This window comes from Saccostrea cucullata, unplaced genomic scaffold (assembly GCF_032062105.1).
Source record: "Saccostrea cucullata isolate Sc308-1 unplaced genomic scaffold, CSIRO_AGI_Scuc_v1 ctg1673, whole genome shotgun sequence".
NCBI lineage: Eukaryota > Metazoa > Mollusca > Bivalvia > Ostreida > Ostreidae > Saccostrea > Saccostrea cuccullata.
This window is the reverse complement of record NW_026940263.1, coordinates 57,546-122,431: the sequence shown is the minus strand read 5'-3', so window position 1 is coordinate 122,431 and position 64,886 is coordinate 57,546. Positions and strand designations below refer to the sequence as shown.

Below are 64,886 nucleotides of genomic sequence, written 5' to 3'. Positions count from 1 at the left end.
AATACCGCATATAGTTCTTTGGCAAAAAGCATCTTTGGGTGAAGGCGAACAAAAATTTCATGATCCCTACCCCCCTTGGGGTGGGGGGCAATACCACTAAAATTAATGCAACTTTTAAAAATCTTCTTTACTCCTGGACATCAAGCAGTCAAACTGTTTGCATGGTTGTAATGAGCATTCAGTCCTTTACCAAAATTGTGAAATTAATGGCCCTGGGGTCAGAGGTACTTGTGCTAGAGTGGGGTTAAATAACTAAATAAGTATATAGTGAAAATGCTTATTTTTTTCTTCTCTGGTCCTGGGTATTAAATAAATTAATTAAGTACATAGTTATAATGAAAAAGAGTGCCTCTACCAAAATTGTGAATTTTATGACCCCAGGGTCAGGGAATCTTGTGTTAGGGTGGGCCTCTATTGATTATATTGAGAAAATACATGAATTCTTTGAAAATCTTCTTTGCTCCTAGGTTTTAAATAAACTAACTAAGTACATAGTTATGATGAGAAAGAGTGCCTCTACCAAAATTGTGAATTTTATGGCCCCAGGGTCAGAGGTTCTGGTGTTAGGGTGGGGCTTATTGATTATATGGAGAAAATACAAGAATTCTTTGAAATCTTCTTCTCTGCTCCTATATTTTATATAAACTAACTAAGTACATAGATATGATGAGCAAGAGTGCCTCTACAAAAATTGTGAATAATATGGCACCAGGGTCAGGGGTTCTGGTGTTTGGGGGGGGGGTATATTGATTATACCAGAGACATATAAAACCATTTTATATGTCTCTGATTATACATGTATAGTGAAAAAAAAACATTAAATCTTTGAATATTTTCTTCTTTGCATCTAGGTTTTAAGCAGATGAACTACCTATATAGTATGAGCAAGGGCCCTAATCTTCAAGAATTGTAAATTTCAAGGCCCCACGGTCAGTTGTACCATAGAGAGGGGGGGGGACTGTACATGTTAACTCTCCCGATTTTAGGCGGGAGTCTACAGCTTTTTCACTCCATCTCCCGCCTACTGTACCAATTTAATATCAGAAATCTACCGCTTTTCTACAAAAGCTGTGTCTAAAGTATTTTTGGTTCGCTTGGGTATCCATTTTTGAAGCCACTCTCATAAAATCTTGCTAGATATCGCGTGATTTGACTTCGAATCATACAAACGCTTTTTTTGTACATAGATTTCAAGCACGGATTTGACAACGACAACAACACAAAACTACCTGTGATTACATTGGTTACGATAAAGTAATCAACATCCCTGCCATGAAAAAAGGAGATACAGCTTTTAAGAATTAGATGAAAACATCTGACATCGTCTTTAAAAGCACAGAAGCTCACAACTTTATCAATAAAGTCAATATAAATCACTCGATTGACCAAGCTAGCCATGTGGCACATCTCTACTTTCGTTTTTGATAATCGCGGGAAATCTGTTTTATATAATGAAAGATATGAACTTGTTTTAGATATAAATTAAACCATGCCATCATTTGTTTTGTTTAAAGAATTGAATGAACATTCAGAATTGTTGCTTCTAGGTTATTTCAGCAAAGATCACTCTTCAAAAGGCTAAGTTAAGCAGCCAATCCAAGCAAAATGATGAGCATGAAAAATATTTGAATTTGCACAATTTATGTCAAACTTATGGTGTTTCTGTCTTCTTCTTTGCTGTTGATATTTAAGATTAATTAGTGTAGGTACCTGATTTCATTTAAGGCTTTTAATATACATGTATAGTACATGAAAGATAAAGATTAAATCCAAGTGTTAAACAACGCGCGTGCAATACAACCGCTTTTGAGGTCTGAATCTCCCTCTTTTTCATCACAAGAACTTAATCAGTGGAGTATGCATACAAAATATGAAGTCCCTATCTCATATGGTTCAAAAGTTATGGCAAAAAGTGTAAAGAGCTATTTTTAGCATATAGGTCACAGTCAAGGTCACAACATCGGTAAACTTGCCGATTTGGAAGGACTTTATCGGTGGCATATGCATACCAAATATAAAGACCTAATCTTCTATGGTTCAAAAGTTAAGACAAAAAGATGAAAAAGCTATTTTTAGCATATAGGTCAAGGTCACAAGGTCATTGACCATGGTGTCATTTGAAAGAACTTAATTGGTGGCGTATGCATACCAAATATTAAGTCCCTATATCCTATGGTTCAAAAGTTATGGCAAAAAGCAGAAAAAGCTATTTTTAGCATATAGGTCACAGTCAAGGTCACAAGATTATTGACCTTGATGTCATTTGAAAGGACTTTATTAGTGGAGTATGCATACCAGTTATGAAGTCCCTATCTCCTATGGTTAAATGTTATGACAAACAGTGGAAAAAGCTATTGACCTTGATGTCATTTGAAAGGAATTTATTATTGAAGTATGTATACCAAATATGAAGTCTTTATCTTTTATTGTTCAATAGTTATGGCCAAGGTTAAAGTTGAAAACAGACAAACAGATAAACAGACAAACAGACAGGACAAAAACAATATACGCCCGGGATCTATCAATCCAGGCGCATAAAAATTATGTTGTCCAGATCATAATTTAGCTTCATTCAACTTCTATGTTGCCTATTATCACTCTTCATTCATAAAGGATACAGGCAAAGTACTGCAGTTGTTCCTCTTTGTAGTGTATGATTTTGGTGAGGCGAGTTTTAGCTTCAAGGTTCTTTGAACGTAGTCAGAAAGGTCTAATTAAAAGTAGAATTTTTTTTCCAGAAAAAGCATTTTTAGATACCAATGTTTATTATCATGATATGAAATTAGAAGTTATTTATGGAGTTGTGCAAAGAACCTTGAAGCACATTGAAAGGCATAAAATGAAAATTGTTGCATGAAAAGATTTAATTTTCAAGCTTAATTTAAAGACTTTTTGAATTAAGTTATAAATTAAAGAGTTGTCCTAACTAGCTGAAGGTCGGAGTCCCTTAACTAAACTTTAGAAAAACAATACTATCATAACAAGAGGCACATGGGCCGCATCGCTCACCTGAGCACTAAGGGTAGGAAAAAGTAGAAAATGGCTTTTTATTGTAAAGTTTAAATCCAAAAGTAGTCCCATGACCAATCATGGATTTGCTATTTTTTAGAAAATGATTTTTAAAGAATTTTCCTATTTATATCTTTAAAAATCTTTGGTCGGCGATTTTGGCCCCGCCCTACCCCAGGGGGTCATGATTTGAACAAACTTGAATCTACACTACCTGAGCATCCTTCATATAAATATGATGAATTATTGATTTGTCATTCTTGAGAAGATTTTTAAAGAATTTTCCTACTTAAAAGTTTGGTCGGCTGTTTGGGCCCCGCCCTACCCCGTGGGGTCATGATTTGAACAAACTTAAATCTACACAATCTGTGCATACTTCCATATAAATATGATGAATTATGACTTTGTCATTCTTGAGAATAAGATTTTTAAATAATTTTTACTATATATTTCTATGTAAAAGTTTGGTCAGCCATTTTGGCCCCGTCCTACCCCTGGGGGTCATGATTTGAACAAACTTGAAACTTCTTTATGTTAGGATGTTTCCCCATAAGTTTAATCTTTCCTGGCACAGTGGTTTTTGAGAAGAAGATTTTTAAAACATAACACTAAATTTTCATCAATTCCCAATCATCTCCCCTTGAATGAGGGCGTGGCCCTTCATTTGAACATTTTGAATCCCTTTCATCCAAGGATACTTTGTGCCAAGTTTGGTTGAAATTGGCCCAGCAGTTTTTGAGAAGAAGTTGAAAATGTGAAAAGTTTACAGACAGACAGAAGGACAGACATCTAGACGGACACTGACGCAAAACAAAATGTGATCAGAAAAGCTCACTTGAGCCTCCGGCTCAGGTGAGCTAAAAATGACATAATGAACATAATCTGCTTCCACAAATGCATAGTCATAACAGATTTTACCTCTTGAGTTAGAGCGAGTCAGTTAATCGCTGAAGTTAGAGCTAGTTCACGTAGAGCACATGTCAATCTAATTAAAATTAGATGTTGGATCCGCTCGCATACTAGCTACATGTTCAACAATATCTAACAACATCCCATAGAGGGTCATGTCAGAGGTCAAATCTATCAACCAATTAAATTGGATTAAATTAACAATTAAATGAACTTTTTTAAAGTGCTTGATTAAAATGCATGTTTGCGGGGAAATTTATGGTATATGCGTGATTTTGTGTTAGAAATAGGAAATGGTATATATATATACATTAAAATGCGTGACTGTGGGGAAAGAGGGAAAACAAATTTAGCTGTCGTAGATATTCACCTGATTGCTACAGTCCTGGTTTTCTACGCCCAGTAAGGTCAGCATGGCCAGACAGAATTTGAGGGCGGCAAAGAGAAGCTGACGATAGCGGCCGGCCCAGGCCATTGGGCTGGGCATTAAGTCCTCCTCTGTATCTACACATCTCTGTAAAGCCTACAATACGGTCAATAATCAACATGTACTATGATGTTTGATCGGGCAAAACTCACAATCCTCATTCAGTCATATTATATACAAACTTCCAAACTGTAAATCCTATAAACTGCTATTAATAATTTTGCCATTTTCATACGTACTTTAATATTGACATGTTTGATTTCTATAGACATAATCACAAGACCCTAACAGCTGATACACCCACCTGTCAAAGTCAGGTCGAAGGTCAAAGATTAGACACATCCAGCCAGTCTCTGCACGACTTCACACAGTAACAAGGTGTGGGCCCCCGTGGCTGACTCTGTCTGTAATACCGAGTCAACAAACTCTAAATGTCACAGTCATTGTATTATCTATTTACTTGTAAACTCTGTGACACACAGTGACTTTTATTATATGTCAAAGCCTTTAAATTTAATATCAACATGATCAATATTGAAAATCAGTGGACTATATATATACTGCTAAATCAATTTTTGAATGAGTTACAGATTTAAATGTTTGGTTAGATTCATGATGACAAATGTGGTGGTAGAATAAGGCAGTAATGGAAGACTTACATTAGTTTAGACAGGTAGATGTACAGCACTCTGAGTACTGATAGAGCCAGGTGGGGGACACAACAGTCTGTAGATACTGCCAGCATCTCAACAGAAGGCTGTCCACCAGGTGTTGTAGGTATCTACCTTTAGAGGACAGAAAGGTCATCCACAGCTGGAACTTGTCCATAGACAGAATGGTGGCTTACTGATAGAGCCAGCATCTACAACAGACAATAATTAATATAGGTCTTGCACTGCTGGAACCTGTTCAAAATGAAATCAGTGGAAATAAATTAACATACACAAGGATATCAAGTTTCCTTCTTTACCCTTCCTATGTATCATGTCCATCACATCACAACACACCATGTCCATAAAGTTGTCACCGTACGACACAATGGTGGCTACGTACATTTTCCCATCTCAGCTGCTTCATACTCAGAGTGGGCGTCGGCCAAAATCCTCTTCCCAACCCCATCACCTCCTGCCTCTGTCAGAAAAGGAAGCATTAAATTGTTACAAACCTTTGTCAAGCTAATTTAAGTTTGTATTTCATAAAACACTTGAAGATAATTACATACAATTTAATGTTGATCCATGCATGCAAAAATGTAAAGAGCAAAATCCATGGAGTTAAGTTGACATTCAGGCTTTGACATCTTACTTTCAACTGGTTAACAAGACACATGTTTACCCCTATTTCTATTGACCACTCAACTTAGTTCCAGTTTAAAAATAAAGGTTTTTTTGGCTTAATAAATTTTTTAGGTGTTTATTGAGTGAAATTATTATTTTTGAACATAAATGGAAAAATTTCTTTTCAGAAAAAATTATAAAATATGATAACAATGGGATATTTTGATAATTTTAGTTGCGTATATATATATATATATATATATAGTAGGAAGGGTGTAGATCTATATTTACTCTTTCCTCACCAGTTGAAGAGAAAGTGAAACAAATTGAGGCCAAGGGGCCACATCGCTCACCTGAGCAATTAACTAGTTTGAAACACATATCAGATCAGGACTGAAAGCAAACTGAGGGTGGGAGGGGGGGGGGCTTGAATTTTGACCCCCACTGGGTATGATTTGTCATCAAACTAGGAATCTACAGCCTGAGGGGCAGTTAACCCTATAAATATCACTAAGCTCTCAAGTAATAATTGAAAGAAAATATTAAAAGGTTTCAGATATCCTATTTAAAACTTTTATCTCTGTCATTTGGCCATTTCCCTTTCCCCAAAATGAAAGCAATTGAACATGAATATTAGGATGTGAGCAGAAGAAAAATGTAATGGTTATTTTTCAATAAATCTTTTTGCAAGATTTACATTTTCCTTAAGTATTCAGATGAAATTTGGCCAAATACCTGGCATTAGCCAATGCTCATGTTGAACTTGTACAATTTTACCAGAAATATTTTTTATGTTATAAAGGAATGTAAAGACACACAATATAGTTTTACCTTTCTCTGTATTCCTTACATCTACTTAGACATATACTGTATCTATGTGAGTCAGTTACTTGGGTTTCTGAACGATTTTTAGATAATTAACAGCAGGGCCCCATATAGATTGGCTCTTTCTCTCTACCTGAAGCCACCACCTTAACAGAACCTAGATATTGATTAAAATTTCTTATTTTTGTACAAGTTGTTTAATTTATAGTTTTATGAACACCACACCTCCAGAGCCTGTTGTTTAATTTCTGTCAGATTCAGATATTTCGATATATTCTTACTTGAGAGCAGAATGTGATCTATCACTCCTCTAAGCACCTGTTGTTTGGTGGACAGCCTGGTGGGTTCTGACCCTGACGCCCCATGACCCTGTTTGACCTTGACCTGCTGTGGAGCCTCCAGCATGGTGAGGAAGTTGAGGTTTTCGTCGTCGGTGTCAGAATTCTGACAGAAACACCAGATTTGTCATCAGAGTAAAATTTGGTCTCAGACACTGGTCAGGGGCAGTTAACTCTGTCTGACATCAACCTGAGCACTGTCTAAAGTTATGAATAGCTCTTGTAATTATCAGATACTGAATGCAGTATCTTGGATTCTGAAATACTCCAGAGCTTTTTTCTTTGGTAAAATCAAACATATTTGCTCCCCCCTTTTTTGGACATATCCCCCTGAATATGGATTCTGAACAAATCCAGAGCCTATGTTAAAGGAAAATGTTACTTTTCTTCAATATCCAAGCCTGCTGTATAATGGAATTTTAGCTAGATTCACTGACCCAAGTATACAGAGCCTGATGTTTATTGGACCTTTCTCTGTAGTTCCTGTAGCAGCTCCAGAGCCTGCTGTTTGGTGGTCAGTTCCTCAGGTCACGCTGACAGTAGGTCCTCCAGACCTGCTGTTTGGTCAGTAGAACCTGGTCATTCTGACACCACGCCTCCAGAGCCTGCTGTTTGGTGGACAGTTCCTGGTGGATTCTGACAAACACGCCTCCAGAGCCTGTTGTTTGGTGGACAGTTCCTGGTGGATTCTGACACCACGCCTCCAGAGCCTGCTGTTTGGTGGACAGTTCCTGGTGGATTCTGACACCACGCCTCCAGAGCCTGCTGTTTGGTGGACAGTTCCTGGTGGATTCTGACACCACGCCTCCAGAGCCTGCTGTTTGGTGGACAGTTCCTGGTGGATTCTGACACCACGCCTCCAGAGCCTGTTGTTTGGTGGACAGTTCCTGGTGGATTCTGACACCACGCCTCCAGAGCCTGCTGTTTGGTGGACAGTTCCTGGTGGATTCTGACACCACGCCTCCAGAGCCTGCTGTTTGGTGGACAGTTCCTGGTGGATTCTGACACCACGCCTCCAGAGCCTGCTGTTTGGTGGACAGTTCCTGATGGATTCTGAAACCACGCCTCCAGAGCCTGCTGTTTGGTGGACAGTTCCTGGTGGATTCTGACACCACACCTCCAGAGCCTGCTGTTTGGTGGACAGTTCCTGGTGGATTGTGACACCACGCCTCCAGAGCCTGCTGTTTGGTGGACAGTTCCTGGTGGATTCTGACACCACGCCTCCAGAGCCTGCTGTTTGGTGGACAGTTCCTGGTGGATTCTGACACCACGCCTCCAGAGCCTGCTGTTTGGTGGACAGTTCCTGGTGGATCCTGACACCACGCCACCAGAGCCTGCTGTTTGGTGGACAGTTCCTGGTGGATTCTGACACCACACCTCCAGAGCCTGCTGTTTGGTGGACAGTTCCTGGTGGATTCTGACATCACGCCTCCAGAGCCTGTTGTTTGGTGGACAGTTCCTGGTGGATTCTGACACCACGCCTCCAGAGCCTGCTGTTTGGTGGACAGTTCCTGGTGGATTCTGACACCACGCCTCCAGAGCCTGCTGTTTGGTGGACAGTTCCTGTAGGATTCTGACACCACGCCTCCAGAGCCTGCTGTTTGGTGGACAGTTCCTGGTGGATTCTGACATCACGCCTCCAGAGCCTGCTGTTTGGTGGACAGTTCCTGGTGGATTCTGACACCACGCCTCCAGAGCCTGCTGTTTGGTAGACAGTTCCTGGTGGATTCTGACACCACGCCTCCAGAGCCTGTTGTTTGGTGGACAGTTCCTGGTGGATTCTGACACCACGCCTCCAGAGCCTGCTGTTTGGTGGACAGTTCCTGGTGGATTCTGACACCACGCCTCCAGAGCCTGCTGTTTGGTGGACAGTTCCTGGTAGATTCTGACACCACGCCTCCAGAGCCTGTTGTTTGGTGGACAGTTCCTGGTGGATTCTGACACCACGCCTCCAGAGCCTGCTGTTTGGTGGACAGTTCCTGGTGGATTCTGACACCACGCCTCCAGAGCCTGCTGTTTGGTGGACAGTTCCTGTTGGATTCTGACACCACGCCTCCAGAGCCTGCTGTTTGGTGGACAGTTCCTGGTGGATTCTGACACCACGCCTCCAGAGCCTGCTGTTTGGTGGACAGTTCCTGGTGGATTCTGACACCACGCCTCCAGAGCCTGCTGTTTGGTGGACAGTTCCTGGTGGATTCTGACACCACGCCTCCAGAGCCTGCTGTTTGGTGGACAGTTCCTGGTGGATTCTGACACCACGCCTCCAGAGCCTGCTGTTTGGTGGACAGTTCCTGGTGGATTCTGACACCACGCCTCCAGAGCCTGCTGTTTGGTGGACAGTTCCTGGTGGATTCTGACACCACGCCTCCAGAGCCTGCTGTTTGGTGGACAGTTCCTGGTGGATTCTGACACCACGCCTCCAGAGCCTGCTGTTTGGTGGACAGTTCCTGGTGGATTCTGACACCACGCCTCCAGAGCCTGCTGTTTGGTGGACAGTTCCTGGTGGATTCTGACACCACGCCTCCAGAGCCTGCTGTTTGGTGGACAGTTCCTGGTGGATTCTGACACCACGCCTCCAGAGCCTGCTGTTTGGTGGACAGTTCCTGGTGGATTCTGACATCACGCCTCCAGAGCCTGTTGTTCGGTGGACAGTTCCTGGTGGATTCTGACATCACGCCTCCAGAGCCTGCTGTTTGGTGGACAGTTCCTGGTGGATTCTGACACCACGCCTCCAGAGCCTGCTGTTTGGTGGACAGTTCCTGGTGGATTCTGACACCACGCCTCCAGAGCCTGCTGTTTGGTGGACAGTTCCTGGTGGATTCTGACACCACGCCTCCAGAGCCTGCTGTTTGGTGGACAGTTCCTGGTGGATTCTGACACCACGCCTCCAGAGCCTGCTGTTTGGTGGATAGTTCCTGACGGATTCTGACACCACACCTCCAGAGCCTGCTGTTTGGTGGACAGTTCCTGGTGGATTCTGACACCACGCCTCCAGAGCCTGCTGTTTGGTAGACAGTTCCTGATGGACTCTGACACCACGCCTCCAGAGCCTGTTGTTCAGTGGACAGTTCCTGGTGGATTCTGACACCACGCCTCCAGAGCCTGCTGTTTGGTGGACAGTTCCTGGTGGAAAGACACCAGCCTCATGAGCCTGAAGTTCAGTGAAATTCCAGAGCCTGCTGTTTGGTGGACAGTTCCTGATGGATTCTGACACAACGCCTCCAGAGCCTGCTGTTTGGTGGAAAGTGCCTCCAGAGCCTCCTGGTGGATTCTGACATCCACGCCTCCAGAGCCTGCTGTTTGGTGGATTCTGGATTTAAAGCCTGCCTGTTTTGGTGGACAGTTCCTGATGGATTCTGAAACCACACCTCCAAAGCCTGCTGTTTGGTGGAGTCACCTGGTGGATTCTGAAACCACGCCTCCAGAGCCTGCTGTTTGGTGGACAGTTCCTGGTGGATTCTGACACCACGCCTCTGAGCCTGTTGTTTGGTGGACAGTTCCTGGTGGATTCTGACACCACGCCTCCAGAGCCTGCTGTTTGGTGGACAGTTCCTGGTGGATTCTGACACCACCCTCCAGAACCTGCTGTTTGGTGGACAGTTCCTGATGGATTCTGATACCACGCCTCCAGAACTTGCTGTTTGGTGGACAGTTCCTGGTGATTCACCCACGCAGAGCCTGTTGTTTGGTGGACAGTTCCTGGTGATTCTGATCACCCTCTAGAGCCTGCTGTTTGGTGGACAGTCAATGGATATTGATCCACCCTCCAGAACCTGCTGTTTGGTGGACACCTGTGATATTGACAACTCTCTCTCTCTCTGCTGTTTCTGGACAGTTCCATGGATTTTGATCTCACCTCCAGAGCCTGCTGTTTGAGTGGACACCTGGCGGATTCTGATCTCACCTCCAAAGCCTGCTGTTTGGTGGACAGTTATGGCAGATCTCATGTCTAAAACTCTGCACCACATGAGTCAGAATATTTGATCTCATTTCCTGAAAAGTTTGAAAAATCAATAATTTTACCTAGATATTTAACATCCCTTTTCTACTCACAAAGGAAAAAGGGGCAGGTCACCATAAAGATATTGATCTCCGCTGAGAGTTTTACCTCTTAGTCACTATGATATCGATCTCACCTCTAATACTCGCGGCCTCTGAGTCACCATGATATTGCCCTGGTAGTTGTTCAGTTTGTTCATCAGTAGGCAGTGAAGTCGTTTGACGTCACAATACAAAATGTCCTGTTCGGTCCGAGTCTCTACACTTTTGATGGCTTGTTCAATCATCGACAATTCAAAAAAAAATCCAACTTCATTGTAGGAGGGTAACGCTGTGAAAAGTTAACTTCGTCCAGAAGTCCTAGCAACTTCCTGCGCACTTGGCGGCCTGAAAAAGGAAAATAAAATATGACAAAGTTTACATGAGCAAAATAAGAGCAGTTGGATTAATTTTCACTTTTTTCTTTGCTTACCTCTGAACGGCCTGGCTGTCTGAGACAGATAAGATGTCTGTAGACTCTGCTCTGTAAATCTGTCATACGTCAGGTCAGCTTCGTCTCCTAATGCTGGCTGTAACACTGTGAGAATCACATTTATTACTTAAAATTTCTTTAGTAAACAGACCATTTTGATTTTTTGTAAGACTGTTATTAAACTTGACTTTGCCATTTTAACCCCTGAATACACATGGATCAAGACATTCATTTACCTCAGCTTGTGTGACCTTTGAACTTGACCTTACCTGTTTGACCTTCTGACCCATCATCCAGCAGGGCTTTCATTAATCTAAGCCTGTGTGACCTTTGACGGTTCAGTGCAGTCAGTCGCAGTTCAGTGGCAATCAGCTTCAGAAACCATGACTGAGAAATTATTACAGGGCGTTCTAAATTATTACAGGGCGTTCTAAAAAGACAATCACATATTAAATAATTAACAGATTTTGACTAGTTTCTCTATCAAAAACATTTTCTTCACAAAATATGAAAATTCTTGATTAAATCTTAACTTGCTATAAAACTGCTGAGTGAAAGGTAGATGCTGGAGCTGCCTGTACAGGAAGTCCCTGGTTGTACGTAAATATCGTAAAGTGGGCGTCGACGTCTCCTTGTTGGCAGCCAGGAGGTAGATGAGTTTGTAGGCCAGCTCAGACAGTCGTGGAGTGTCCCTCAGGCAGGTGGGGCCGGAGTGTGTCCCCACCCCCCTCTCTAACAGGGACAGGACCGCATGTAGACAGGTCTTAGGGGACCCAAGGATACCTGGTTTTAGAAATATTAAAATATAATTTCTGAATATGCAGAATTTTACCTTCAGTTGGTAGATCTTAGAATCTTTTGCATCTTGAACTAAAAGTTAGACAAAACTTCTTATTTTTTTAGCTCACCTTGGTCCTGAATATGCAGAATTTTACCTTTGGATCTTTTGCAATAAGACTAAAAAATATATAAAGCCTATTCAAAACAAAGCTTATCAGAAATCAGGATTATAAAACCCCTTATGGCAATTAAATTAACTTTTTTCAGGAATAACTTATTGTGCACTGAACACAAAAAATATTTGAAGATCATTAAATAATTCCATCAAATTTTATCAAATGAAGTGTAACTGTTTTCAGAGAGTAAACTTACTTATTCCTCCAAATCATAAAAATAAGTGTACAAGTGCAATGTTTCTAGACAAATCCCTCTAATAATATAGCTCACCTGGATCCTGTAGCAGAGTTCTGCTTACAGACTTCCTAATGTCAAAGGCCAGCAGCAGGTGTGCCAAGTTTGGTGAAGGTTGGTCTAGAGATCTCAGTAGGATCTGAAGTAGGTACTGTCTGGTGGAGTTACGGACGTGGCCAATCTCACGGGAATCATCTGTAACAATAAAGCTAATCAGTGTAAAAGTGACATTATAATGGAATTATCTGCATAAAAGAGAAAGAAAAGACTGTAAAAACAGTAGAAAATGCATTTTTGCATTAACTAAGATTTACAGTAATGAAGAGTAATCTGTCAACATCCTCAATATATATACAGGGTTATATTTTAACCAACTCATTTTGACAAAAACAATTTTTTTCTGTATTGATTTTTTGCTCATATACAGTTCAATTTTAGAGAAAATGGTAGTTTTCTTTAATTTGTTCCCATTTCAAATTTGCCTTCTAGCAAAAAAATGGGGGAGCAAAAAATTCCCCATGTAGAAATTAGAAAATAATAAAATAATGGATACAAGATCAATCCCCCTCCCCTTCTCTCTACTTCACTGTTGAGCCTTAGTTAATGAACCTATTTCCTCTGGTAAATTTTTACCATATGTTTAGAAATTAGAAAATCCAATAAAATCCAACATTCCAAAATTAAATCCCACTCCCCTTTCTCTTATACTTCATTGTTGATAAGTTAATGTACCCTCTTCAAATGTAAGTGAAATCACATGGCATATGATTTTCCCTTTCAACAATTTGTTCTGAACCTGATTCTTCCAGACTCTCCATTTGCAAATCTTTTTAAGTATGAACAAGAACGAATATAAAATAACCTCTGCTAAAGGAGAATTTATGATTTTAAAAAATGTTCATCTTGTTTGAAATCAATGGCATATGATTTATTTACCCCTTTGATGTGAACAGATTGACAATTAGACTTGAACAGGATTCTGAGTGATCACTCAATCTTTTTCTCTGACTGGGCATGCTCTAATAGGAATACTGAACCTCTGGTAAACTACAAGGATTATCTCTCTCTCTTTATTTTAAATCTTCCAACTGACCATGAGTAAAAATACTCTCACAATATAGGGATTCTCTCTCTCTCTCTCTCTCTCTCTCTCTCTCTCTCTCCACAATTTTAACATAAGACTTGGTAATGGACTCTCTCTCTCTCTCTCTCTCTCTCTTCAACATTTTAAATAAATGTTTCAGGTTGGATTCTCTCTCTCTCTCTGACCTACAAGATTAACATTTATTTTAGGTAATCTTTCTCTCTCTCTCTCTCCACACAATCCATGGAACCATGATAAGAATTCTCTCTCTCTCTCTCTCTCTCTCTCTCCTCTTCTCCAGACTCTCTCTACACAATGTAAACATATTATTCAGGTAAGTGGATTCTCTCTCTCTCCCTCTCAACAATTTTAACATTCTCTCTTAGTGATCTCTCTCTCTCTCCAATCAATTTAACTACCTTTAATTAACTACTCAGGTAAATTTTTATTCGGATTTTCTCTCTCTCCCTCTTCACACTAGATACTGAATAAGTACCTACCCTCTTCGCTCAGGTAAGCGGATTGTCTTCTCCACTATTTGTTCTGTAATCCATTCAGACTTTACAAATCCGTGGAGCAGCTCCAGATGAGAGGACTGGAAAAATGAATTTTATGTGATAGAATAATGTAAACCAAGAATTACATGGCATAATCCATGTCAACTAATCAAATTAACTCTCCTAGCATCAGCCAGTACAATCAATCAATCAAATTAACTCTCTTTACATTAACTAGTTCAAGGAGAATTCAAATTAACTTCCTAATGTTCATCTTGGTGTCTTAATCAAATTATACTGTTACCTGATTTGATGTGAATCAGATTAACGAGGGCCACTTGGACATCAGCCAGTGACACACTGGATACAGGATCTTCACTCTGACTACATGTTCAAAGACAATGCTGAACTGTATAAACCTACAAGATTGTAAACTCTCCAATTGTGACCATGATCACACAATATATATGATGATAAAGTTAATGTTTCTTACAACTTTCCATTTTTTATAAACTTGAATGACTAAAAGCAATACAATAAAGTAATAAAACTTTCATATTATTCAAATAAAATAAATGTTTTGTTTGTTATTTTTGTTACTTTTATTGACCTACTTTGTGACATTAACAAGGTGGTTAACTTTCTTTACTGCGTGGATTAATCACTGTCAAGAAGACATCCATGGCACACCATGGCAGGCTCCTCAACACGCATCCAGGAACGTCTCTTTCTCCAGACTGGTCTCTATCAGCTGTAAACACAGCAAACTGGCAGACTCCAAGACATGGCCTGTACAGATCAACCAATCAAATTAACTCTCTTAGCATTGTCAATCAATCAACCAATCAAATTAACTCTCCTACTATAGCATTGGCCAGTAATATCAACCAATCAAATTAACTCACTTTACATTAACTAATCTATTCAACCAATCAAATTAACTTATTGAACATTAGCCAGTTTAATCAACTAAACAAATTTAAGCACTTTACAACACAAATAAAAAACTCAATTTCTTAACTTATCACTATTTACCAATGGCCTTGTGTGTTCAAAAAAATTGTTTCAGTATCTTCAACACCTTAAATAATTACCGTATGTGAATTGAACACAAATTTCCACTGTAATTTATTTTATAAGCTTACCTCAGGTACTGCCTAGCTGTATGTTTCAAGTTTAATAGTTGTACACAGTGTCATCAAAAAATTTTCAACACCTGAAATATAACTCCCCAAAAACCGACTTATAGGCCCGTGATATACGGTAAATTCAATTCTTAACAAAACAAAGCACAATGTCTCTACCTCCTAACCCAGTTAAAAAAAAAATTCTCAATAAAGATATCCATTTATGCAGGAAAATATATGAATCTCACCTTGGGTAGGAAGTGCCCGGAGTCCTTCAGTAGGTGTAGCATCAGGATGTACCCCGGGGACTTGTTAGCGGGCACCATGCCCCCCATCTGTACCTCAACCATCTCCTCCCCAAAATCACCCTTACCACCTCATACTCCGGCAGGAGCTTACATCGGATCCTCAGACAGTCACTGGCCACCTCCCACTGTAAACAAAGCTTTACATTTACTTGAAAGAAATCAATCCTGTAGTTGCATACAAAGGATTCTTAAACATCACTTGTAACTTAATTACCTTTGGCAATAAATCACACACAATAACCACATTTTCAATTAATATCAATGCAAATGACAGATACAATTTTAAAAAAATTTCATGTTTTTGGTTTGTATTTTGACTGACAAAAGACATTTCTATTTTTAGAATTCAATGGCAACACTGTTCATGACATGATAAAACACCGATGCTCTATTTTATGTATCTTAGTGTAGTCTATTGTGTGCCAAGTTATATTAAAATCAGACAAAACTGTAGGAGGAGTAGAATTTTGGATCAGAAATGAAAAATTGTTTACAGACAGACAGACATCTAGACAAAAGATGGACGGCGGACACCATACTGGGGCCCTAAGCTGTTCTGGTCTGTGACCAGTAGAGCTAATAAAAAATTCATTGTTTCAATCTCCTTGTGTCTGTGTATTGTTCATTTCCAGCTGTAAATTTTTTTTTTACTTGATGGTAGTACAGTGTATGTATTTATCAACAAGATTGAAAAAACATAAAAAATCTTATATCCAACCTTTTCTTATGGATTCTTGTAACTTCTGGCATAAAACTTCTCAAACATTCTTGACAAACTCTAGGTAGGGTTGAAATCCTGGGGCCCTGAGAGCGGTCCCTAGGCAGGTATGTCAGTGAGGGAGTAAGTTGGACAGGAAAGCTCGCGTCATGGGTAATTCCTCCGCTTGGGTCTCTACCTCCTCCAGCTCCACCTACAGGGTAAAACAGACATCAAAGGTACATAACTCTTACAAGCTTCAGAGACACAATATGTAATTACTAGTGTATTGGTCTCTAGATAAATTTCTATGTGTACAGCAAGATTTAGTTCTGTTCTTTTTAGAACAGAGATTATTCAACCTGAGAAAACAAATTAACATTTACCTGGATTCCACTTTGAGAGGAACTGCTGCTTTGAACTGTGGTCAGATTCTGTAAAACAAATTATGAAACAAATTAATCTAGTAAACCCACATACATGTACATACAGTACAATATAGGGAAAACAAGAGGAGAAGTGCATGTCAATGCAATAACACAATGAATTTCAATTAAGATATAGTAAAGAGCAGTGTTTTGATGATTACTTGTGAGGCTTCCAGTGTATGCCACAGGCTGTCTGCAACATCTGGTGTATTAGAAAATGCTGCCAGCACCCTGAAGATCTCGGCTTTAAGGTTGAGGGGGATACTACAGGTCACCAGGCCAAATAACACCACCGCTACCTGCCACTGCTGGTTCTCACAGAACGCCACGCGGCAGTTCTCATTCTGTAAAATAAGATGCCAATTTTTCTGGTGTTATATAGTAATCTGCCATTTATGCAGATTTCGAAATTAGATTCCCCTTTTAAAAGTCTTCATTACTTCCTATGCTTTGATTCAGGAATATTAAAATTGATATAAACTCATTATTCAATACAACTTAAAAATAATACAGACCCTTTATTTTCATGCCTTAATAACAAACTACAATGAATTATGGGTTGATCAAATCAAAACCCTTGACTATTATACAGTGAAACCTGTTAATCCGATCAAAATTTTGTGGGGCATAGATTTGCTTTGAAGACCCTTGATGTATAAAACATAGCAAAATGGGATTAGAAATTTCAAGTCGATGATGTGTCAGATTATTCAGGTGTCATAAACAGTTTTCGCTGTATACAATTATTTTCTTTACTGATTTGACAAATGTACTCACAATAATTCAGACAAAACACGACACAGTTTCAGGACAATGACTTAAGCCCCTCTAGTTCCTGTGGGGTGATTCCCTGGGGGTGGGGACCACGGAGTCCGATGTGAGACATGTCAGCACCGCTAGGAACCTCCCGACGTAAACTGGCGTAGTACTGATTCAGCGACAGGAAAATGTGCTGCCACGAAACGGCACTGGCTGGGCCTCCTAGTGTAAAAAATACTCATATAAGACAAATACAGACAAACCATGTTAATTTTTCAAAGCAAGAAAATTTTTTGAGATATCAATTAATGTTAAAATACTTAAAAAAAAAGGAAATGGGACTTTTAATTACTTTGACATGTCCAGGTTATTCAATTAAGATACAAAACTTCTGTTGTATAAGGAACAGATTCATATGGTAAATTAAGAAAGCTTAGACAGTGCTTGCTGGAATCAATCACGCTCTAAAACTTTTAAATTGTCTTTTTACATCTGTGACTGCAGGTTAGACCGTTTGACAGCACACAAAAACATCATCTGTCTTTAGAACAATTTTAGATACACAATTCCACTGAAGCTATCCAAGCTCCCTACCTGTTGTCTTTTCCAATTAAAGCACTTTAGTAACAGTACATAAAGACATCTGCCATTAGAACTTCTTTAGATACACAATTCCACTGAAGCTATTAGAAATTTTAACCTGACCCCATTCCATTGACCTTAAGAAGGTCGAAGCAAATTAGTAGGCAGACTGTGGGTTACTGCTCAGACCGATCAACATCTGGATGTAGTGTACATAGAGGGAGGGGGGCAGGAGGTCCCCGGCCAGACGGACAAACTTATACAGCGACACCTGTAATATAAAAAAGACCAATCAACATCTGGATGTAGGGTACGTAGAGAGAGGGGGCAGGAGGTCCCCCGCCAGACGGACAAACTTATACAGCAACACATCACAAGTAAAACCTACCAAACAACATCTGGATCTAGGATGCGTAGAGGGAGGGGGGCAGGAGGTCCCCGCCAGATGGACAAACTTATACAGCGACACCTAATAATATAACAGACCAATCAAGATCTGGATGTAGCTAGGGTACGTAGAGGGAGGGGGGAAGGAGGTCCCCCAGACAGACAAACTTATACAGCGACACCTGTAATATAAAACAGATCAATCAATATCTGGATGTACATGTAGGGTACGTAGAGGGCGGGGGCAGGAATCCACCAGACTGACAAACTTATACAGCGACATCTGTAATATAAAACATACAGTCTATGTACATTCCCTACGTATGTCAGCCCAAAATCCTTCTCTTTACTAAAACTTAATAGAAGATTATTTTTGCTTTGGAGATTTTAATTTTTATCTACCTGTCTTTGTGGAGGTCTAACATTGTACATTGTTTTGTGAGGTCCTTAATTATCTTGGGGACACCAGTACTCTACAGACAGTCTCAGTCCCAGGGGGTCACTTCTGTATAAATCTCCTATCTAAAATACATGGTAGGATTTTATGTTGCATCATACCACAGATTATCAATATTGATAATGGCTTTCATGGTGATTTCTTAACAAGAAAGATAAGATAAAATTGATATGTTAATTATTTAATCAATTTTGAATTTAAATTTCATCCAGCCAGAGTTATCTCTCTTGTCAAACGGTCAGTAAACCTTATAATTATGTTAATACAAGCAGTTAACCCTAGCAACTGTTCTGTACCAGTTTCAGTAAGTACTGGAAGCCATGACTGGGTGACTTGGGAGGTTATAGGGAACTCTGGGACGCCGCGATTCTCGCCACTTCATTTCTTGTGCGCAGCTCTTTCACCTGTCAATCATACAGAATAAAGTTCTTTGTACAGACTATTAAAATTTGTATAATATATAGATCTTACCACTTCATAAAAGGTTCTGACTTAAATTTTCCTTTCTCTTTTTCACATGAGGAATATTTTTCAGATATATTTTACTTTAATCAATTTTAATCAATATTTATTTCAAAATTTATACAACCATTGAAAAGAACTATCTTTCTACTGATCATCAGTTCATAATTTATAAAAATGTACCGTGGGTACAAAAGTTGTTTTTTTTGTTTTTTTTTTTTTGCTTTATATCTGAAATGTTGATTGGAATATTCTTTTCATTTCAGACAAAGTTAGCCATGAAAAATTTGCACTGATTTGTGATCAAATACATTAACAATTTGTTTAGGTGCCACTTATATACCGTATATACTCGCCTATAAGTCGGTCCGCCTATAAGTCGGTTGTACTTTTTGAGTTTATTTTGGAGGGATTTGCAATTGACCCGCCTATAAGTCGGTACAACTTTTTGACAGAATCATTTGACATTTTATATCAATGCACTGATGTTTTTAGCTGTTTTAATTAATATTTTTCAAAATAACGCCAATATTTAGTTTTTAATGATTAAACAAATATTTAATGCACAAAATAAAACTATTATAATAAGTGAATACTTGTACTGTTTGTATAATCTTTGAATGCATAAACTATTCTACATAAATAGGCTTTGTTCTTCAGCAATTGTCTGAAATATATATGGAATGCTACATTTCACTTTACAGAAAAATACCACTATCTTTATGACTCGCCTATAAGTCGGACATAGAGTTTTGGACTAAAATTTAACTCCCAAAATACCGACTTATAGGCGAGTATATACGGTACATAACCTTCAGTGGCATGTGAAAAATAAAGTCTGTTAAACCAGCCAGCTGCAGGAAGTGGAACACGTCACCTCCAGGGCTACATTAATAACCACCTCATCCTCTTCACAAATCCCATTCACCCCTACAAATCAAGTTCATGTAAATCAAGAGCGAGTCATCCTTAGATATCAATAAAGCCCAAAATGAGTTTACTGTTATTTTCAACATATCTTAAAGCACTTATGACTATCTTGCCATATCAAAGTCATTCACAATGTACATGTAATAGGACATATAACATGTACCAAGGTAGATAATCAACTCTAAGGCAGGTACCATAAAGGATATGTGACAGGAAAGGAGAAAATGCATGGCAGCGGACCAGGAATGAACCCGGAACCCCTGTATCTCTAGTCAGGTGCTCTACCAACTGAGCTATCCAGGCCGATATCCACGGCCCAAACCATTACAGATGTATTAATCTTCTGATTGACGTGTTTTTAACCATGTGTAATAAACCCTTAGTAGGTTACCAAATCAAATCCTGTCAGTGTTCTAATAATTCTTAGTGCTGCTCTTTGTCTCATTTTCAAACTTTTTGAACTTAGACCTGAGTCGCTTGACCAGATAAAAGGTCCAGGTCAAGCTTTTTAATAAAATTAAATATTTTACTGATCCAAGGGAGTGGGTCATCTTTTAATAGATTTGATATTTTACATGTGTGGGTTTTTGTGTGACTTTCATTAGATTTGGTATTTTACCTGTGGGGTGGGGTGGGTCAAGGGGTCCACCTTAAGAGATAAGATTAGATCTTATACCTATGGGGTTTTGATGTGACCTTTGATCAGATTAGATCTTTTACCTATGGAGTTTTGGTGTGACCTTTGATCAGATTAGATCTTTTACCTATGGGGTTTTGGTGTGACCTTTGATCAGATTAGATCTTTTACCTATGGAGTTTTGGTGTGACCTTTGATCAGATTTGATATTTTACCTGTGGGACTTTGGTGTGACCTTTGATCAGATTTGACATTTTACCTGTGGGACTTTGGTGTGACCTTTGATCAGATTTGACATTTTACCTGTGGGACTTTGGTGTGACCTTTGATCAGATTTGATATTTTACCTTTGGGACTTTGGTGTGACCTTTGATCAGATTTGACATTTTACCTTTGGGACTTTGGTGTGACCTTTGATCAGATTTGACATTTTACCTGTGGGGGTCTGGTACTGATTGAGTTGTCTGAGGGTCACCCCCCAGGCCAGTAGCACCACGCTCTTCAGTCCAGGGTTGGTCCAGACTCGCGTAGACATGAGATCCTGGTGTATGTAGGTTGAGTCCGTCATCATTGGTAAACGCTGCAGGGCCTTGATCTGTAAATGTCAAAAGTCATCAACTTTAACCTTTTCAGTTCATTCTTAAATTGATAATTCTTATTATTTCAAAGTAATTGCTTGAGAAAGATTGATATGCATATTGCCAAAAAAAGTTAAAACAGAATTTTTTTTCAACAAGATTCTTCAAATCAATGAATTACAAAGCATCCTTTATGAATTATAAAATTATGGTTTGTGAATTAGATGATAAATAAATTATCAGGGATCGACTAACCTCTTCCATCTTCAGGTTGCAACAGACTGACATCAAAACAGTACAGGAGGGCCATTAACAGACACAGACTCACTGGGTACAGAGTGCCATCAGCACCTAGAGAGTTGTCTGCCCTTAGGTGCTGGATCAACCTCAAGGTGTCAGCTTTCTCCAGGGGCTGCTGTGTGGCCAGACAGAAGAGGCAGTCTGCTAGAATGATCTGAATCTCTCTATCTGTACAAGTCAGACACCTGGAAAGCATGGAAACGACAAATACAGATTGTCAGTAGCATTAATGAATGACAATGACTTATTATAACACGTACTGTGATCTCCCATTATCACAAATGCTAACAGCATTACATTTCAAAGTGTATATGTCTTCAAGTTATTTCTGTTCCAGGAGCTGGGTATACAGAGATAAACACAAAGTGACAAACCTGCTTCTTGTGTTGTGGTGGACCAATAGCCCAGTATCTCTTTGTAGTCTGTCCATTTCCTTTGTTAGGTCCATATTGTTTAATTGATCTGCAAAAAAGAAAAAATTAACAAGAGGCCCAAGGGCCTTGAATCGCTCTTCTGATAAATTGCACAACCTATCACTTGTATTTGAAGCCTCTAACCCTAAGTATCCTATTAAAGACCCAAGTTGCACCACCTGACAAAGTTTTATGATTCTTAACCAATTAGAACTCCTTTTTGGTCTACATTCTTGGAAATCACAAAATGCATCAAGTGACAAAGTTTGATAATTCTAAGCCAATAAATACCTGAGATATTCAAAAGTAGGTCACTGTGACTTACTCTTTGGTGAGCATCTCAGAAAACCCAAGATGCATCAACTGACAAAGTTTGATGAATGATTCTTAACTAATAAGTACCAGAGATACTTAAATATAGCCATAAAATGTCGAAAGAAAGTCATTGTGACCTACATTTTGGTTGACATTTTTAAGAGTCCCAAGATGCATCTGCTGACCAAGTTTGATAATTCTAAGCCAATAAATACCTGAGATATTCAAAAGAAGGTCACCATGACCTACTTTTAGGTCGACATTCTCCAAAAATCCAAGATGCATCAACTGACAAAGTATGATGATTCTAAGCCAATAAGTACTGGAGAATACTTAAATATAGCCATAAAATGTTGAAAGTAGGTCATTGTGACCTACATTTTTGTTGACTTTTTTAGAGTCCAAAGATGCATCTGCTGACCAAGTTTGATAATTCTAAGCCAATAAATACCTGAGATATTCAAAAGTAGGTCACCATGACCTACTTTTTGGTCGAAAATTCTCCCAAAACCCAAGATGCATCAACTGACAAAGTATGATGATTCTAAACCAATAAGTACAAGAGATACATAAATCTAGCCATAAAATGTCAAAAAGTAGGTCACTCTGACCTACTTTTTGGTCAACATTCTCTGAAAACCCAAGATGCATCAACTGACAAAGTTTGTTGATTCTAAGCCAATAAGTGCCGGAGATATTTAAATATAGCCATAAAATGTGGAAAGTAGGTCACTGTGACCTAATTTTTGGTCGTCACTATCCGAAAACCGATGATGCATCATCTCACCAAGTTTGATAATTCTAAGCCAATAAATACCTAAGATACTTAAATATAGCCATAAAATGTCGAAAGTAGTTCACCGTGACCTACATTTTGGTCAACATTTTTCAAATTCCCAAGATGCATCTCCTGAACAAGTTTGATGATCATAGGTTTAAAGGTAATCAAAATATGCCTTTTAAACAATTTGAAAACAAATGCCTGCAAAATTCTAAAAGTAGGTCACAGTGACCTACTTTTTCTTAAATATGTTTTAAGGTCCCATGATGCAGCAACTTACAAGATTTGATGATTCTAACCCTTTCAGTGCCTGAAAAAATGGGATTAAATGTTTTGAAAAGGATAAGTCATAAAGTTCAAAAAGTAGGTCATGGTGACCTACTTTTAAGTTGATGTTGTTCAAGGACCCAAGATGCATCAACTGACTAAGTTTGATGATCATAGGCATTAAAGTATCCAAGATATGCCTTTAAATCAATTTGAAAACAAATGCCCGCAAAATTTAAAAAGTAGGTCACCGTGACCTACTTTTGAGTTAACATGATGTGAAGTCCTAAGATGCATCAACTTACAAGATTTGATGATCCTAGTCCTTATAGTAAGCAAAATATGAACATTTTTATTAATTATAAATTTAGGTCAACTTTAAAGTGACCTTGAGACCACGCCCTTTGCCCCAGAGTCATGCCCTGAACAATTTTTAATTTTCAACATATCCTGATCCTTGTATGTAAGTTTGGTGAAAATCTGCTCGGTGGTTCTGGAGAAGAAGATTTTTTAGCAACCAGTGCTTTTTGTTTTGTTTTCCTGATTATCTCCCCTTGATTCAGGGTCCCAACCTTTATATTGGTATAAATGGTAGCCCTTGGGCCAAGGATACCCTGTGACAAATTTGAAACTGATTGGCCAAGGGGTTCTTGAGTTATGGCCCATATTCTAAAAAGTTAACGCACACCGCACGACGTACATGTACACCGCACACCGCACAAATGGCCATAGCATTAGCTCTTTGAGCCTTTATGCGCTTCCTGATGACTTGGAATAACTCACATACACTGATAGCGAGCGCAGCGAGCGTCGCGAAGCGACGCTCGTAACTGCGAGCTCTAACGACAACGCCTGGGCGAAGAGAAAATTCGGATTACTGCACATTCATTCTTGCTGCAGTAATTTTGACCCACAATGCATCACTTAGCAAAGTTGCGTTCTCGCGAGAATGACGGCAAATGTTCAACAAAAAGTTTACTCGCCTTGATTAAATGGATACATATTGAAGATAAATTGTAAACGTAACTTTTTTCATTAACTTTTAGCACTGTTCAGTTTTTTCTTGGTATTTGTAACTTACATACGACGTCATGTGACGTCAGAGTCTAGACGCACCATATGTCACGTGCGGTTTGACGAGCCCGATCTAAATTAAAACAATAGAAGAGTTTGCGCTCGCTCTAACGGTCGCACCGTCAACATATTATTTTAAAAGTATAAATATTGTTTAAAAATCCACCTAATCGAGTCAATATACCAGTAAAAAATTTTAAAACAGCTGTTACCTAGTATATAGTGTTAATGAGTCGATTGATCTGTGTATTGATTAACCATGCTGGAGAGGTCAAGGGTCAACTCCATGGTCCACATCCTCCCCTCCCTTGACTGGAGAAGGGTACGAAGGGAGTTAACCAGACTCTTCTGTCCTTCATAGTACAGCAGTATCGCCTCTGGTCAACCCGGGGAACTCGGCCTGCTGTCTCTCACCTGTACAAAGGTCAAAAGTCATCTGTGATTACAGTCCATTTTACCTCTGTGTACGTACTTGTATTGTACATGCTCTCTTAATTTTTCTCATTATTTATTTTAATTGAAATAATGCAATACATATGCATGTACTATACATTATAAATGTCAAACACTACACATACCTAATCATGCTAACACAAATATATCAAGAGTCTTAGTTCAATCTAGCACATACTGCCTAACATTCACTTTCTAATTACTTTTAATGGCAACTTACACTTTATTGGGAAAACTAAGAAAAATAATTTACTCAACATTATATATTCTCTAAGATTAAACCAGGGAAAAAAACCTGCAATCCGTTTGATCCTTATGGACTGACTTACCATTGGCGTAGCATCGTTTAGGAAAGGGGGGGGGCAGCCAGAGATTTTTTTTTTTACTTACCTGGGTTGACAAGCAAAAAAAAAGGGGGGGAAGTTGCCAAAGTCGAAAAATCCTATTTCGTGGGGGGGGGGGGGGGGGTTAAATCTTTTTTTACAGTGTCAATTTCTTTTAGTACCATTTCTAATACTACATGTATTTGCGGTACATCACTTAACGTGGGGGGGGGGGGGCAACCAGGCTTTCAATTAACATTTCCTACAGTATAAGGTTGCTACGCCCCCTGCCTACTTTGGTAACATTTAATGCCAAGGATGTCCATATGACCCCGGGGCCAGGGAATTTCCCTGGCTAATCTGGTATTCCCCCCTCAACCCCCTGTAAGGGAAGATATCCCACCCACCCCCTATTCTTTTTAATGCCCCAAAGCTGATATTCAAGCTTTAGGGACAACCCTGCAACTGATAACTCACCTGCCATTAGGAGTTCTACGGCTGCAATTTCACTCATATCAAATAGGTCACTCAGTATCAGGACTTCCTCTATGAACTGCTGGGAGAACGTCTGTTTGTTCATATTGCATATTGCACATGCAGACATTCTTGTTAAAAATTTCGCAGCGGCAATAGAATAGACTACTGTATACAGGGTTATTTTCGCCCCGTGTTATTTTCGCCCTTTTGAACTTGTGATTAATTTTGCCCTGTAAAAAATAAATTCGCCCTGCAGTCATAGTTCCGTTTAATTAAGAAATCATGAGGTGTAATTTGAATTCGCCCCGTTTTAAATTCGCCCCATCAAGGAGAGGGCGAAAGGGTCGAAATAAAACAGAGGCGAAAATTTCCCTGTATACAGTATTGTGGAAACGTTACAAAATTTTTAATTGTAAAACTTGACTTGAAAAAAGAAAATATCACTACATCCAAAAGGACTTGCTCAAATTCATATTTATTGTAACAAGACGAAATTATAGCTTTTTATTACTGTTAGGCTTCAAAAGTGTATGAGAGAAATAAACAGATGTAGACTTTGATAGAATTAATTCTCTTGTACATGCATGTGACACAGAATTGGCTTTTTGAATGAATGGTATTTACATTTTTTTTTTCAATTCTGGTTTGAAGAGTTTTAATTAGCTGCAGAACTGTAGCTCTACCAGACCCTGTCTACTCGGGTGTCCATATCAAAAGTACCCTGGCTACGCCCCTGTATTTCCTGGGCCAATTTCTTCCAGATTTCTTTATTATGATTACCAAAAAAAAAAAACTTAATCCATGTCAAACACCTTATTAATTGAATAAGTTGTATCTTTTTAAGAACCATTTTAAGACTGGTATAATACAGAATTTTGATTAGTATAACATGAATTTCAATGATGATATATTTAGAAGATAACTTTTCTACAGATGTATTTTTTTTTCTTACAACCACATACAACATTGCGGATTTCAGTGCTCGCAGAACCAGCGCTTTATGGTGTTTTGAATTTTGAATTAACATGTAAATTGTGTATTTACTGCCACCCGCATCTTCGCTAGCCAAGGGTTTCTGATACGCTACTCTCCTCATAACCCTTGGCCTACGGTGAAGTCAAAAGACGGGATTGTTTTCAGTCACATGATCTCGAATCTATAAGGTACGCACAGATTGCGTCATCGCCAGAAATAAAGACACGTGTTAAAAAAATTAAGTCAAAGTTTTTAAAAGAATAATTAAGAGGCAATAATTGAGTTATATGTTTATTCATTATTTATAGAACAAATCTGAAGCTTCAATATAGATTCTTAATCACATATTTAGAAGATATTTGATGACACCATGGCTATTCATAGAATTGAATGTTAACTTACGGATCATTGTTTACTTGCGTTTTTCATTTCCGAGACTAAAGAGTGAAGATGTACCCCGAACGCAAATTTCGTCATTTACAAAAAACAATTGCTGATTGGTCGACCTGGGTGTACTGAAATCCAATTAGAACTCTGGAAAAAAATCCCCATTTCTATGAACACCGTAGGCCAAGGGTTTATGAGGAGAGTAGCGTATCAGAAACCCTTGGCTAGCGAAGATGTGCCACCCGGTAAATTCAAAATTTACAACATGGCATACATAGAAATAAGTATTGACAGACCGGAGAGCTACAGTGCCACCCATTGAAAAAAAAAATGTATACATGTATTTATTGCGCAAAAAAGTGCGCTGTTTTTTTTTTCTCTCTCCATGTTTTGAAAAACTGTCATCTCAAAATATTACTAATTGTGTGTTCCTAACATATTCTTTCACTATCTCAACAACAAAACATACCGTATAATATTGTTTTCATAGCCCTCCTGGCCCTGAAACTGAGGATGTATTCTACCTATTCCCACTTTTTGAAAATCATGTAGAAAAAGGTTTAAGATTTTACATGGGAATAGGTGGAATTTTGTGTAAACAAATAATTCAAAGCCATTCTCTGTAACCACTTAAACTTGGTTCCCACACATGGTCACCGATTTTGATGAAACTTCACCCATGCTTAGTACTTGACACCAGAAACAGATTTCAAACAAAATCTCGTTGCCATGTGTCTCGGTTGCTATGGCAACAGTCGGAAAAGTTTGAAAAATTGAGATTTTTCAGCCACTTTAAACCTTGGCTGAATAAAAACTACAAAAAGCAAATAAACCATTCTCACAAAACATGACACCTTGATTTCGATTATACTGTAAAGAAACTGTTTAGAATATATCTCTAAGTAAGTGGTAACCAAGGGTACATTTGGAATACATTTAAAGCGGCACAGTGAGTCAAAATCATATCTTAATTTTAAGATATCTGTAGCATACAGAGAAAGACTTACGAAAATTATGAGTATATAGCGAAGATATGACAATTAAACTGCAAGAATTGACTGCACAATATTAGTGCCGGAAAAACAAAGGTTGTATCTACCGTTTCGTTGTTTCGTATATGTCAAGGTCACGCTACTCTTATATTTAGCTCAAACTTGTAAACAAAATTCAACTGGAGCATGCAAAGGTGAGAAATATGTTCTAACAACTTTTTAAAAAGATTACATCAAATTTTTTGGTCTACTTATATTCATTCGTGGATACCTGAGACCATGGTAACTATGGAAACTTATTCAACACTTTTCTGCGCACGCGTAAAATAGGGAGGAAGAAGTACCAGGGTATTTTGCAATATTTTCGTTCTGGGGCAGACAGAAATTATTTTTACTTTTATTTTTCCCCATAAAAATTTAATTTTTACGTTCTGAAACCTGTAATTTTATGAAACCTAACACTTTAAGGAATTGAACAAAATTTACTGAGGTCATGCGAAAATTCTACATTTGTCAATTTTCCCCTTTGTGTGTCACTGTGCCACTTTAAAGTGCTGGAATATGCTGAAAAACACTCCATATTTACTAATGGTAGATGTTACATGCTCAAACTTAATCAACGACAAAAGAAAAACATTGAAAATGTTTCACCTTAAGTATATAAGTATAAGCAATATTATTCTATTAATAACTTTTATGGTTGCCATGGTAACACAGTGTAACCATGCAAAACAAGTAACTAAGATTAATGGGTTAATGCTATACGTACTGTCTTGGGGAAAAACAGGAAAATTCAAGACTGGCAAATATACATCCTAAGGACCTTGCAACACCAAAACCATAAAAAAAATTCGGTATAAATGCTTCTTTGTAGTGTTACCATGGAAACAAAGTACCAGTGCTTAAAAGTGAGATATTTTTCGCTGCATTAAGAATTAAATTGCCATTAAATCAAGAAAAAAATTAAAGGACTCAGCTTGGATTGTACTTATCTGTTAGAACTGAAGTTGAATATCATATATTGATAAAATTTGATGAATAAAGCAACACTGCTGCTATGGTTACCAGGAGGGAAAATGTTCGATTTTATGAACTTTATATCAATATTAAACCCTGCGTGCCAACTTCTTGCATCCACTTAGAGATTGGATGATAGTCAAAATTAAAAGTCAAGTTAGCTGTTAATAAATATCAATCATAAAAGTTTTGGGAATCTACATTTAATTTTTTTCAAATGGGAAAACTTGGAGCACACCAACATCTTATAAAATGGATCATTAGTTATGAGGAAATGTGCTTTTTTTTTTATAAAGATAGGATCAGATTTAAACATATATAGTGTTACTTTGAAGACTCTCTGTGGTATAAAAACCTTAGCAACCATTGCCAACAAAAGTGAAATATCATATTTTGTTCTTGGTATATGTTTCAAGGCTCTTTTTTCTGTTATAATATTTGGTCACATTTCATCCAATAATTGCTATTTATTTTTACGTGTATGACTTTATAAAATTCAAATATTTTTTTTTTACTTTTGAATACTTTGTTACCATAGTAACGCATGTAATTGCCGCAAATGTTAACTATGGGGCTCTAAACGTTTAAAAATGCCATCTTTTCGAATTTTAAAACATGTTGCCATGGTAACTCTAAAACATAGCAACCAATTTTTGCCTGATTTCAGTTTAAGGTATCAATGACTTTTATCATAGAGAGTTTGGAGAAATTCTGAGGCTATGCGTGCCACAGCTCCTATACAAAATTTCAAATCATTACAGAGAATGGCTCTTAACTATGTTCTTAAATTGAGGTATTTAGTTGCTTTTTCTTGTAAGATCTTTTCATTATTTCAAAAATCCGAAATAAATCATCATATATATTTTCTCATAGATCTATTCATTATTTTCTGTCTTGAAATGTACAAAATACAGATAAATCTAAACTTCTATAGTTATTTGCTATTGGGAATAGGTGGAAATTAGATTTTTAATAAGTGGGAACAGCTAAAAGACACCAAATAGAGATCATCGGACATTTCGCCTATTCATAATGCCATTTTGATTTGTAAGATAATTCAACCCAATGCACCACGTGTACATGTAAACTACAAGAATACTTGACAGAGGAGTAAGGAATCTTTTAAAGTATAGCTTTTTGCACTTGAGGTAAGAATTTGGAAGAATTAATCCAGAACCGTGCGCACTTTTTTGTGCGCAAGAAATATACATTGGGTGGCACTGTAGCTCTTCGGTCATCCAAAATAATATATATTCTTTTGAAGAGCTACAGATTTTCTAATATGATTTAATAGGTATGGTACTATATTAAGTATTATTTTTATATACCTCATATCTCAAGTTTTATGTCGTAATATATTTAATAAATCGTCACTCTTTAATTTCCGTCCACTGGTTGAAATTTCTTCTTACTATGATCTGAAAAAAATAATCAGCGCTTCATACTTCATACTATTTTCCTTGTGGCTCTAATGTTATTGTTGATAATGAAAATAAATATAAGAATTTTTCGATTTTCTTGGTGAAATTTACAGCAAGGGATCGGGACTTTTAAGGGAATATCCATTTTTATTCCTGTTTGCCGCACATCGATGTTAAAAGGATCGGAATACACGACTGTCTGTTAATTTGTCCGTAAAAACTTTAATCTTGCTTATAACTTTTGAATGGGCGAGGCTATGGCTTTCATTTGTAGGCCTAACGATATCCTTTTGACAAAACCTTCCTTTAATAGGTACCATGAAAGACTTAATGACCTAGACCTTGCCAGTTGGGGTTTAACACACTTTACGTTTTTTTTTTTTTTTTGTGGAGCGATTTTTTAAAATACTTTTTTCCTACTGTACACATGATGAAAAAGTGTAATAAATATAATTTGTGAAAAAAAATTCCAATAAGCCCCGGGGTTAAAAATCGGGGGGTGGGTCCTATATCCACAAGTACCTGTGCTCGCTAAGACATGTAAAATGTTATGTATGATGTCAATAATATGCAAATACCGAGAAAAACCATGTGAGAGCATAGCTGTATTTTGACTTTTTCCCCACTGCCCTAAGATGAGAAATTCATGAAAAGCTTCCACCAAGTCTTTACAAGTAACCCTGCTATTCACACATTTCACGCACCAGTGACCACAGCAGGCTTTTACGCAGGTTTTGTCCACGTGAACTGGTACTCATTCACTTGATATTGGACTTTGGCGAGATTATACTGCGATTTACAGAGAGCTTCTACACAAATTTTTTCCTGGATTTTTCGTGTTGTCTACGAGGATGGATTTCACGGACGACAGTTTTGTACGGCAGCCGACGAGAGGACTGAGGTAAAAAAAACAGTTCTAAATGCTAGAATAATTCTCCATTTTTAGCAAAGTGAAACCAACATGGTCAATTCACAGAACCAATGCATGCCTTGTAAACATTTATCAAATTACGATGTAGGTAGCGTAATGAACTCATATATATATATCATCCTAAGATTCTTGCGGGTATCTTGGAGTGGGTGGGGGCATGGGTGGGGTGTCTGTAGTGGAGATTGGTGGCAAACACCCCCCCCCCCCCCCCCAAAAAAAAAAAAAAAAAAAAAACACGAACAAGTTTGAAAAGAAGTTTACTTTTATTAGCTCACATAAGCCAATTAAAGGCTCAAGAGTCTGAGCCTGACAGCTTTTCTGATCACATTTTGTCCAGCATCTCTCCAGTTGTCCGTCTGTCTGTCTGTTAACTTTTAATTTACATTTTTAAAATTCTCAAGATCCTCATACTGGGCTATTTTCAACCAAACTTGGTACAATTAAGTATCCGTTGGGATTCATGTTTGCCAGTATGAACAATGATGAAGGGTAAAACCTTTTTCCAAGGGAAGACATTAAAAAACTTTGTGGAAAATTACATCTTTCAAAACATATAAAAAAAAACTTTTGTGGGTCTTTAAAAATCTTCTCCTCAAGAATAAACAAATATATTTGGTCATATTTATATAAAGGCATCTTATGGTAGAATAAATTCTAGTTTGTTCAAATAACCAGACCTACATGTAAATAAAATTTTACATACCAAGGATTATATCTATAGGAAAAATCTTTAAATTTCTTCTTTAGAACAACTAATTTAAGGTTGTGTAGATTCTAGATTATTGAAATCATGACCCTTCTGGGAATAGTTTGTGATCAAAGTTTAACATAGGAATATATATATGTCAGACAAATCTTTTAAAAACTTCTTTTCGAAGACAACAAAGTAAACATTTGGTTACATTTTTGTCCCCCGCTTTCTTGAAAGCGAGGGAACATTAAATCTCATTCCCCTGTCTATCAGTCTGTCTAGCTGTCCATCTTTCAGTCTGTCAGTCCGTCACAAAAACTTTAACCTTGCCCATAACCATGATAATTTTTGATTTAGTGGAACTATGACTTTCATATTTCACACGTGTATTCCTTGTGATAACACAATCTTTGGGTAACACCAAATTTGACCTTTGACCCTGACCTTTGAGTTTGACCCATTTTTACACAAAAATTCCAAACTTTTACTTTCGCCATAACTTCTAAATGGTAGATATTAGGACTTTCATCTTACACATGTACATGTATATTCTTTGTGACAAGTCCTTTTATTGGATACCAACAACTTTGACCTTTTGACCTTGACCTTGAAATTTAACTTACTTTTCAAAAACTCCCTTACAGAAATTTCTGATAAGTGACTTATAAGTGATTTATTCTTTTAGGCCACACCAATTTAATTTCTTGTTCGTCGGACATTTGATGAAAAAAAGTACGAGCGGGCAAGCGGTTAAATAACAATATTATTAATTTTTGTAGGGGAAATTTTTAGGCGGATCGTGAAAAAAATTGAGCGGACAATTAATTTTTTCTGATTTTCAGAGTAAGCAGATTAAAAATACGATAAACAAAGCGATAATTAAACAGAAAATAACAAAGAATTCTCATGGTGCGGGAAATTTAAATTAATATTATTTTCAAAGTTTTTTTTAAATACGAGCGAGCGGTTCTGATGAACAAAAATTTTTATTGGTGTGGCCTTACTTGTAAGTTGTTTATTCTGTACTTTCACTTAACTGATACATTTGACTTATAAGTGACTAATAAGTTACTCATTAGGATTTTATATGCAAATGAGCTGCTTTGCCTATAAGTGACTTACAAGGCAGTATTAGCCTCTTATGCTTTATGCAGTATAGTCAATTATAAGTGACTATAAGAGACTTATAAGTCAAGCATTACCCCTTCATACTTTATCAAGTATTAGTCACTTATAAGTGACTATAACAGTCCAGTCCATTACAAAAAATCGTAATGTTACAAAATATAGTAATATTACAAGAAATCGTAATATTACAAAATATCGTAATATTATTGTTATATTACTATTTTTCGTAATATAGTTAAATTACGAAAACTCGTAATATAGCAAGTTGAGAGAGACTATATTACGAGTTTTCGTAATGCAAGACAAAATAAAGCATTGAAAGAAACTGAATGATGTTTATGGAAGTATGACGTCAGAAATACATTATGCCCCGATGGTACTAGTATCACATGGTCATTTTGGTCAATGACGTCTATCGAAAAGTATGGAAATGCAAGAAGAAAGTAACAATGGTAATGCACTAATGGGTGTGTGAACATTTTGTTTTATTATTCTTATATAAGAATTTTCCCAAGGATAGGAACAATTTTCCATAAAATTTCAATGTATCCTCAAGCTTGTCACAATGGTCTATAATCCCCGAATTCCCTATATTTTTTCAGAAGTCTATACCCTGAAAATTAGACCCTAGCTCATCTCAAACAACGAGATGTTACGAGAGATAACTTGTAAGACTCTCACTAGGCTTTGAATCCGCTTGCACTTGGATCAAATGCACCAAAACAAAGACAATGCACTATAATCATACATATCCACGATATCATAATGATGAAACCATATGCAGAGACCAATAATCTCTGATGAACCTTAACAAAGAGGTTGTATCAGAAAAAAGGGAAGTAACTCTTAGAAGAGTTAAGAATTGCTTATATTACTAATTTTAGTAATATTACGATTTTTCGTAATGGACTGGACTGTATAAGTGACTTATAAGTGAAGTACAACACTATACCTGTAAGATCTCAATTTAGAACAGACTTCCAACCATGCAGGGGTTGCATGATATGTTCAAAGCTATTTTATACACATACACATGTATCTGCACTTTGGATGAAATAATCATGTAAAAATTTTATGAAAAAAATCCCTTTCATATGACATTTCTTTGATGATGCATTAACTTAACATATTAATTCAGTATACAAACAAGAATGTTGAACAAAAAGGCAACAAGATTTAATGACCTTGAGGCTTCTTCAAATTTGTAAAATCTGAAAGCAACTGAGACAATTGATTCAAAATTTCAGGCAAAGGAAGTTAAAATAGAGAGATGATATAAATAGAACCTTGATTTGGTGTAGCTGATGTGAAGGCATACTCAAAATAAATCTAAAATATCCAACATCCTTTCACATCAGACACAAACTTGGTTTCAAATTCTTTTTGCTGATCTCTGTAGAGACAAACTTTCTGATTGGCTACCTTGAATACCCATAGTGCTCCTTGAGAGAATTAAGTCTAGTATAGGGTAAAACTTCTAAGTCCACACTTATACTTGCTCATCTTATACCATTATTTAAATGACACTTCCTAGTTGACTTTCTACAGCTTGGGACAGTATCTCTGACGTTTTGTCAGTATATACTTATATACTTGTTATATACAGTATATACTTGTTATTATTATTTTTACGACCTCAAATCAATCTCAGATATAGATTATAAGAAATTGTTATCTTTTAACTTCACCTCATATAGCTAATTATTACTATGACATCATATCTTACCGGCAAGTAGAATATTTGGTTGTAACCTTAAAGCTGAACACTACTCATAAATAGGCATAGTCCGCCATATTTCCCGTTCTTCAACGCTCTCCCTACAACTCCTATATAAGGAGCAGATCGCTAGTCAGTTCAATGTATTTCACTACAGAGATCCGACGAGTGCAGACGTAATTCTTACAAAGTGTGCTACTCAATATCGATAAAATTATTAAATTTTACGCATTTTTCCGAAACAGGACAAAAGTATCATGGAAGTCAATACATTATTTACAAACAGAAAATGCACATAAAAACAAGAAATAAACGTAAAAAATCTAAGACCACGATAGGAGTACTACATGTGAGCCACGATTTTCGAATGTGCAATCGGGTGTAACGAAAGCGAACGGTTTATATACCCGTCTGACAGTGCCTATTTATGAGAAGTGTTCAGCTTTAACCTACCTAGCTTATTCCCCTTTCAGCTGTTCTTCAGAGCTGATGGAGGCCGACACATCCATGGACGACCTGGATAGGACGATCCTGATCGACCTCATGTGGAGGGATGCACTTGGGTAAGTCATATTTTTACTTCATTGTAGTTCATTGAAGTAACAAAAATATTTTTCTAAAAATAAATTGATGCAGAAATGTAAACAAAAGTGGTGGTCATTTTTTAATTAGAAAGTTAAACTTGATTTTATACTAGTCTACAAGCTAATTACCTGATATAATTTATGTCTAATGAGTGCCTAAACTAAATTTCAGGTCATATGCAACATATATGTACAAAGTCGTAGGCTCAAGTGAGCTTTTCGTATCAAAATTTTTCCATTGTCTCTCGTTGTTGTCATCGATCGTTGTTTGTCATTGTTGTTGTCATCGTTGCTTGTCATTGTTGTTGTAAACTCTTTTCACATTTTCATCTTCTTCTCAAAAACTGCTGGACCAATTTCCACCAAACTTGCTACAAAGTATCCTTGGGAAAAGGTGATTCAAGTTATCACTTATATCTTCATATCATTCTTGCTCCTCAATTGTGACGTCACAAGGTGAAAGTAACGTCAATTACTTTTTACAAAAAAATGATTGTGTCAGTCGTACTTGTTCAATGAATAGCTGTAAATTTTATGGTATATCTTAAAAAATCCTTTTCAGTTGCGTATAAAAATTAATACACAGTTAATTTACACATAAGACTAATTCTAGAAATTTAATCAATGATTGGATTGATCTTTTTATTAAAGGAAGGGATATGGTTAAAAATGATATATGTTCTGTTGCCCAGCGAAAGCAGATTAAGAAAAAAAAAAATTAAATCAAATTAAGCAATTTGATATGAAAGACCTCCAATTTACACTTAAAAAAAAAGTTGAATATCCTATGAGTAACAACAGTATAATTACTATAGATACCTAAGATATTGTTTATTTGAAATTTTTAACTTATTATATATAGATATGATAAAAAAGAGGCCCCCAAACTTTATTCACCTTAAAAAATATTAAAGACTCTATCTTAAATTGAGACAGTGAATTTGGGTTTTGATGGTCGCCACACTCAATTTGGGAAAGGTCTTATATTCTTATTCACCCATTCTGTTGCCGAGATTTGTCCATTTCTGGCAAATAAACTGTTCTTGTTATAAAAATTAACTTGCATGGTAAGAAATATTAAAACTAAGAAAAATCATTCAGCTTTTGTGACAAAACGCTACGGAGCACCTTTCACGTGACCACCTGTATCACTTGATTAGCACATGAGCAGTAAGGTGGCAACAATGTGGTTTAAAATCAGAGAGGACTTATCTAAATTAAAATATTATCAACATTGAAACCAAATATTGTTTCTTTATGAAGGTTATTCAATAAGTTCACGAACTTTTTGATCACAATTCATGGATTTGTACACTTCTTTAAATAAATTTTGATGGAAAAAAACTGGAATTTATGTTTGTAATTTTTTTCCTCATTTCTCTTTGAAAATAAGGCAAAAATTTTCAAAATTTGATATCTGTTCAAAACCCATATAGTAACGCATGAGAAATTATCTGTCTGATTCAGTATTTCCTTAAATGTGTCTGATGGTTATGAAATAAAGGCAGTAATCTTCTATTAGGATTCTTTCTCTGTTAAAAAGAACCAGCAATTTGTTCTATCTAAAACAAATCCATGAAAGCATTGTACATGCATAACTTATAAACTGACATGAAAATGTAGGAGCTTTTTAATTTACAGCTGATGACAATTAATTCACAAAATTTTGAAGTACATGTAAAATATTAATGAACAGCTTTTTGACCCAGATTCCCAAAATAAAATTGACTTACAAATTTCCAGATTTTCGGTACTACTTTATGTTCAACAGTCTTTTACCTGAAATCATAAATGATTTCAAATCACACATTTATCAGTATTATTTTCTAATTTAGATTTAAGGAACCCACTTTCTCTCTCTTTTTTTTTTAGCTCACCTGAGCCAACAAATGTTTAAATGCTTATTCAATTGATTCAAATCTTATTATCTCGAGCTTGATAGGACCATGAAAATCTTAGAGAATCATTCCAGGATTCAAGATATCCAGGGTAAACTACTTATAGAATAGGGCAACCAGGAACTTCAATGACACCTTGACATTTCCATTGTATTTGAGATATTGGTGTGTGAGATAATGAGTTTGTACTGTTCTCTGTTTTTCAGTATTCCTTCGAGTAAGAGGAGCCCATCATCTTGACATATCCATTGTATCTGAGATATTGGTGTGTGAGATAATTAGGTTGTACTGTTATTTGTTTTTCAGTATTCTTTCGAGTAAGAGGAGCCCATCACCTTGATATATCCATTGTATCTGAGATATTGGTGTGTGAGATAATGATGTCGTACTATTATCTGTTTTTCAGCATTTCTTCGAGTAAGAGGAGCCCATCACCATGACATATCCATTGTATCTGAGATATTGGTGTGTGAGATAATGAGGTTGTACTGTTCTCTGTTTTTCAGTATTCCTTCGAGTAAGAGGAGCCCATCACCTTGACATATCCATTGTATCTGAGATATTGGTGTGTGACATAATGAGGTTGTACTGTTATCTGTTTTTCAGTATTCCTTTGAGTAAAAGGAGCCCATCACCTTGACATATCCATTGTATCTGAGATATTGGTGTGTGAGATAATGAGTTTGTACTGTTATCTGTTTTTCAGTATTCCTTCAAGGAGGAGGAGCTCATCACCTTGACATATCCATTGTATCTGAGATATTGGTGTGTGAGATAATGAGGTTGTACTGTTGTCTGTTTTTCAGTATTCCTTCGAGTAAGAGGAGCCCATCACCTTGACATATCCATTGTATCTGAGATATTGGTGTGTGAGATAATGAGGTTATACTGTTATCTGTTTTTCAGTATTCCTTTGACATATCCATTGTATCTGAGATATTGGTGTGTGAGATAATGAGGTTATACTGTTATCTGTTTTTCATCCTTTGACCCATCACCTTGACATATCCATTGTATCTGAGATATTGGTGTGTGACATAATGAGGTTGTACTGTTATCTTTTTTTCAGTATTCCGTCGAGGAGGAGGAGCCCTTCTGAGGAGGACCAGCTTTTTGAGGAACTGATGGAAGAGGGGCGACTGTAAGTAAAAACTTTGTAATAAGGTTCACATGTTGATTGAATGAAAACTGGATTTTTAATTTCTTTTAAAGAGATATGTTTTTGAAAAAAGGTTTTGTGTTCAATTAGCTGTCAATTTGTGAATATTTCCATTTCTATTTGTTTTCTCTTTGATAACTCTCATTTAATGGAGTTGATTTCTTGATAATTCTATTGTAATGTAAATTAGGCAAATCAATTGGTAAGTAGCCAAGGAGGCCTAATACACACGTAAATCTCCTGCTCATCTGTGTTTGTGTCTGACACTATGGAAGCCATATATGCATGTAAATTTCGTGCGGCTGCCTTCATGTTTGACGCTAGTGGACGAGGACTAATTGAAATTTACAAACCCTCGGTGTCTGCGTCAAAGTCGGCATCCCAGGTTAAGGTTAAATTTTTTGAAGCAGTTTTCTTTTTAAGTACTTCTGTGTCCTATAATAGTCATTAGACATGGAAGATGCTTCTAATGTGTTTAATTGTACCAGTCAAAGTTTCAGATGCTGCAATTTAAGCAAAGGAATGACCTAAGGTTAATGGTTTAATAAAGTTTATGGAAATTCAGCATAATTGTGTTAATTTGTAGCAGAAAGATGAGTATCAGGTACATAATTCTATGCCTGTCTTTATAGTCAAAAAATGATATTACTGTGTGAGAACTGGGCAATTATCATGTTATTTGTTCATGTCTATCCGTCTGTCTTTAACTCCTTTCAAATCTGGCTCAAATATTAAAATTAAAATATGAAGTGTAGATCCAGTAATCCATTTTTTCCCTTCCATTCTTGGAACTGTTAATGATTTTTAAAACATGCTTGATTATCATAGGCCACCAATATGTGAGATAGGTGAAATAGGCAAATATTTCTCTGTATACAGAAATATACAACGAAAAGTCGAAAAGAACTTTTTTTTTTATCAAATTGCCTTATTTCAAATTTGCCCACAAGCAACAAGAGAAATAAAACAATGACAGAGTTTGACCCTGAACTTGTGATTGTAGGGATGAGGAGAGACTTCGTTTGGTACATGAGAGCGTGCGGGCGGCCGAGGAGGAGCTGCGGCTACTGAGAGAGGAGACGGAGGTAAACAGGAACAGTCTATCACAGCTCGTGCCCCGTGTACAAAAATAGTTTATATTTTTATGAGAATAAATTATGTGAAATTCAAAAGCACTGGGGTGAGATTTTTTTGAAATTAACCATTTACCCGGTACATAGTTTATTTTAAATTAGATAGGATATGCCTTTGCGTCAACGTGATTTTGTTAATGTGATTTATTACTTTGAATGGGAGAGAATAATGACATCATTATATGTTATTATATCATTAAAACATATATTAATGTGCACTTGCATCAACAAACTGTGAGTATACCAAGTATGTATATGAAAATCAATTTGAACTTTCTCTGTAAATGAAATAAAGTACTTATGAATTTTATTAGCTCCTTTGCATACAATGCTGCAGAAGGTCCACACCCTTATTCAGGAGAGGGGGTGGGGGTGGTGTTAATTCAGAAATACTGAAATTTTGTTAGCATGTTTTAAAAATCAGGGGCTCTTCTCAATTAAGATATAACGTGCCAAAAAAAGTTGAAACTTCAGAGGAAAGGTCTAAGGTAGTGTAAAAGATTCAAAATGGACAATCAAAGTTTAACAAAGGAATATGTTTGGAAAATCTTCAAAAAGTCTTCTTCCCAAACACAACAAAGCCACATAATTATTCATATTTATATGGAAGCATCCTTAGGTAGTGTAAATTCATGACCCCCTGTAATAGGGTGAGGCCACAATGGAAAGTTAAAATTTTACCCTAAGGAATATTCATTTAATAAGAAAAAAAAATCATAAAAGTCATGTTTAATCAATTATGTTCAAATATATGTCTTAATATATATAAGTATATAAATTGAAATAAATGAAGCCCTATAAAATGTTTTTATACTATTTTAGTGTGAGGAAGAGGCCCCTCTGATGTTCTTTGAGGAGCCCAGGAAGCATGTTTGGCTTCAGTCCCCTGCAGCCTGCCCCCCTAAGACCTCTCTTCCGGATCCCCAGGTGGAGTTAAGGGCAATGCACCAGACAGACAGAGGTAGGAAGTCTTGAAATATTAAAGTAACAATTGATTGAGAGCAGAACACATTTCAGGGTTTTTCAACAGACATTGAGTTTAAATTGCTTTACTACTGGAAATCATTTTTTTTTCAGAACACATTACTGTTTTTTAATCAGTAACAGTAAATCATTTAGCTCACCTGAACCGAAGGCTCAATTGAGCTTTTCTGATCACATTTTTTCCATCGTCTGTCTGTCTGTTTGACCAAACTTAGTACAAAGCATCCTTGAGTGATGGGTAGTTTAAAGTGTTAAAATGAAGGCCCAAATCCCCTCACAGGAGGATTTAATTTTCACAAAAAGACAAAAGTAGGGTTTGATCATTAAAAAATCTTCTTCTCAAGAACCACTGGGCCAGAAAAGCTGAAACTTATCAGGAAGGATCCTGGGGTAGTGTAGATTCCTAATTGTTCAGATCATCGATGATCCTCGATGTGGCCCATGGGCCTCTTGTTTTTTCAAAACACATTAATGCCAGCTGTGGGATTTATATGCCCCGCCATGAATATGGCCGGGGCATATAGTGTTTGTCATGTCTGTCTTCTGTCTTTCTGTCCTTCTGTCACACTTTGCATTTAGCTCTGTTCAAAGCTTATAGTTTCAAAGAAACTATCCAAGATATTTTCATCAAAATTCATAACTTGATGGATATTGATGAGAGCTATGCAACTTCAACAACATTTTATACCTTGACCTTTCCTTTGGCCCTGACCCCACTTTTCTTAAAGTAGTGTTTATAGCTCAATTTTAAAGATACTGTAAATCACTTTTTATTCACGAGAACTTTATTTTCACGTAACTACGCGAGGCGGTATGGTCACCAAAATTTCATTCTCGCATATAATAGAATTCCTTAAAATTAATTAAAGCAATGACCACAATTTGTGAAAATTTTGTCTAGCTAATGAAGAGTCGGTGACCATCTCATGAAAATAAAGTTTCGCGAAAATAAAGTGATCTACAGTACCATTCTAGATATTTTTATCAAACTTCGTATGATGATACATATATATTGATGAGAAATATGCAACTGCATCAACATTTTTTACCTTGACCTTTCCTTTGACCTTGACTTCACTTTGCCCAAATCAGTGTCAAACTTCATATGCTGATACATACTGATGTAAGGAATTCAACCACATAAACATTTTTTTACCTTAAACTTTAATCGACCTTGACCTCACTTATCTTTGATTAGTGTTTAGCTCAGTTTTAAAGATACCATTCAAGATATTTTTATTGAATTTTACATTGTTACTTACTGATAAGAGCAATTTTAACTGCATCAACATTTTTTACCATAACCTTTCCTTTGACAATTGACCTCACATTTCCTAAATTAGCATCAAACTTCATATGCTGATACATACTGACTAAAGCAATTCAACTGCATCAATATTTTTTAAATGACCTTTTATTTGACCTTGTCCTTATTTTATCAAATTGTGTTTAAGTTAGTGTAAGTTAGTTTTAATTAAAAAAATCATTCTAGATAATTATTTTTATCAAACTTCATATGTCGATACATGCTGATAATAGATATGCAACTTACTAATGTAAGCAATTTAACTGTATTGACATTTTTGACCCTGACATTTTATTTGACCATGACCTCACTTTTATCAAAATATTTAGTCAGTTTTAAAGAAACCATTTATAATATATTTTTTCCAACTTCATGTGCAGTTTTCAACTGCATCAACAGTTTTCGACCCTGGTGTTTCCTTTGACCTTGTCCTCATTTTAATGAAATTAGTGTCAATCTTCATATGCTGATACATATTGATGTAAGCAATTCAAATGCATCACTATTCAATATATTCTGATCAAAGAATGAATCCTCTTAACACTGCAATCTCGCCCCTTTTTAAATGCAAAATTTTACCCTTTTAAATAAGAACATAGTTAACTTATAGCTAAAGTCTTCAAGTATAGTCTGTATAGATACTAATAAAGAATTTTTTAGGAAAGAGTCTTTTAATATATACATGATATCGATTTAAAAAAGTCGCATATTTCACAGTAAAACTTCGCCATTCGCTATATATAGGCCATTGTAGTATTAGCATTTGAATGGGAAGGCGGGGCGTCTATCAAGCCTGCGATTAGTATGAATACATTAGCGTGTGTTCGAAGTGTACTACATTTTATGATGAAGTGACACCTAAAAGCTCGTTTTAGTGCAAGAGACTGAACTCATATAAGCATCCCTTTTTTTTTTAATTTGTCAGGTTTAATTTTTTCTGCTTAAATTACGAGTTATATTAGAAATTCGTCAAATTATTTATATATAAATATACACAATGGAATTGTGAATAGAACGTATAATGCAGGATTCACTCTTTTTCATACTTAAAATTTTATTTTGATAGAAATAAAAATCAATCCATGAAATCTTATAATTAATTTGCTTTTTACAATCACGTGTCAATTATTTCATATCATGTACATATATATAATTTTGCGAAGTTGGTGTGCTACAACAAATGCGGTTGAATTGTGATATAAAACTTCACTCTGTGTATGAAAAATAAATTCGCAAGAAAGTGAAAATTAAACGTCAGTTTAACGTCAATATTATCGTTGCTGGATATAAAAAAAACCTTCAGTGTTAGACAAGTGTACTTTGTACATTCCAGATTGCATTGTTATATAAATTCTCGTCCTCTAGCGAGATACTAGTAAACAATGAACCATTTCCAAAAAAAAATTGCCCTTTATCATTCGATTTATTGTTACATACTAATATTTATATCTAAATCTTTCATTGATGTTAGATTTTTTGCCGATGTAATTAAAAAGTTATAAAATTTTGTAGTGTCGTCAGATGAAACCCGGAGTTTCCCTTTATTAATTTATAATTAATTACATGTAGGGGTGCATTTTGTGTAATGTTAATTGTGCAATATATGAATCTTTTTTAAATGCCTCATACATCAATTTCTTTTCCGTAAGGATTCTTTAATTGGAATTAAGCATTTGTAACAAACGGTTTATTTTCTAAAGATATGATAAATTGGTATAACGATCATAATTTTTTTTTTATCTTCCAAGAGTCAATGAACGTAACGCTGATATGATGTACAAGAATGCAAATTGATAATATATATACCCTCTGGCAGTATTTTATTTTTCAAATACTGTATTAGCTTTAAGCTTCAAGCCTTCAAAATATATTGATAAATACCGGAAAAAAAATCAAACACAATTGACTGAAATAACAAGTAAATCAAAAATGTGAACAGGTCTTAAATATGGCCGATGATATATACACGACCGTCGTGCGCACTATATGGAAAGTCTATTTACACGACCGTCGTGCATATAGCTATTGCAAAGCGATGAGATATATACACGACCGTCGTGCATAGATATTAAGTAAAATCTATTTACACGACCGTCTTGCATATAGCTATATTGCACATTACCCAAGATATGTACACGACCGCATTTATCGTCGAGTACCCTAAATTCGTCCGTACCCTAAATTCGTCCCCAAACTTCTCGAGACCAGCACGTTTCGAACTTCGTATCAAAGACGTCATTTTTAATTGTTTTGACTAGTGAACACAATGATGAAACTTTTTCAGTAATTATTTTTCAGAATTTGCAGTTTAAACTAGTATTAAACTGAAATAAAATAAAAAAAAAAACTTAAAATATCTGATTATTCCTTTATGTCCATTTTTATTGAAAGTGTAACATTACAGTTAGTTACTTACGTTCCCCAAAATTACTTCCAGATCTAATATACCTTCATTTTATTATTTTATACCCGTCAGTGTATTGAATTACGTGCATGGGCTTTTAATTTAAGAATTTGATAAAAAGAAACCAGCGCTCAAAAATCATAAGGATCCTATACCATGTATACACTTTCCACATACGATATTGACGTTACCTGTGTTTGGTTGACGTACTATGCGGCCATGCAGGTATCCGTATAATTATTTTAGGAAAAAACCTGAGTCATCACTGCCAATGATAGTCTCCAAAAAAATCAAAGATATTAACATTCACTTTAACTAACAGCTGTGAGTGCTTCCAATGATAGAAATTCTGTTGGTACATGTACTACAAATTAAACCAATTTATAAATACTGTGCTTCTTATTTTCCCGTTTCTTGTGTGTGTGTGTGTGTTTTGTTTTACCCGGTAATAAGTTTAATTTAATCGAGATTTTTTTTATACAAGAATATGTTATGGAGATGGAAAATAAATAAAATCAAATATATTATATATAAAAAATATTTCCCATACATAAGAATTTATTATACCACCCCTTTCAATAAAAAATATTAATCAATCTGTCAACATAACCAAGCATTGATGATCACATTGTGTGAATAGATCTACTTTTGACCTTACTTTTTCTTTGTATTTTTTCAAATAAGCCTTTTGCTGCACCCCCCACCCCACCCCCTTTGCTTGCGAAAAAGTCGGTAGGTAGCCAAGTAATCAAGAAAAAAATGTTTTATTTCTACAAACCAAGAATTTATTTTATTGAACAGTCTGAACAGTCATTTTATTGAGCCGACTTAAGAAGGTGAATTTTTGCCAGTTTGACAGGTGCTGTGTGCTGACGTGGTGCAATGGGTGCATTGAAGCATAACTAATCCAGCGGTGTGTGTGTGTGTGTTTTGTTTTAATTTTACGATATAATCAAGTAAAACAAGATCTTTCCTGCAAGTTCTATATTATATATCATTTTCTGCAGATGTATATAGTATATGAAAAGTTTTTCCCCTCCCTGTAATGTGGATATTTCACACATTATCACAATAATTATGGGATCAATTCAAGTCTACGCATTAAAATATACAGTGGACCCTCATTTATCCGGACGCTTTGGTTCCCAGTCAATTGTGTGCTGACGGATATGTGAAGCATAACTAATCCGGATATCTGAATCACCATTAAACAGGACAGAATAATATTTTAAAATTTCGTTTTCCAGATGATAAATATCGTCCGTTTTTCCCCATCCGGATATCTGGCGTCACACATATCACAATAATTAGGTCCACTGTTAAAATTAGTTCTTACTGTTTTTTTTTCAGATTGTGCCCGACTTGTACTGCTCAAATATTTTGATATTCTATCGGTTTTTGCCTGTAAGGTCAAAGAATTTTTGAAAATCTAAAATAAAACATTGTATAATTCACATATCAGGTAATTTGGTGAGCATACAATAACATGACATCGTTGAAAGCACGTTCGTATTTTTTTTTTTTTTTTTCGGTAAAGAAATGAAGAGAGAAAACTTTCTTTCCACTAATCAAAATTAAGTATACTATAAAATAGTTATCAACGTGCAGATATAATTACGTTTATTTAGCATCTGATTCATGCAGTTTTGTGATTAAGGTGCTATACTATAATTTGGAGATTCTGCTTGCGAAGTCAAAGAGATTTATTAATAAAATTTTGTTGTTTTTTTTTTTTAAAGTAACAGAAGTTCATAAAAAAAACAGGTTTGACAATTATTAAATCTTAGTGCCTTTTGAAAATATATTGAGGTCATTTTTATATACAATAATATAAAGAGAGATTCTCGATTTTATTTCCTATTATAGAGAGAAATTTTCATTTTATTTAGGTTGTGCATCATTTGTTCTCAATATTTTTCCAATTATACAAGATATTGGCACCACTGGCACTGAGATGTTTGAATTAAATCAGTGCATCAGGTCATTTGTTCATGTTGTTTATTCCACAGAATTCATATCCATAATTGATTGAAACAAATGGTTTAATTAATACAACAAAGTTCAAAAGTCAATAAGAAGTAAATGATTCCTGTCAACAAGTGACAATTACTACATACATCGGATACATGTAACCAAGTAAATGGTCGTACATGCGAACCGTCTTAATTGGGACGAAACGCCTCAGTGCGAATGGTCTGTGGGGACGAATCGTCTCGCACTCAAACAAGGAAAGATAAATACAAAGCATGTTTAATGTTTTACACGACAGTCGTGTAAATAGTCATTCAAATTATATACACGACGGTCGTGCGAATAGTCATTGAAATTATATACACGACGGTCGTGCGAATAGTCATTGAAATTATATACACGACGGTCGTGTATATAGACACTGCCCTTAAGGACCGTTTTAAAGAAATTTTATCCCATGGTACTTTAAATTTTAAATGTTATCCCATGGTACTTTAAATTCTTATTACCAATTTGAAAAGGAATTGACCATCGATAGCTTGCAACGACGTCGCATTGATCTGCTCAAAGCATGAAAGTGAATAGATTTGAGTCACGTGTTCAATGCTTTGTTATGCATGAGGTCAACGGCGGGTTGAAATTTGTAAACAAGGTGCCTTTACTATAGAGACAGGTACCCGTGATTTTTCACTTTTTTGGAAAATAATATGTGAGCGCACGACTGTTTCAATTTCTTTCATGAATTAAAATGACAAGTTTAACTCATTACATTGACCCTATTTACTACAACTTGAAACATCAATATAAAAATTGAGCTTTCAAAATGGGGGTGTGGCCTAAAGTCTATGGGAAATCGATGTAAACAACGTACCCCTGCTATATTAATCAGCTAAATACCCAATTACAGTGCAAGTATATGAAAATTGAAAATGAAATTAATAAACTACAATGTTTGATGAAATGATTAAGAAAAAAATATGTAGGAAATGTTTTAACTTATTTTTTGTAAATTATCGGGGGGGCCAAATGTGGACGTTTAAACGATTCATTCTTTCAAACACTAATACAAATTTTCATGTTACTTTACTAATATACCCTTGCGGGGACATTCATGACCTATGGACATATTTCTAGTTAATGTTCATGTGGATTAGCTTAATTATTACTCCATCACTCTTGATCAAAAGCACATTAAGATAAAATAGCCAATATTTAATGATTGTTTTAGTTATAATTGTGATTATGATTCCAGTTTCTATTTTAGAAGATGAGAGATGTGATGCACCCTGTGATTCTGACCCTCTGCCTCCAGCCCAGCCCCCAGTAGTCTTCTTCCCAGACATTGAGCCAGCCCTGCCATGGCGACAGTGCTCTGTCCAGCCCACCACATCTGATGATGGAAGACTGCAGGAGCCAGACAAGTGCCGGTTGGAAGGTGAAGGTATGGAGCACAGGCTTACAGAGTCGCCTTCACCACTGTCTCCAGTGGTGTGTTTCCAGGAAGTCTCGCCCACATTGAACTGGATTCAGACCTCCAGGGAGGAACGATCCATTCAGGAGGGAAGGCTTTGTGGAAATGAAGAACCCTGTGCATCTGCCCTGTCGCCTCCTACACTACCCTCTGTAGTGTTTCTCCAGTTGCATCACAGTCTGTCAGGGGTGTCCACTGTTCAGAGTGGAAGAATTCAGGAAGGAAGGGAAATGCAGCATGTAGACTGCAGTGCCATCTTTTTGGTTTGTCCCCCTTTGAGGGCCTCTGACATTGCTTTTTTGGTGAGCAGTGATTGTCCCTTTGGTGTACATCATCCCATGGACCATACCAACTATTTTGGTTTGTCCTCTTTTGAAGGCCTCTTACATTGCTCTGTGGAGCAGTTATATACCCAGAGATGTAATCCTAATCTTTATCGTGTCAATACCAACTCTTTTGGTTTGTCCACCTTTGGGAGCCTCTGACATTACACTATGGTTGAGCAGTGATTTACCTAGAGATGTATATGTCTACATCTTCACATGGACCATACCAACTTGTTTGGGTCGTGCCCCTTTGAGGGCCCCTTACTTGCTTTATAGATGTGTTCCTGGACTTCCTGAATTCCTCCATGGAGGTTCAATCATCAATATAAATTTCATTTTTTGTCCCTCTTCCTCCCTTATACCATTGAGTTCTCATTCATCCTATCACTCCCTGTTTAGTTGGTATTCAGTCCGTTATCATCTTTATAGTATATTTCCCGACCATAGCCTATCACTGATTTATCATTTAAGTTAAGTTTAGGTGTAATCTCATGAAGGTAATGTCTAAATGAATTTCACTCATTCACGCACCCCCATTATAGGCATTGCAATAATGGAATATTAATATCTAGGTTCATATTTATTCCCTGTTTGAAGTAAATTCCCTTCCCTCTTTGTTTAGTTGGTATTCAGCCCCCTATCATCTTTATTGTAATTATTTCATAGTCATAGCCTATCACTGATTTATTAATTAAGTTAAGGTTAGGTGTAATTTCATGAATCCAATGTCTAATGAATCAATCATGCACACAGAGCCATTATAGGCATTGCAATAATGGAATATTAGTATCTAGGTTTTTTTTTCATATTTATTCCCTGTTTCAAATAAATTCCCTTCCCTCCACTGTTGAGTTCATATTCAGCCCCGCTTTTATCTTTATAGTATATTTTTCGGGCATAGTCTATTACTAATTTATTAAGCTAGGGTTAGTAATGTTAGGTGTAATTTCATGAATGCACACACTGTCATTATATGCATATTGCAATAATGGGATATTAGTATCTAGTTTTTTTCATATTTATTTCTTGTTTTAAGTAAATTCCCTTCTCTCCCCTGTTTAGTTAATATTCAGCCCTCTATAATATAACAGAAGTTTTTTGAAAGAATCAGCAAGATTCAGAAACAATTAGACACTATGCACTGTTGGATTTATACCAAATTGTACTCAGAAAAGACAAAAGTGTATTTCCAAATAAACAACTTACTCTGTGTGAAAAATTTGCTAATGGACTAAGGATCCATTTTTGAGGAAAGAAGCAAAGAAATTACTACGTAATAATCTTACAGAATTTTACACATTCAGAAATGAAATCATATTGTTCAGTGAATAAGAGGAAACAACAGAAAATAGAGTAGCTACACAAGTACATTAGCCTAACACGATCGAGGATCAACAAAATTTAAATGCCCCATTCACCTGATTCGCCTAACACAGAACAGTTATACAAAATCATTGAAGTGCAGCAGAAGCAGATAGATTCCCTCTCCAATATGATCAGAGACCGAGGAGCCGGTCAGCAAACAAAGGAAAGTGGAAACTATTCACATTCTCCACCTGTGTGTTTGGAGTGTGGTAAAGTTGGCCATATCAAGAGACATTGTAGATCTAAACTTTGGGAACCAGCAACCAAAACATCAGTTAACGTAACATCTATTGGTACGAGTCCAGCAATAGATGATAGTCAGCTGGACTCATCGTTTATTCATCGTCTTATAGGAAAGTGTCCTGTGATTGATATTTGTGTATCTGATGTTAAAATACCATGTTTATATATATAGTGGATACCGGTTCTATGGTGTCAACATTAACAGAAAGGTTTTATAACAAGTTCATTAGACCTCTAGGAAAAACTATCAACCAAAACAATGTTATTCAACTCAACGCTGCAAATGGACTTGACATCCTGTATATATATAGGCTATGTAGAAATTGATGTTCAGTATCAAGGGAATATTATTCCGCAACGTGGTTTCCTTATTGTGAAAGATGTCAGTAATTATAGTGAAACCAAAAAGTGCAAGGAAGATGTACCTGGTCTTATTGGCATGAATGTTCTTAGTGTTTGTAAGAATATTTTATCTATCTGTAACGTTCCGGTTGATGGGAATTTAAATGAAATATTCACAGATAACAGTGTGTGTTCAATAGGAAAGTAATTCATGGATTCGATCGAGTGAACGGAGCATTACCTGTTCGCATTCCAGCAAATACCGCTATTGTAGCAGTGTACGGGACCTCATATTGATGGTGACGTGATTGTTGACCTTTTGATCAATGGAGGACACTTGCATAGAAATTTTAGGATTGTACATACCTGTAATATCGTTACCAAAGTAAAATTATGGGTTAGAGTCGCAAACATTGGTGATGAGGATATTTATATCAAACAGCGAACAATAATTGGCACTCTGTCTAAATGTGAAGTTCAAAGTGAAAATTCTACTATTGAGTTCAACCGCATGGGGTCGTCCGCGTGGCGCAGTGGTTAGAGCATCTGCTCCAGAGTCACGAAGTAAGGAGTCAATCCTTACGTCGTGGGTTCGAATCCCACTGCGGGATGTGGAGACCGATCCTTCAGATGAGACCAGTTAAACCAAGGTCCCATGTCACAGTAGGTGCTGGCGTGAATAAGATCCCTCCCTCCTCAATGGCCCTGAGTGCCGAGTAAAGGACACAATTTGCAGCAAATGGTGGTGTCTCCATATGAGTGAAAAATTCTCGAGTGGGACGTTGAACAATATACAATCAATCAACCGCATGGGAAGTGTGGAAAAAGTATTATTTTGTTCAGAACCGTCAAACTGAAAAAGATCTGTGCCCTGATGAAAAATTTCAGTTACCTGAAGACATTTATCAGCTTGATTGTAGTGTTGAAGAAAAAGAACTGATCAACTCGCTTTTCTGGAAATACAGTGACATGTTTTCTAAAATCGACGATGATATTGGATGTACCAGTACAGTGCAGCATCGTATTCATCTTACAGATAATAAACCTGTTCTGCAGCAGTATCTTCGCATCCCTCCATCACATTACGAGGAAGTTAAGCAGCTGCAACATATCTGAAAGCTCTTGGATAATGGTGTTATTTGTGAAAGGAGACTAAACGAGAAAACAATCAAGGCAAGTTTCTGCTACCAAGAGTGGAAGAAACTTTTGATGCTTTATATGAATCGACTATATTTTCAACATTAGATTTTACTGCCGGTTACAAACAACTAGAAATTGCAGAAGAGGACATACAGAAAACAGCCTTTACTACTCCTTTTGGACTATATGAATTTTTGCGCATGCCATTTGATCTTACAAATGCACCTGCAACTTTTCAACATCTGATGCAACACTGTTTCCGTGAAGAAGTGTTTAGAATTCTCGTATTCCTTGACGATATCATTTTTCGAGGTCAATATGTGAAAATGTTCAGTGTTTAGACAGGGAGTTCATCTTACATCATCATGGACTTAAGTTGAAAATGAAAAAGTGTCAATTTTTCAGGCCTTCTGAGAAGTATCTAGGCCTTGTGATCAGGGAAAATGGAATTAGCACAGATGAGGATAAAATTAATTGCATTGTGAACTGGAATGTTCCACAAAATGTGAAGGAAGTTCAATTGTTTCTTGGATTTGCATGATATTATTTTTCGCAAATTGCAGAACCCCTTCTAGAAATTGCCAAGAAGAACGCTAAACATCCTAAGACATTTTTGGGTGACAATTGGTCAAAGGAATGTCAAGACTCATTTGATAGACAAAAGTGTTTGTTCTCATCTGCACCGTAACTAGGATATGCTGACTTTTCATCCCCATTCGTTTTGGAAACTGACGCCAGTGCACACGGACTTGGAGTCATATAATCTCAGAAACAAAATGGACGTAGTGTGGTCATTGCTTATGGTAGACGCTCTCTAAAACCAAATGAAAAATCATAAAACACCATGAGCAGACTGAAATTTGTACTTCTCCCAATAGCCTATCACTGATTTATTGATTAAGTTAAGGTTAGGATGCAATGTCTAATGATTCAATCATGCACTCACTGCCATTATAGGCATTGAAATAATGGGATATTACTTTCTAGGTTTTTTTTCATATTTATTCCCTGTTTTAAGTAAATTCCCTTCTCTCCCTGTTTAGTTGGTATTCAGCCTCCTATCATCTTTACAGTTATTATTCCCCAGCCATAGCCTATCACTGATTTAATGATAAAGTTAAGGTTAGTTGAAATCTGATGAATGGAATATCTATATGAATCACTCATCCACACACTGCCATTATAGGAATTCCAATAAGTGGGATGTTTTTTTTAATATTTATTCCCTTCACTCCCTGTTTAGTTGATATTCTGCCCCCTATCATCCTTATAGTAAATAATTCCCAAAATAGACTATCACTGATTTATCAATTAAGTTTAGGTTAGGTGTAATCTCATGAAGGCAATGTCTTAATGAATTTTACTCATGCACACACCGCCATTGTAGGCATTGCAATATTTATGGGATATTAGTATCTAGGTTTTTTTTTCATATTTATTCCCTGTTTGATGTAAATTCCCTTCCCTCACTGTTTAGTTGGTATTCAGCCCCCTTCCATCTTTCTAGTAATAATTTCCCAGTTATAGCCTTTCACACTAACTGTTTTAACGATTAAGTTTAGTTTAGCTCTAATCTCATGAAGGCAATGTCTAAGTTATTTTTCACTCATTCACACACCACCTTAATAGGCATTGCAATATTCATGGGATATAAATATCTAGGTTTTTCCATATTTATTCCCTGTTTAAAGTTATATTAATTATTTCCCAGCCATAGCCTATCAGTGATGATTTATTAAGTTAAAGTTAGGATGCATGAATGTCTACATGAATTAATCATACATTACACCTCCATTATTGGCATTAAAATAATAGGATATTAGTATCTAGGTCCCTGTTTTAAGTAAATTCCCTTCTCTCCCTGTTTAATTGGTATTCAGCCCCCATCATCTTTATAGTTATAATTTCCCAGTCATAGCCTATCACAGTGACTGATTTATCAATTAAGTTTAGGTTAGGAGTAATCTCATGAAGGCAATGTCTAAATTTATTTCACTCATACACACAACACCTTTATAGGCAATACAATATTTATGGGATATTAGTATCTAGGTTGTTTTACTTATTTATTCACTGTTTGCAGTAAATTCCCTTCCCTCACTGTTTAGTTGGTATTCAGCCCCCATCATCTTTATAGTAATTAATTCAAACCCATAGCCTGTGACTGATTTAACAATTAAGTTAAGGTGTAATCTCATGAAGGCAATGTCTAAATCATTTTTCACTCATTCACACACCACCTTAATAGGCATTGCAATATTCATGGGATATTAGTATCTAAGTTTTTTCCATATTGATTCCTTGTTTAAAGTAAATTTTTCCCACACTGTTTAGTTGGTATTCAGCCCCTATCATCTTTATAGTAATTAATTCAAACCCATTGCCTATCACTGATGTATCAATTAAGTTTAGGTTAGCTCTTATCTCATGATGGCAGTCTAAATGAATTTCACTCATGCATGCACCACCTTAATAGGCATTGCATTATTCATGGGATATTAGTATCTAGGTTTTTCCATATTTATTCCCTGTTTAAAGTTATATTAATTATTTCCAAGCCATAGCCTATCAGTGATGTATTTATTAAGTTAAAGTTAGGATGCAATGTCTACATGAATTAATCATACGTTACACCTCCATTATTGGCATTGAAATAATAGGATATTAGTATCTAGGTCCCTGTTTTAAGTAAATTCCCTTCTCTCCCTGTTTAATTGGTATTCAGCCCCTATCATCTTTAAAGTAATTAAGTCCAACCCATAGCCTATCACTGATTTAACAATTAAGTTAAGTTAAGGTGTAATCTCATGAAGGCAATGTCTAAATCATTTTTCACTCATTCACACACCACCTTAATAGGCATTGCAATATTCATGGGATATTAGTATCTAGGTTTTTCCATATTTATTCCCTGTTTAAAGTTATATTAATTATTTCCCAGCCATAGCCTATCAGTGATATATTTATTAAGTTAAAGTTAGGATGCAATGTCTACATGAATTAATCATACATTACACCTCCATTATTGGCATTGAAATAATAGGATATTAGTATCTAGGTCCCTGTTTTAAGTAAATTCCCTTCTCTCCTTGTTTAATTGGTATTCAGCTCCTATCATCTTTATAGTAATTAATTCCAACCCATAGCCTATCACTGATTTAACAATTAAGTTAAGTTAAGGTGTAATCTCATGAAGGCAATGTCTAAATCATTTTTCACTCATTCACACACCACCTTAATAGGCATTGCAATATTCATGGGATATTAGTATCTAGGTTTTTCCATATTTATTCCCTGTTTAAAGTTATATTAATTATTTCCCAGCCATAGCCTATCAGTGATGTATTTATGAAGTTAAAGTTAGGATGCAATGTCTACATGAATTAATCATACATTACACCTCCATTATTGGCATTGAAATAATAGGATATAAGTATCTAGGTCCCTGTTTTAAGTAAATTCCCTTCTCTCCCTGTTTAGTTGGTATTCAGCTCCTATCATCTTTATAGTAATTAATTCCAACCCATAACCTATCACTGATTTATCAATTAAGTTAAGTTAAGGTGTAATCTCATGAAGGCAATGTCTAAATCATTTTTCGCTCATTCACACACCACGTTAATAGGCATTGCAATATTCATGGGATATTAGTATCTAGGTTTTTCCATATTTATTCCCTGTTTAAAGTTATATTAATTATTTCCCAGCCATAGCCTATCAGTGATGTATTTATTAAGTTAAAGTTAGGATGCAATGTCTACATGAATTAATCATACATTACACCTCCATTATTGGCATTGAAATAATAGGATATTAGTATCTAGGTCCCTGTTTTAAGTAAATTCCCTTCTCTCCCTGTTTAATTGGTATTCAGCTCCTATCATCTTTATAGTAATTAATTCCAACCCATAGCCTATCACTGATTTAACAATTAAGTTAAGTTAAGGTGTAATCTCATGAAGGCAATGTCTAAATCATTTTTCACTCATTCACACACCACCTTAATAGGCATTGCAATATTCATGGGATATTAGTATCTAGGTTTTTCCATATTTATTCCCTGTTTAAAGTTATATTAATTATTTCCCAGCCATAGCCTATCAGTGATGTATTTATTAAGTTAAAGTTAGGATGCAATGTCTACATGAATTAATCATACATTACACCTCCATTATTGGCATTGAAATAATAGGATATTAGTATCTAGGTCCCTGTTTTAAGTAAATTCCCTTCTCTCCCTGTTTAATTGGTATTCAGCTCCTATCATCTTTATAGTAATTAATTCCAACCCATAGCCTATCACTGATTTAACAATTAAGTTAAGTTAAGGTGTAATCTCATGAAGGCAATGTCTAAATCATTTTTCACTCATTCACACACCACCTTAATAGGCATTGCAATATTCATGGGATATTAGTATCTAGGTTTTTCCATATTTATTCCCTGTTTAAAGTTATATTAATTATTTCCCAGCCATAGCCTATCAGTGATGTATTTATTAAGTTAAAGTTAGGATGCAATGTCTACATGAATTAATCATACATTACACCTCCATTATTGGCATTGAAATAATAGGATATAAGTATCTAGGTCCCTGTTTTAAGTAAATTCCCTTCTCTCCCTGTTTAATTGGTATTCAGCTCCTATCATCTTTATAGTAATTAATTCCAACCCATAGCCTATCACTGATTTAACAAATAAGTTAAGTTAAGGTGTAATCTCATGAAGGCAATGTCTAAATCATTTTTCACTCATTCACACACCACCTTAATAGGCATTGCAATATTCATGGGATATTAGTATCTAGGTTTTTCCATATTTATTCCCTGTTTAAAGTTATATTAATTATTTCCCAGCCATAGCCTATCAGTGATGTATTTATTAAGTTAAAGTTAGGATGCAATGTCTACATGAATTAATCATACATTACACCTCCATTATTGGCATTGAAATAATAGGATATTAGTATCTAGGTCCCTGTTTTAAGTAAATTCCCTTCTCTCCCTGTTTAATTGGTATTCAGCTCCTATCATCTTTATAGTAATTAATTCCAACCCATAGCCTATCACTGATTTAACAATTAAGTTAAGTTAAGGTGTAATCTCATGAAGGCAATGTCTAAATCATTTTTCACTCATTCACACACCACCTTAATAGGCATTGCAATATTCATGGGATATTAGTATCTAGGTTTTTCCATATTTATTCCCTGTTTAAAGTTATATTAATTATTTCCCAGCCATAGCCTATCAGTGATGTATTTATTAAGTTAAAGTTAGGATGCAATGTCTACATGAATTAATCATACATTACACCTCCATTATTGGCATTGAAATAATAGGATATTAGTATCTAGGTCCCTGTTTTAAGTAAATTCCCTTCTCTCCCTGTTTAATTGGTATTCAGCTCCTATCATCTTTATAGTAATTAATTCCAACCCATAGCCTATCACTGATTTAACAATTAAGTTAAGTTAAGGTGTAATCTCATGAAGGCAATGTCTAAATCATTTTTCACTCATTCACACACCACCTTAATAGGCATTGCAATATTCATGGGATATTAGTATCTAGGTTTTTCCATATTTATTCCCTGTTTAAAGTTATATTAATTATTTCCCAGCCATAGCCTATCAGTGATGTATTTATTAAGTTAAAGTTAGGATGCAATGTCTACATGAATTAATCATACATTACACCTCCATTATTGGCATTGAAATAATAGGATATTAGTATCTAGGTCCCTGTTTTAAGTAAATTCCCTTCTCTCCCTGTTTAATTGGTATTCAGCTCCTATCATCTTTATAGTAATTAATTCCAACCCATAGCCTATCACTGATTTAACAATTAAGTTAAGTTAAGGTGTAATCTCATGAAGGCAATGTCTAAATCATTTTTCACTCATTCACACACCACCTTAATAGGCATTGCAATATTCATGGGATATTAGTATCTAGGTTTTTCCATATTTATTCCCTGTTTAAAGTTATATTAATTATTTCCCAGCCATAGCCTATCAGTGATGTATTTATTAAGTTAAAGTTAGGATGCAATGTCTACATGAATTAATCATACATTACACCTCCATTATTGGCATTGAAATAATAGGATATTAGTATCTAGGTCCCTGTTTTAAGTAAATTCCCTTCTCTCCCTGTTTAATTGGTATTCAGCTCCTATCATCTTTATAGTAATTTATTCCAACCCATAGCCTATCACTGATTTAAAAATTAAGTTAAGTTAAGGTGTAATCTCATGAAGGCAATGTCTAAATCATTTTTCACTCATTCACACACCACCTTAATAGGCATTGCAATATTCATGGGATATTAGTATCTAGGTTTTTCCATATTTATTCCCTGTTTAAAGTTATATTAATTATTTCCCAGCCATAGCCTATCAGTGATGTATTTATTAAGTTAAAGTTAGGATGCAATGTCTACATGAATTAATCATACATTACACCTCCATTATTGGCATTGAAATAATAGGATATTAGTATCTAGGTCCCTGTTTTAAGTAAATTCCCTTCTCTCCCTGTTTAATTGGTATTCAGCTCCTATCATCTTTATAGTAATTAATTCCAACCCATAGCCTATCACTGATTTAACAATTAAGTTAAGTTAAGGTGTAATCTCATGAAGGCAATGTCTAAATCATTTTTCACTCATTCACACACCACCTTAATAGGCATTGCAATATTCATGGGATATTAGTATCTAGGTTTTTCCATATTTATTCCCTGTTTAAAGTTATATTAATTATTTCCCAGCCATAGCCTATCAGTGATGTATTTATTAAGTTAAAGTTAGGATGCAATGTCTACATGAATTAATCATACATTACACCTCCATTATTGGCATTGAAATAATAGGATATTAGTATCTAGGTCCCTGTTTTAAGTAAATTCCCTTCTCTCCCTGTTTAATTGGTATTCAGCTCCTATCATCTTTATAGTAATTAATTCCAACCCATAACCTATCACTGATTTATCAATTAAGTTAAGTTAAGGTGTAATCTCATGAAGGCAATGTCTAAATCATTTTTCACTCATTCACACACCACCTTAATAGGCATTGCAATATTCATGGGATATTAGTATCTAGGTTTTTCCATATTTATTCCCTGTTTAAAGTTATATTAATTATTTCCCAGCCATAGCCTATCAGTGATGTATTTATTAAGTTAAAGTTAGGATGCAATGTCTACATGAATTAATCATACATTACACCTCCATTATTGGCATTGAAATAATAGGATATTAGTATCTAGGTCCCTGTTTTAAGTAAATTCCCTTCTCTCCCTGTTTAATTGGTATTCAGCTCCTATCATCTTTATAGTAATTAATTCCAACCCATAGCCTATCACTGATTTAACAATTAAGTTAAGTTAAGGTGTAATCTCATGAAGGCAATGTCTAAATCATTTTTCACTCATTCACACACCACCTTAATAGGCATTGCAATATTCATGGGATATTAGTATCTAGGTTTTTCCATATTTATTCCCTGTTTAAAGTTATATTAATTATTTCCCAGCCATAGCCTATCAGTGATGTATTAATTAAGTTAAAGTTAGGATGCAATGTCTACATGAATTAATCATACATTACACCTCCATTATTGGCATTGAAATAATAGGATATTAGTATCTAGGTCCCTGTTTTAAGTAAATTCCCTTCTCTCCCTGTTTAATTGGTATTCAGCTCCTATCATCTTTATAGTTATTTATTCCAACCCATAGCCTATCACTGATTTAACAATTAAGTTAAGTTAAGGTGTAATCTCATGAAGGCAATGTCTAAATCATTTTTCACTCATTCACACACCACCTTAATAGGCATTGCAATATTCATGGGATATTAGTATCTAGGTTTTTCCATATTTATTCCCTGTTTAAAGTTATATTAATTATTTCCCAGCCATAGCCTATCAGTGATGTATTTATTAAGTTAAAGTTAGGATGCAATGTCTACATGAATTAATCATACATTACACCTCCATTATTGGCATTGAAATAATAGGATATTAGTATCTAGGTCCCTGTTTTAAGTAAATTCCCTTCTCTCCCTGTTTAATTGGTATTCAGCTCCTATCATCTTTATAGTAATTAATTCCAACCCATAGCCTATCACTGATTTAAAAATTAAGCTAAGTTTAGGTGTAATCTCATGAAGGCAATGTCTAAATCATTTTTCACTCATTCACACACCACCTTAATAGGCATTGCAATATTCATGGGATATTAGTATCTAGGTTTTTCCATATTTATTCCCTGTTTAAAGTTATATTAATTATTTCCCAGCCATAGCCTATCAGTGATGTATTTATTAAGTTAAAGTTAGGATGCAATGTCTACATGAATTAATCATACATTACACCTCCATTATTGGCATTGAAATAATAGGATATTAGTATCTAGGTCCCTGTTTTAAGTAAATTCCCTTCTCTCCCTGTTTAATTGGTATTCAGCTCCTATCATCTTTATAGTAATTAATTCCAACCCATAGCCTATCACTGATTTAACAATTAAGTTAAGTTAAGGAGTAATCTCATGAAGGCAATGTCTAAATCATTTTTCACTCATTCACACACCACCTTAATAGGCATTGCAATATTCATGGGATATTAGTATCTAGGTTTTTCCATATTTATTCCCTGTTTAAAGTTATATTAATTATTTCCCAGCCATAGCCTATCAGTGATGTATTTATTAAGTTAAAGTTAGGATGCAATGTCTACATGAATTAATCATACATTACACCTCCATTATTGGCATTGAAATAATAGGATATTAGTATCTAGGTCCCTGTTTTAAGTAAATTCCCTTCTCTCCCTGTTTAATTGGTATTCAGCTCCTATCATCTTTATAGTAATTAATTCCAACCCATAGCCTATCACTGATTTAACAATTAAGTTAAGTTAAGGTGTAATCTCATGAAGGCAATGTCTAAATCATTTTTCACTCATTCACACACCACCTTAATAGGCATTGCAATATTCATGGGATATTAGTATCTAGGTTTTTCCATATTTATTCCCTGTTTAAAGTTATATTAATTATTTCCCAGCCATAGCCTATCAGTGATGTATTTATTAAGTTAAAGTTAGGATGCAATGTCTACATGAATTAATCATACATTACACCTCCATTATTGGCATTGAAATAATAGGATATAAGTATCTAGGTCCCTGTTTTAAGTAAATTCCCTTCTCTCCCTGTTTAATTGGTATTCAGCTCCTATCATCTTTATAGTAATTAATTCCAACCCATAGCCTATCACTGATTTAACAATTAAGTTAAGTTAAGGTGTAATCTCATGAAGGCAATGTCTAAATCATTTTTCACTCATTCACACACCACCTTAATAGGCATTGCAATATTCATGGGATATTAGTATCTAGGTTTTTCCATATTTATTCCCTGTTTAAAGTTATATTAATTATTTCCCAGCCATAGCCTATCAGTGATGTATTTATTAAGTTAAAGTTAGGATGCAATGTCTACATGAATTAATCATACATTACACCTCCATTATTGGCATTGAAATAATAGGATATTAGTATCTAGGTCCCTGTTTTAAGTAAATTCCCTTCTCTCCCTGTTTAATTGGTATTCAGCCCCTATCATCTTTATAGTAATGAAGTCCAACCCATAGCCTATCACTGATTTAACAATTAAGTTAAGTTAAGGTGTAATCTCATGAAGGCAATGTCTAAATCATTTTTCACTCATTCACACACCACCTTAATAGGCATTGCAATATTCATGGGATATTAGTATCTAGGTTTTTCCATATTTATTCCCTGTTTAAAGTTATATTAATTATTTCCCAGCCATAGCCTATCAGTGATGTATTTATTAAGTTAAAGTTAGGATGCAATGTCTACATGAATTAATCATACATTACACCTCCATTATTGGCATTGAAATAATAGGATATTAGTATCTAGGTCCCTGTTTTAAGTAAATTCCCTTCTCTCCCTGCTAAATTGGTATTCAGCTCCTATCATCTTTATAGTTATTTATTCCAACCCATAGCCTATCACTGATTTAACAATTAAGTTAAGTTAAGGTGTAATCTCATGAAGGCAATGTCTAAATAATTTTTCACTCATTCACACACCACCTTAATAGGCATTGCAATATTCATGGGATATTAGTATCTAGGTTTTTTCCATATTGATTCCTTGTTTAAAGTAAATTTTTCCCTCACTGTTTAGTTGGTATTCAGCCCCTATCATCTTTATAGTAATTAATTCAAACCCATTGCCTATCACTGATGTATCAAGTAAGTTTAGGTTAGCTCTAATCTCATGAAGGCAATGTCTAAATGAATTTCACTCATGCATGCACCACCTTAATAGGCATTGCAATATTCATGGGATATTAGTATCTAGGTTTTTCCATATTTATTCCCTGTTTAAAGTTATATTAATTATTTCCCAGCCATAGCCTATCAGTGATGTTTTTATTAAGTTAAAGTTAGGATGCAATGTCTACATGAATTAATCATACATTACACCTCCATTATTGGCATTGAAATAATAGGATATTAGTATCTAGGTCCCTGTTTTAAGTAATTTCCTTCTCTCCCTGTTTAATTGGTATTCAGCCCCCATCATCTTTATAGTTATAATTTCCCAGTCATAGCCTATCACAGTGACTGATTTATCAATTAAGTTAAGGTTAGGAGTAATCTCATGAAGGCAATGTCTAAATTTATTTCACTCATACACACAACACCTTTATAGGCAATGCAATATTTATGGGATATTAGTATCTAGGTTTTTTTCATATTTATTCCCTGTTTGAAGTAAATTCCCTTCCCTCACTGTTTAGTTGGTATTCATATCATCTTTATAGTAATTAAGTCCAACCCATAGCCTATCACTGATTTAACAATTAAGTTAAGTTAAGGTGTAATCTCATGAAGGCAATGTCTAAATCATTTTTCACTCATTCACACACCACCTTAATAGGCATTGCAATATTCATGGGATATTAGTATCTAGGTTTTTCCATATTTATTCCCTGTTTAAAGTTATATTAATTATTTCCCAGCCATAGCCTATCAGTGATGTATTTATTAAGTTAAAGTTAGGATGCAATGTCTACATGAATTAATCATACATTACACCTCCATTATTGGCATTGAAATAATAGGATATAAGTATCTAGGTCCCTGTTTTAAGTAAATTCCCTTCTCTCCCTGTTTAATTGGTATTCAGCTCCTATCATCTTTATAGTAATTAATTCCAACCCATAGCCTATCACTGATTAAACAATTAAGTTAAGTTAAGGTGTAATCTCATGAAGGCAATGTCTAAATCATTTTTCACTCATTCACACACCACCTTAATAGGCATTGCAATATTCATGGGATATTAGTATCTAGGTTTTTCCATATTTATTCCCTGTTTAAAGTTATATTAATTATTTCCCAGCCATAGCCTATCAGTGATGTATTTATTAAGTTAAAGTTAGGATGCAATGTCTACATGAATTAATCATACATTACACCTCCATTATTGGCATTGAAATAATAGGATATAAGTATCTAGGTCCCTGTTTTAAGTAAATTCCCTTCTCTCCCTGTTTAATTGGTATTCAGCTCCTATCATCTTTATAGTAATTAATTCCAACCCATAGCCTATCACTGATTTATCAACTAAGTTAAGTTAAGGTGTAATCTCATGAAGGCAATGTCTAAATCATTTTTCACTCATTCACACACCACCTTAATAGGCATTGCAATATTCATGGGATATTAGTATCTAGGTTTTTCCATATTTATTCCCTGTTTAAAGTTATATTAATTATTTCCCAGCCATAGCCTATCAGTGATGTTTATTAAGTTAAAGTTAGGATGCAATGTCTACATGAATTAATCATACATTACACCTCCATTATTGGCATTGAAATAATAGGATATAAGTATCTAGGTCCCTGTTTTAAGTAAATTCCCTTCTCTCCCTGTTTAATTGGTATTCAGCTCCTATCATCTTTATAGTAATTAATTCCAACCCATAGCCTATCACTGATTTAAAAATTAAGTTAAGTTAAGGACGTCTGGTGTAATCTCATGAAGGCAATGTCTAAATCATTTTTCACTCATTCACACACCACCTTAATAGGCATTGCAATATTCATGGGATATTAGTATCTAGGTTTTTCCATATTTATTCCCTGTTTAAAGTTATATTAATTATTTCCCAGCCATAGCCTATCAGTGATGTATTTATTAAGTTAAAGTTAGGATGCAATGTCTACATGAATTAATCATACATTACACCTCCATTATTGGCATTGAAATAATAGGATATAAGTATCTAGGTCCCTGTTTTAAGTAAATTCCCTTCTCTCCCTGTTTAATTGGTATTCAGCTCCTATCATCTGTATAGTAATTAATTCCAACCCATAGCCTATCACTGATTTAACAATGAAGTTAAGTTAAGGTGTAATCTCATGAAGGCAATGTCTAAATCATTTTTCACTCATTCACACACCACCTTAATAGGCATTGCAATATTCATGGGATATTAGTATCTAGGTTTTTCCATATTTATTCCCTGTTTAAAGTTATATTAATTATTTCCCAGCCATAGCCTATCAGTGATGTATTTATTAAGTTAAAGTTAGGATGCAATGTCTACATGAATTAATCATACATTACACCTCCATTATTGGCATTGAAATAATAGGATATTAGTATCTAGGTCCCTGTTTTAAGTAAATTCCCTTCTCTCCCTGTTTAATTGGTATTCAGCTCCTATCATCTTTATAGTAATTAATTCCAACCCATAGCCTATCACTGATTTATCAATTAAGTTAAGTTAAGGTGTAATCTCATGAAGGCAATGTCTAAATCATTTTTCACTCATTCACACACCACCTTAATAGGCATTGCAATATTCATGGGATATTAGTATCTAGGTTTTTCCATATTTATTCCCTGTTTATAGTTATATTAATTATTTGCCAGCCATAGCCTATCACTGATGTATTTATTAAGTTAAAGTTAGGATGCAATGTCTACATGAATAAATCATACATTACACCTCCATTATTGGCATTGAAATAATAAGATATTAGTATCTAGGTCCAAGTTTTAAGTAAATTCCCTTCTCTCCCTGTTTAATTGGTATTCAGCTCCTATCATCTTTATAGTAATTAATTCCAACCCATAGCCTATCACTGATTTAACAATTAAGTTAAGTTTAGGTGTAATCTCATGAAGGCAATGTCTAAATCATTTTTCACTCATTCACACACCACCTTAATAGGCATTGCAATATTCATGGGATATTAGTATCTAGGTTTTTCCATATTTATTCCCTGTTTAAAGTTATATTAATTATTTCCCAGCCATAGCCTATCAGTGATGTATTTATTAAGTTAAAGTTAGGATGCAGTCTACATGAATTAATTTATAGTAATTATTAGCCTTGCATACATTACACCTCCATTATTGGGCAATTGAATATTTAAATGAGTTTAAAAATACTGCATGCAAACC

General features: G+C 35.6%; 1 pseudogene; it reads right to left on the bottom strand.

Annotated features, from left to right (window-relative positions):
* Positions 1-4,288: 4,288 nt before the first annotated feature.
* On the bottom strand, positions 4,289-25,886 carry LOC134255047 (nuclear pore complex protein Nup205-like; annotated as a pseudogene).
* Positions 25,887-64,886: the final 39,000 nt, after the last annotated feature.